The following is a 60,948-nucleotide window of genomic DNA, read 5'->3' on the forward strand; positions in this document are numbered from 1 at the left end:
GTCTATGAAGCCTGACAGGCCTTTTGGGAGGCTGCTGAAGAGGGATGTGAACAGCCCCTTTTTGGTCACTCTGGACTTATATGACTCAGTTTGCTCCCATGATTCAGCCACGGCTCAGCCCCGGGCCAGCCAGGTGGTGCAGCGCTGGTTCCGCAGCCCCGGGACGCAGCGGGTGCCCATCCGAGAAGGCCGCGTGCGGGGAGCCCTTTTTCTCCCTCCAGGTGAGACTGGTCTTCGGTGGTGGAGAAAACAGTGTTGATGGAAATAAAGACAAAATCAAAGGGCATCAAAGTATCGGAGAACTAGTATGTCCCGCGGTCTATTAAAACGAACTTGCCCTTGTGTGTTTGTGTGTGAAGGTGGAATTCATTTTGCACTGCCTGTGCTCTCCACTTGACCCTCTTCTGCCTCTTTCTAATCGCATTCTCTCCTCTCTTTGCTGTTCTCAGGGGAAGGCCCTTTCCCAGGAATCGTGGATTTGTTTGGGGGGATAGGGGGTCTAGTTGAATTCCGAGCCAGTCTGCTGGCTGCCCATGGCTTTGCAGTCCTGGCATTAGCATACTTTGCCTATGAAGACCTGCCCAAGCTACTGAGGGAGGTGGACCTGGAATATTTTGAGGAAGCTGCCAACTTGCTACTAGCTCATCCCAAGGTATTTAAAATTTTTTCATTTTACCTTGTAACCTTATAGCAAAAGACAAAAAAAAAAATCACAGATGTCTGTTCTGATCATTTTACCAGTCTGTTTAAACCTGGGCATAGTACAACAGTTTACAGTTAAAATGGGAATGCTATTATCTACCTTGTAGGATTGATGCTCATATCTGCCTTAGGGGACTGTGGGATTGATTGGAGATCAGCTTAGTGCTTACTGGCACGAAGAAGACAAGAAAAAAAAGGGTGGATATATTATGATTATTTTCAATGAGCAGAAAGCCAAGACTTATTGCCTTTTAAGTGCTTGCTTTGCCCTAACCGGTTTGGCTCAGTGGATAGAGGGTTGGCCTGCGGACTGAAAGGTCCCTGGTTCCATTCCAGTCAAGGGCATGTACCTTGGTTGTGGGCATATCCCCTGTAGGAGGTGTGCAGGAGGCAGCTTATCGCTGTTTCTCTCTATCCCTCTCTCTTCTTCTCCGTAAAAAAATCAATAAAATATGTATTTTTTAAAAAGTGCTTGCTTTTTATTTACAATGGGCTCTTCAATGTTTTATCAGGTGATTGTGATGACAGAAGGGTGTTGGGAATACAATTGTGAGCAAAATAACTTACCAGGTGGATATGTCTTTGCTGTAGTCTACCCAGAATGCTGGTCCTTTCCTCCCTTGTCTCTCAGACTCTTTCATCCCCTCTGCTCCCCCAGCCTACAACAGAAGGAAGGACCCACTCCTCTGACCTACTGCTTTTCCTGTTGGACAGGGTCCTGAAATTCACCTGTCGGTAGAATTCAAGTCTTTTCTCATTAGGATTAGCCTTTGGGTTAATGGACGTCAAAACCTCTGTAGCTGTAAAATGCTACTTAAATAGGAACCACACTGACATATTATTTGAAAGAACCCAGGAAACCTCTTTTCCTACCTGGAGAGAAGAACTTGATTCTTCAGAAAGCTCACCTGCCTCTGCTTTTAGGATGTAGATTGTTGATGGTACATTAGATCCTTCAGGCTTTTATAGAACTCTGCCTTTGATAAAGAGTGTTTATTTCTATTGTTTCCCTTGAGCCTCAATAACAATCCTGCAGGTAGGTAATACTATCACCACCCCCCATTCCCTAGACAATAGGCTTAGAGACAGGAGGTGGGTAGTGTTCACAGTTGTAAAAGCTGGTGACCCCGAGCGCCAGGACTCCCTCCTCACTTGTGCTAATGCCCGTCATACTAGCTAGTGGCCTGTGGCCCGGCTTCTCAGTGGATGGCCTGCCATGGGTTCCCTTCATTTTGTGTTTCAGATCCGAGGGCCAGGCATCGGAGTGCTTTCCGTGAGCAAAGGTGCAGAGATCGGGCTGGCCATGGCCTGCTTCCTGAAGCAGGTGGTTGCCACTGTCTGCATCAATGGGCCTACTGCCCTCTACGACTTTCCTTTCAGGTACAGGGGTCTGGTTATGTCACCCATTCCCTCGTTTCTGGAGCGTATGCAGGTGCACGTCTCAGGGGCTGTGAGCCTCCTCCACTACAGGGGGGACCCCCAGGAGAAGCTGAATCAGCGGAGCGTGTTTCCTATTGAAAAGGCCCAGGGTCAGATCCTCTTCATTATAGGAGAGGACGACCAATCGGTCAATAGCAAAGAATATGCTAAGCAGGCCCTGGAGCAGCTGAAGAGCCATGGGAGAAGCAATGGAAGGATGCTGCTCTACCCAGGGGCAGGCCACCTTCTAGAGCCGCCCTATGCACCCCTGTGCTACGCATCCCGTATTCACCCTGTTTCTGCTCCCCTTAATAACCCCCTTGCCGTTTCCAATAATTATTCCATTTCTCAACCCCTGCTCTGGGGAGGGGACCCTGCTGCGCATGCTGCAGCCCAGGAGCACTCCTGGGGAGAGATCCAGAAATTCTTCAGGCAACACCTCACTCCAACCAGAAGCCAGCTCTGAGCAAGCGCTGAGGCTGAGATGGAGGAGGATAAGGCAGGGATGTGGTGAGGAGAGGGGCCCTTCTGATTTCTCTATATTCACAAACATCTTGAATGAACTGCAAGAAAACTGGACGAAATCAAAGGACCAGGGCATGGGTGCCTCTGAAGTATTTATGACAAATTTGTATGTACTTTGAATTTTTATAAATTGAATATTAGTGTATATGCACCAGGAAATGTTGCCATTTCAATGCAAACAGAATCTTTTGTACCCCTGTTAGGGATGTCTTGGGTCTAGGTATTGCCACCACCTGAACTCTCCTATCAAAGTTAGCACCTCTGAAAATGGTCAATTTGATGTTATGTGTTTCATGATGAGATGTAAGGTAGAGTGCCCAGAACTACCTCTAACAACACTGTTGAATTTGAACTTAATCAAGCCTTTAGATCAAATGTCTTATTAACGTGGTGGCTAGAGAACAAATTAAATGGCACTTACAAAAAGACAGTCAAACAAATCCAGATTGTGGGTCATCCATGACATAGTGTCTTTACAAGTTGATTACCAACTGACCTGGTTTCTTCACAACTTCGTTGCATGAAAAATTTGCAATGGAGCGATCAGAGTGTCATCTGAACTCTTCGTATAGAATTTGATGTTAACAATTATTTTCCCTCAGTGCTCTGGTCTTTTTATTTTGGCAAGTGTAATGCTTGCTATAGATTTCCAGTTGATACTTTAATTTTTTTTTTAGAATAGGATGCTTCTTTTTATTCCTAAAATATATTTCTTATTACAATTTCTATCAGGAATGGGATTGAATTTAATCAAGTGCCTTTGTTGTATATTTACATGCTATCTCCTTTTCCTCTTGGTTTGAATCACCAAATACTTGTCTATTTTAGTGATCTTTTCTACGAATAGCTTTTGGTTTGGTTATCAGTCAAATCTGATTCATCAATTTCTGTTTCTTTAAAATAAATGTATCCCCAATGAGAAGTCTGATTGTTAGTCCTTTGGGTTTTTTTTTTTTCCCTTCTTTCTTTGAAAGCTTTTTACAATTTTCTGTTTGTTCTTAGTGTTCTGAGAGTCCATCAAAATGTGACCAGGAGTGGGTCTATTATTTCTGTTTTATTTTGCTTGATAGTCTACGGGCCAAAAATTATCACATGTTCATGCCTAAAGCAATCACAGGCATGGGAAATGAGACCACCATAACATCTTAGACAATCAAGATTTACTACCCATGGGTATGGAGGTGAGCCAAGCCTCCATTGAAGAACATGTCCATTTGGTGGACAGTGAACAAAAATGAGATCCATTACTAACAAGGGCGATTGCATTGCCCAACAGCATGGTTTGCCTGCCTGCTTTTCCTTAGTAATCTTCTTATCAAATGAAAGCTGGAGGCAGTGTTCTCCTGGTGAGACCACATTTCAAGTGTTTTCTATAACCTATGGACAAAGATGACTCCTGAACTGTCTTGTCCAGACATTTTGATTCTCCAAGCTACTCCCTCCTTCCATGTATCCTTTGCCTGACTGCAGGTTTAAATTAATATGTGGAAGACTTGTTATTTTCCTATTTAAGTGCATAAGTGAGTCCCAGTGATTTTCACCCTATCAGATTCCCTTTCCATGGTGGTTAGACAAAAGACAACAGTTTATTTAATACACAAATAATTCTCGACCTGTCAGCCCTAAACAGTCTCTGGATTTTCTTTATCGCTAAGGCTTGCCACTCTATTGTTTCATTGTCATGTTTTAACCATGTCTGGGTATTTTTCCCTAATTTTCGTATGTGCTCTTCACAGATTTCTGTTGCTTCTGGTAGAAAGTGTTATTGGTTTTGAAATCTGTGCTGCATATATTCTTGGTAGCCTAACCTTCCTCCTTTCTAGTAGTCTCCAATTGGGTCCCTGTGCTTGGAGAATTCTAGACTTAACCCCAGCCCCCACAGGTGAGTGCTAATTGGTGTGGACCAATCATATTGGTCTTTTCTCTTTATCCAGTGATTAGTGTAGGCTTGGACATGTGACATCATTCTGGCCAATGAGATGTCAGAGACATCTGAAGATAATGGAGATTGAAAGAGACATTTGGGAATTTGGGGTGAAGTTTTCCTTGTCTTAGAAAACAAAGATATGGGAGATTTTCCCTTTGGATGTTGTTTTTTCTTAAGACTGAGGATATACTGGGGCCATGAGAGCAGCCAGACTGAGGACAAAACCAATACACAAGGTCTGAGCCAAAGGAGTTGCAGAGAGTGGAACGAGGGCTCTAATTATGTTGTTTTCATAGCTGTTTAACCTTTGGATTTTTTGTTATTGGATTCAATAAATTTCCCTATTTGTTTAAGCTACTGACTGTGGGCTTGTCTGTTATTTGTACTGAAGACTATCAGGATCGTGGACACTCTCCCTTGATCTGGACTGAGGCGGTATAGTAGGATAAATTGCACAGCCAAAATTTAAAAAGAAAATTGAGTGAGAGGAATTAAAAATCAATAACCATTTTGAATTTATTTATTAGACTTTTAAAATTTTGTAAGTCACATAATACGCATAACCTGAGGATTATGTATTGTAGTGAGAGGTGACTGTGTTACATTTTCTTTGTGATGATGGGACAGTGAGAAGTGAAATCTATGGTGAGTAGAGTCACCTTCTGAGTGGAGATGAGCTGACAATAAGCCACCTATTTTACAGAAACGCAGACACAAAAATGCTTATTGAGTGTTTACTATATACTAAAAACTTTTCACAGTTAGTTACCTGATTTAATTCTCACATTAACTTCTTGTGTACCTTCCCCATTCAGTGCTCTCACTTCAACAGTGAGCACCTGGTGAGGCTGGGCGTTCAACTTGCACTGTAATTCAGCCAGTCACAAGATAAGATTCTGGGTTTGATTTTTAGCAATCTTGGCCCTGTGGCTAGAGGAGATAATATTCTTCAGAGCACACATAGAGGCTTTCAGATCATTTATGGGCACATAAGCTTGGAATTAAAATCCCCGAGTTCATCCTTTTCTTCTTCACTTTGTCCAGTGACATTAAGATCAACTAGGTGATCTTACATTCGTTAGTTTACCAACCAGTCAGTACCCAAATCTGTATTCGTTGAGGTTCTCCAAAGAAACAACAGCAACAGAATGTATACCGAGAATTACATTTACTGTAGAAGCTGAAGAGCTGCAATTGGCAAGCTGGAACCGAGGAAAGCTGATGTAAGTCTAGTCTGAAGGCCTATGAACCACGAGAGCCACTATGTAACACCCTTTCCATTCTGGGAGCCGTGTGCTGGCCCCTCCAGAGTCACTTACTGGTGGTCGGGCCCTGAGGGCCAGCTATCTGCCTCATTCATGGGGAATGCCCTTCCTTGAGGACGGGGACGTCCTTGGTGCCATCCAGAGTCTGGGACCACAGGACAGTGGGGATTTTGTGTCCTCTTGTGACTCTCCTCCGCACTCACCTGGCCCCACCAGCCTGTCCACCTGACCACCTCCAGCTGTTGAGCGGGCCCCAAGCCCTGGCTCACCTGACCACTTCCAGGTGTCCACCTGGGCCCAGCCCACCCAGGGGTCAGGTCACCACTTCTGGCTATCCACCTGGCTCCTTCCCCTCGATGACGTCCCCAAGCTTGCCGGTCTCCGGGCCCCGCCTTCTTGCTGACCTGACCACTCCGGGCCTTCACCTGGGCCCAGGCCCAGCCCACCCCCGGGCTCACGTCATCACTTCTGGCGGTTGACTTGGCCCCTCCCCGTCAACGACGTCACCACTCCAGCTGGTCCCTGGGCCCCACCCCCTTGCTGACCTGACCACCTCCGGGTGTTCACCTTGGCCCAGCCCACCCAGGGGTCACATCACCACTTCCGTCTGTCCACCTGGCCCCTCCCTTTGGATGACGTAACCACTTCCAGCTGGTCATCCGGACCCAACAAACCCTGGCTGACCTGACCACTTCCGGGTGATCCCGAGGCCCTGGTTCACCTCCTAACCACTTCAGGCTGGTCCCCTAGGCACTCCCCCTACCTTTCCAGACACTGCGCCACCCGGGTCACCTGACCAGTGAGCCACACTGGCTGGGCTACCTGGCTCCTCACGCAGAGTGGTGGGGCTTCCTCATCACAGGAAGTTGGGTTAAAGGCCTAACACCCACAGCCCACAAACACCTGCTGCTCACAGAATGCCCTCCACCCCATGGGGAGGGTGGCAAGCCGGGGGCGGCCAGCCCTTCTTTAAGGCAGCCATGGGGGTCCATGGACCTCGGGCCTCCCTATCCTCCTGACCAGATGGGCATCTCACACTGTAGTGGCCTTCGACCCAGACAGCCTTGTCTGTGGGCTATGTTCTCTCTATTTGAACGTTGATGGGGACTTGTAACTGCTACAAGCAATACAATGTGCCAGAGATTTGTGCAATATGACCTCCAAATCTAATCTAATAAAAGAGAAACATGCAAATTGACTGCACCTCCCCTACACCCCAAGCCACACCCACCAGCCAATCAGAGCGACCATATGCAAATTAACCCAACCAAGATGGCGGCCGGCAGCCACGGAGCTGGAGCAAGAAGGAGGCTTGGTTGCCCTGGCGATGGAGGAAGCCAAGCTTCCCACCTGCCCTGACTGGCTGTGGCCTCTGCTCAAGGCAACAAAGTTTCAATTATAGAAGACAAATAAATCCCAGATACCTGCTTCCAGCCAGCCTCCACTGGGAGCTTGGGTGGTTGGGGGCCTTGGCCAGCCTGCAAAAGCCATCAGCCCCTCACCCAGGATGGCTACACCCTCATGGGGTGAGGGTCCCCACTGGGGGGCTTGGCCAGCCTGCAAACAGCCATCAGTCCCTCACCCAGACTGGCCAGACACCCCAGCAGGACCCCCCACCCTGAAGGGGCTGTGGCCAGCCTGCAAACAGCCATCAGCCCCTCACCCAAGCTGGCCACACCCTCATGGGGTGAGGGTCCCCACTGGGGGGGGGGGGGGGGGGTTGGCCAGCCTGCAAACAGCCATCAGCTTTATCCATTTTGAGTTTATTTTTGTGTATGGTGTAAGTTGGTGGTCTAGTTTCATTTTCTTGCATGTATCCGTCTAATTTTCCCAACACCATTTATTGAAGAGACTGTCTTGACTCCATTGTATGTTCTTGCCTTCTTTGTCAAATATTAATTGAGCATATTGGTTAGGGCCAATTTCTGGGCTCTCTATTCTATTCTATTCTATTCTATTGATCTATATGTCTGTTCTTGTGCCAATACCAGGCAGTTTTGAGAGCAGTGGCTTTGTAATACAGCTTGATATCTGGTATTGAGATCCCACCTACTTTGTTCTTTCTCAGGATTGCTGCAGCTATTTGGGGTCGTTTTTTATTCCAGATGAATTTTTGGAGAGTTCATTCTAGGCCTGTGAAATATGCCATTGGTATTTTAATGGGAAGTGCGTTGAATTTATAGATTGCTTTGGGTAGTATGGACATTTTAATTATGTTGATTCTACCAATCCAAGAACATGGTATGTTCTTCCATCTGTTTATGTCTTCCTCTATCTCTTTTTTCAGCATCCTATAGTTTTCTGAGTAGAGGTCTTTTACCTCCTTAGTTAAGTTTATTCTTAGGTAGCTTAATTTTTTTGGTGCGATGGTAAATGGGATTGTTTTTTTAGTCTCTCTTTCTGGAAGTTCACTATTGGTGTATAAAAATGCCATAGATTTCTTGGCATTAATTTTGTATCCTGCTACATTGCCGAATTCATTTATTAAGTCCAATAGTTTTTTGATGGAGTCTTTAGGGTTTTTTATGTATAATATCCTGTCATCTGCAAATAAGGACAGTTTTACTTCTTCTTTTCCAATTTGGATGCCTTTTATTTCTTCTTCTTGTCTAATTGCAATGGCTAATACTTCCAGGATTATATCGAACAGGAGTGGTGAGAGTGGGCATCCCTGTCTTGCTCCTGTTCTTAGGGGAAATGGTGTTAGCTTTTGTCCATTGAGTATGATGTTGGCTGTGGGTTTGTCATATATGGCTTTTATTATGTTGAGGTATGATCCTTCTATTCCTACCTTGCTGAGAGTTTTTATCAAAAATGGGTGTTGGATTTTGTCAAATGCTTTTTCTGCATCAATTGATAGACTATGTGGTTTTTTTTCTTTCAATTTGTTTATGTGATGTATCACATTTATTGATTTGAGGATATTGTACCATCCTTGCATCTCTGGGATAAATCCTACTTGGTCATGGTGTATGATCTTTCTGATGTACTGCTGGATTGGATTTGCTAAGATTTTGTTGAGGATTTTGGCATCTATGATCATGAGGGATATTGGCCTGTAATTCTCTTTCATTGTGTTGTCTTTACCTGGTTTTGGTATTAGGGTGATGCTGGCTTCATAGAATGAGCTTGGAAGTGTTCCTTCCTCTTGGATTTTTTGTAGTAGTCTGAGGAGGGTAGGTTTTAGTTCTTTCTTGAATGTTTGGTAAAACTCCCCTGTGAAGCCATATGGTCCTGGTCTTTTGTTTGCTGGAAGCTTTTTGATGACTGCTTCAATTTCTTCCATAGTTATTGGCCTGTTGAGATTTTTAGATTCTTCCTGATTGAGTTTTGGAATGTTGTAGTTTTCTAGGAATATGTCCATTTCCTCCAGATTGTCTAATTTGGTGGAGTAGAGTTGTCCATAGTATTGTTTAACCATCATTTGTATTTCTGTGGGGTCTGTTGTTATTTCACCTCTATCATTTCTGATTTTGTTTATTTGGGCCCTCTCTCTTTGCTTCTTGGTGAGCCTGGCTAGAGGTTCATCAATCTTGTTTATCCTTTCAAAGAACCAGCTCTTGGTTTCACTGATTTTATGTATTGTTTTTTTTTTTTGGTCTCTATGTCATTTATTTCTGCAATAATCTTTATTATCTTCTTCCTTCTGTGCACTCTGGGCTTTTCTTGTTGCTCTCTTTCTAATTCTTTGAGTTGTAGAGTTAGATGATTTATTATCATTTTTTCTTGTTTTTTGAGATAGGCCTGTAGAGCTATAAACTTCCCTCTCAGGATTGCTTTCATTGTGTCCCATAGGTTTTGGATTGTTGTGTTTTCATTGTCATTAGTTTCCAGGATGTTTTTAATTTCTTCTTTGATCTCATTGGTAACCCAATCAATATTTAATAACATGCTATTCAGCTTCCAAGTGTTTGAGTATTTTGGGTTGTTTTTATTGTAGTTTATTTCTAATATTATGCCATCGTGGTCTGAGAAGATGCTTGGTATGATTTCAATCTTCTTGAATTTGGGGAGACTTTGTTTATGACCCAATATGTGATCTATTTTTGAATCTGTCCCATGAGCCCTTGAGAAGAATGTACATTCCGCGGCTTTGGGGTGAAGTGTTCTGAAGATGTCAATTAAGTCCATCTGATCTAGTGAGTCATTTAGGATTGCTGTTTCTTTGCTGATTGTTTGTCTAGCGGATTTATCCAGTGATGTTAGTGGTGTATTAAAGTCCGCTACTATGATTGTATTGTTCTCGATCTCTCCTTTGATATCTTCCAGGAGTTTTTTTTATGTATTTGTGTGCTCCTGCATTGGGTGCATTGATACAGGGGGTCCGTGGGGGTGAGGCCAAACGGAGTCCTAACGAAGCATGCCCGACTCCGGGGACGGTTCAGTGACGCAGATCCAACTTTATTGTGTGAGTGCAGCAGTATATATAACATTCCAGACCAATCAGAAGTTTACAACATCCATAGGGCAACCAATAGTAGGAAAGATCAGGGTACTATGTAGGGGCTCTAGGGGGTCTTCTCAGGCGGGCGATGCCACTTCCTGGTATGCCGAGGAAGCTTGTATAAGCGGAGTGTGCTCACGCCATTGCATCTGCTGCAGCACTGAGATAAATCTCCTGAGCTCTTCCCACATCTCCCCCTTCTTTTCTTATTAGTGCCTGCTGGACGTGTATAATCATGGCTTGCTGAGCACTTAGCTTATTGAACATGTTGTATAAACAGCAAAATAATACTATTCCTACGACGAATCCTACTATCATGACTCCCCAAATGAAGAGGTTGGCTGAGTTTAACCAGGAGGTTAGACAGCTGAGGGCATCACTTAAGAAACTAAACTCAACGGGTTTCACTCGGGTATTACTGCATGAGGTGCTAGGTATATCCACCCTTGTCCCGGGGCAGTCCCATTATCTAGAGTCCACTTAAGGAGGTTAGGGCTACTGCTATCAGCCCATACCGTCCCGTTCTATGGCAATGAGACCAGTTCCGCTCCATCACAGGGTAAGTCCACAGAGCAGTCAGACACTTGGACAGCGGGGAATTGTAGGCTGTTGGCGCTGACAGGCATGAGCACCCCTGGATGAGGTACGGCTGCCCATACATGTTGTGCTCGCGCCTGAGAGTTCACTGTTATGATGGCACACATTAATAGGAATAATGTCCCTTCTGACGGATTGCCTTCTGGTGCCATGCGCGCAGCTTGATCCTGTAGGTTCTTGATGTCTCCCCAGGTAATGTTGTGGGCTCATCGGTGTCTTGGTCGTCTCCGCCGCTGGGGCTGGTTGTCCTCTATGGTCAGGTCCTCCATTTCCTCTACCGGGGGTAATGGTAGTGGTGGTGGTCTACAGCTCATCGCTGTTGGTGCAGGGTTTGATGTTACGGGCAGGAATCCATGCGGGGTTTTTCTCACCTTCTGGAAATACACAAGCAAACCCTCTCCCTTGGGTTAAGAGTGGATCGGGGCCCTTCCAAGTCCTGGTTAGTGGATCTCTCTACCGGACCAAGGGGAGAGGTGTTGGTACGTCCCTGAGACCTCCCCAATGTTTGAAAATGGGAGGAAGACCGTCGGGGGCAAAATGAAAATAATTGAGAATTAATAAGGCCTGTTGTAATAGTTGTTGGGGCGTGCCTGTATTTCCCCCTTCTTTTTCTTTTTGAATCTGGGTTTTTAGTTCTTTGTTCTGTCCATAAGGCATTGGGTTGGAGCCCCCAGGGGTTGACCTCTTGTGGCTAGAGGGGGCCTAAAGGCAATAGGGGGCCGCATGTTTTGCATGCCCGTATGAGATGCTTGCAGCCAGAGAGGGTTAAATGAGGAAATAGCTTGTGCAAGCTAACTGCCTCTATCTCTGGATTGTTTTTCCTCTTGTCTTCATGGCTGGAGCATTCCTGATAATTCCTCTCTGTTGCAGGAATCCATATGGCCTTGGAGTTGTTTTCTGAAAATATATAAACGTATTCTCGACCAAAGGTTAATAAAGGAAATCTTACTTGGGGTCCTTTTTATATTTGCCCAAATGATTTTCCTTTGGCTTATTTTGACACCATGTGTGTTTTCCTGGGTGTCTCCCTGTTAGCATTATAAATGAAAAAATTTTTCTAGATGTAATTTAGTTACAGGATATTTTTCCTTACATGGTATTTTTCCATTATCCCCCCCCCCTTTTTTGATTTAATTATGAGGAGGCTTTTGGAAAATTTTTGTAATGCAGTCTAGATAACTTTAAATTTTAATTTTTTGCACAAAAATATGACTGTTTTAGGTTCATTGTATGTTAAGCAATTTTTCCATGAAATGAAAATTTTGGTTAATACTTCTTGAGCCAATTTTAATTCGAAAACCTGACTGCTATTTTACTGTCAAATTTAATACTTTAAAAACAATCTTAGTTTACACTGTAAATGTTAATGGAAAGGATTATTTTGCATCCTTGAGAAAGCCCTGAGCATTCCTGGTGTTAGGCTGGTTGTAGATATAGGGTAGTTGTTGTCAGCCAAGTCTCTGTTGTCTGGGTACTGATCTCAGCTGGGCCAAGTCTCTTTCTGTTACCTGGGTACCGATCTGAGCTGGACGTGGGAAGCGCAGCAGCCATGGGGGCAGGAGACCTCCCTCAGAAGGGGCGAGTGTTCAAGCCCCTGCATAGTTGGGGGGCGGGGGTGAGGATCTGTGCTCCACCTCTGTTGACCCCCAAGTTCTCTTCTGCTGGCCCCTCTGCAACTGTGCCTGTCTTAGGTTGTTCCTCCTCGAGGAATCTTACCCGTCTTTGACTAACCAGCCATCCTTCGGGGCCAAGCAGGGTGATGTGAGGTACAGTTCTGTCTCCTTGGTAGCCTATGCCCCTGTGGCCTCCATGCCCAGCAACTGCCTTTGGATCCCCTCGCCTGCTGGCGGGGCCCTGGCATTGATCATAGGGAACCCAGGTTCCTTAGGGCCCAGCTTATGCCATTGGGCAAGAGACAGATCCATGGTACCAGCTTTTCATGATCCCAGTTTGAACAAAGAGCTCAGATAACAGCTGTGGGCAATTGGAAGAGGGACCCCCTTGGCAAAAAGGGCAAGAGAGGTCAATATAGAATGCTTAAGAGCCTTCCCAGGGGGCCTTCCACACAGTGGAAGGGATTAAATCCTTTCATGTCCTTAATTAAATTACTGCCAAACATTCAAAGAATTAGTTTGTAAGCTTGTTTGGGATAAATGTACAATAATGACATTGTAGAACAATATCATGTAAGGATACTATACAGAGAACCATAAGGGCTCCAGTCTATAAAGAAAAAAATTATTAAGTTTTCTGGTGGTAGGATAATTACTATAACAGTCTTGCCAATTAACTTCTTCCTCAGTGGTATTCCATACATAAGACCATTTACGTAAAGGCTTAGTGGGGGGGGGGGGGAGGGGGGGGAGTTGCCTTAGCACACTTATATTTTCTGCACCTTTCCCTAGAACAAGTAGAGATAATACATGTACTTGAGCCGTTTCTTCCCCGTTCTTTGGGGTCCAGGCTGGCCAAAAACCTCTCTTTAATTTTACACACAAGGGAGCAGTGGCTTGATTTAGAGTCATACAAAAGGGAAGCTGGGTGGCAACAGCTGTGCAATAATACCTTGTCCATATGCTTCCTTGCCCCACCTGTGGTCCTCCTGGAAGAATCAGCCCATGTAAGGGTTCTTACCCATGAAGGGTCAGGTGCATAAGTCTGAAATACTTCCACATTTGCCCTAGGTAATATTATACCATACAGATGATTACTGCTAGCATGGCAAGAAAGACGTTCTCTGTACAGTCTTCTTTACCATGCCCCATGTGATCTCCAGGCTGTTTGTTGTCTGGCTCGTCCTCCTTCTGCTGGGTTAAACTTGGAGAACTTTAATTTAAAAAAAAATCTTTTTTCTTTTACACTAAGTAACCTACAGGGTTACTTTCTGGATGTTGACTGATAGTACCACAAGGCCATGTATTTCAAGTCAAAGTCATTAAACATTTATGGTGACTGTACTTTCAGATTTGGTATTTTAACAGCAAATTATTAGATTATCCTATAAATATTAGTGGAAGATATTTCAAAATTTTTAAATTTCTCTTTTTTATTAAATTTAAAATAATATTTTTAAACAGCATTCCCTTTCGGCTTATTTGCATATACAGAGGGATCATGGGAAGCCTTCAGTAACTTTTTTAGAAGAATTTTACTTTACTAGGATTCAATTGCTTACAAAGATACTGGCTTCTTATAGTAGATATGTTTATTAATAAAGTTAGTAAATTTAGTAAAGTTTTATGTCTGATTCACGAGGTGCAAGCGCTGCCTCACCTCCAGCCTAATTTAAAATGCAGTGGCGAGGAGCTTTTGTTATTTTAAATTACATCTTAAAATTCTACTGCTGTATTTTAAGAAATATCAAACAAAATAACTTGTTTTTTCCTTTCTTAGAGGCAAAAACTTAAAATATATTTATTAATTTATATTTGATAAAGCTTTCCATGTGATTTCAAGTATATTAAATTGGCTTTATTAAAAATCCTTTAAGAAGAGAGAATAAACTTTTGAAAACATTTCAGGGCCCGTGAAATGTCCCAAAGTCATTCCTTGGTTATAGTTTTGAAATCCAACTTGGAAGACCATCAAATATATATGTATATATATGATTTAAAGATTATATACCTTTTATAATTATTAAGAGATATCAATTAAATTAAAACTGACAAGATTTTCTTTCTATATTTTAGACATTTAGTTACCACAATTATAATTTTTCCCAATTTAATTTAACTAGAACATTAAACTTTTAGTTGGCAAGTTAAACATTCAGCATTTCTTTAGATTAATAAAAGTAGGTGCTTCCTTTCTCGTGTAATCCTAAGTATATTGTATTAGTCTAATTTAGTATTGGAAGGGTTAAAGAGAAGAAAACTGGACAGAGATAAGTTTGTCTGCCAGCAGCTAGGGTCCTCGCATACCTTAGATAAGCAAAAATCAACAAAGAACTCTCTCTCCCTGCTCTCCATGGCAACCTCCATGGCAATGGCCCCCCCCCCCCTTTTTTTTTTTTTTTTTTTTTTTACTTGGGGGCCGATGGGCAGTTAAACTTTTTGTTCGCTCTGCTAGGGGAGCGAGGGAGTGACTCCGGCAGGAAGCCTCCTGGTGAGACTTCCCTGCTTTCACCTCGCTAGAGGTTTTTTCTCTCTCAGTTTCAGCCTTCCTTGAGCTTTGAGAAACTTCTTTTGTCTTATAGAAAACAGCCCAGGAATCTGTGGGGGCAGAGGGCTCTGGAGGGGAATAGGGAGGTAAAGGGTCTTCTGTTCCCCAGCCCGCACTGCCGGTGGCAGAGAGCCAGGGGTTAAATGCTATTAGGATAGCCCAGAGCTTTTGTAGCTCCCTTTCTGTTACCTTTACTCGCCTGCTCTGTAAGGACGCATGGAGCGTCCGAAAGTTTCCCATAGTTACAGAGGGGCACTCACCCGACCTTAGGCTTGCCTGCCGACTTTCTTTTTGATCCGGGAATCCCTGTTCGTGGCGCCAGCTGATACAGGGGGTCCGCGGGGGTGAGGCCGAACGGAGTCCTAACGAAGCATGCCCGACTCAGGGGACGGTTCAGTGACGCAGATCCAACTTTATTGTGTGAGTGCAGCAGTATATATAACATTCCAGACCAATCAGAAGTTTACAACATCCATAGGGCAACCAATAGTAGGAAAGATCAGGGTACTATGTAGGGGCTCTAGGGGGTCTTCTCAGGTGGGCGATGCCACTTCCTGGTGTGCCGAGGAAGCTTGTATAGGCGGAGTGTGCTCACGCCATTGCATCTGCTGCAGCACTGAGATAAATCTCCTGAGCTCTTCCCACAGTGCATATATGTTTATCAGGGTTATATCTTCTTGTTGTATTGATCCCTTTAGTATTATGAAGTGGCTTTCCTTATCTCTTGTCGTGGCCTTCACTTTGAGGTCTATTTTGTCCAATATAAGTATTGCTTGCTACCCCAGCTTTTTTTCATTTCCATTTGCCTGAAAGATATTTTTCCATCCCTTCACTTTCAGTCTGTGTGAGTCCCTTCTTCTGAGGTGGGTCTCTTGTAGACAGAAAATATATGGGTCATGTTTTTTTATCCATTCAGCCATTCGATGTCTTTTGGTTGGAGCATTTAGTCCATTTACGTTTAAAGTTATTATTGAAAGGTACTTGTTTGTAGCCATTTCTTTTTGTGTGTGGCTGTTTTCTTTCTGAGCTTTTTATTTATTCTTTTTACACCAGTCCCTTTAGCATTTCTTGCATTGCTGGCTTGGTGGTGATAAACTCCCTTAGACTTTTTTTGTCTGTGAAGCTTCTTATTTCCCCTTCAATTTTGAATGATAGCCTTGCTGGATAGAGTATTCTTGGATTCAGTCCTTTGCTTTGCATCACTTTGTAAATTTCTGTCCATTCTTTTCGGGCCTGATGTGTTTCTGTTGAGAAATAATTTGATAATCTAATGGGAGATCCCTTGTATGTAACTTTCCGTCTCTCTCTTGCAGCCTTTAAGATTCTATCTTTGTCCTGAACATTTGCCATGGTAATAATGATGTGTCTTGGTGTGGGTCTTTTTGGGTTCACCTTGTTTGGGACTCTCTGTGCTTGTGTGATTTTTTTCTTCCCCACCTCTGGGAAGTTTTCTGATATTATTTCTTCAAATAGGTTTTCTAACCCTTGTTCCTCTTTCTGTTGTTCTGGCACCCTTATTATTTGTATGTTGTTTCGTTTCATGTTGTCCCGTAGCTCCCTTAGGCTCTCCTCCTGTCTTTTAGTTTTTTTCTCCAATTGCTGTTCAGTTTGGGTGTGTTTTGCTCTCTGTCTTCTAATTTGCTAATTCGGTCCTCTGCTTCTCCTAGTCTACTATTGAAACTTTCAATGGTGTTTTTTATTGCAGCTATATCACTCTTCATTTCTTCTTGGTTCTTACATAATTTATTGATTTTTTTCATCTGTTTCTTCTTGCTTCTTGCATAAGTTGCTGATTTTTTCCTCCATCCGGTTTATGCACTCTAGGATCCTTAATCTGAATTTTTTTCTGTCATGTTGCATGCCTCTGTATCACTTAGTTGCTTTTATGGTGAGTCCTATTTTTCTTTCCTTTGGGGGTTTCTTTGTCTACCATGTTTGATCAGACAGCCATATCTAGATGTTGAGTCGCTCAGTGGCTGCTCCATGGGTGGCAGTGGCTCCTCGGGCTGTGGTTGCTTCTCGGGCGGTTGTGGTAGCAGCTGCTCCTCAGTTGGTAACAGCTCCTCGGGTGGGTGCTGTTCACAGTTGTGGTGGCTCCTCTTCCAGGTTTTCTTTTATCAATGCCTCTGATTCTAGCTCATATTTTCCCAGGTCCCTATTTTATTTTTATTTTACTCTGTAATTGTTTGTCAGTAAACAGGTTCAAATCCTTTGAGAAATGAAAATTTGAAAAAAGGAAGAAAGGAGAGAAAGGGAGAAAGAAAGCAAAAAAGAAAAAGAAAAGGAAGGTAGGAAGATAAGAAAGGAACACCCCAAATTTTCCTCATAATTGAGCAGAGTAAGAAATGGCTGATCAAATAAACATTATAGTTTCTTTACTACAAACATAGAGACAAAATCATAAAGTTTTGTTTTCTCTTAAAAGGAACCAATAATAGGAACTGTGAAAGAGCAGGAGGTCAGATTTACAAGGGCAGGGAGAGCTTAGAGACAGAAAGTAAACACACCACAGTATATTTTGTGTTTATGTGCCTGTAGCCCAGGTAGGCAGGGGGGCAGAAAATCAGCACTGGTTGTCCTGTAAGCCCTTCCTCATGCACCTTTGGGTTCCAATAAACACCCTGTGAAATTGGTCCTATGGCTATTATCTCCACTGAGGAATTAAAGCTCAACTGTCTTAAAACCACACAACTAAGATTTAACACACTGTTATATAATGGATAAGACAGAAGACTGTGGTGCTGGACCCAGCTTGAATTTCCAGTTCTACTATTAATTATTTATGAGACTTTGACGTGTCACTTAACCTGTTTCCTCCTATTTAAAGGAGAAAAATAGGCGCTCTCTGCGCAGTCTCCTCGCCCTCCTCAAAATGTTCAGCAGACCTTGTACCGTCTCCAGAAATCTAACTTGGCTGGACCTCACACAAGCCTGGTCTGGACTTTTCCCTTGGAATTTTCTCCAATGCAAAGCCTCCTCTTTCACTGCAGGGCAGTCGCCAATGTTCCAGCTGACAGCCACCCCAGCCAGTGCGCTTTCTGACGAGCCCGTGCACATCCGAGCGACAGACCTGCCTCCGTTGCAGCTGGTGACCCTCGCGGCATCTCTGAAGGATGAGAAGGGACACCTGTACCGGTCCAAAGCCTTCTACAGGGCTGACGAGGCCGGTGAGCTGGACCTGAAGCAGGCTCCTGCAGTTGGAGGCGACTATGTGGGGGTCCAGCCCATGGGCCTCTTCTGGTCTATGAAGCCTGACAGGCCTTTTGGGAGGCTGCTGAAGAGGGATGTGAACAGCCCCTTTTTGGTCACTCTGGACTTATATGACTCAGTTTGCTCCCACGATTCAGCCACGGCTCAGCCCCGGGCCAGCCAGGTGGTGCAGCGCTGGTTCCGCAGCCCCGGGACGCAGCGGGTGCCCATCCGAGAAGGCCGCGTGCGGGGAGCCCTTTTTCTCCCTCCAGGTGAGACTGGTCTTCGGTGGTGGAGTAAACAGTGTTGATGGAAATAAAGACAAAATCAAAGGGCATCAAAGTATCGGAGAACTAGTATGTCCCGCGGTCTATTAAAACGAACTTGCCCTTGTGTGTTTGTGTGTGAAGGTGGAATTCATTTTGCACTGCCTGTGCTCTCCACTTGACCCTCTTCTGCCTCTTTCTAATCGCATTCTCTCCTCTCTTTGCTGTTCTCAGGGGAAGGCCCTTTCCCAGGAATCGTGGATTTGTTTGGGGGCATAGGGGGTCTAGTTGAATTCCGAGCCAGTCTGCTGGCTGCCCATGGCTTTGCAGTCCTGGCATTAGCATACTTTGCCTATGAAGACCTGCCCAAGCTACTGCAGGAGGTGGACCTGGAATATTTTGAGGAAGCTGCCAACTTGCTACTAGCTCATCCCAAGGTATTTAAAATTTTTTCATTTTACCTTGTAACCTTCTAGCAAAAGACAAAAAAAAAAAAAAAATCACAGATGTCTGTTCTGATCATTTTACCAGTCTGTTTAAACCTGGGCATAGTACAACAGTTTACAGTTAAAATGGGAATGCTATTATCTACCTTGTAGGATTGATGCTCATATCTGCCTTAGGGGACTGTGGGATTGATTGGAGATCAGCTTAGTGCTTACTGGCACGAAGAAGACAAGAAAAAAAAGGGTGGATATATTATGATTATTTTCAATGAGCAGAAAGCCAAGACTTATTGCCTTTTAAGTGCTTGCTTTGCCCTAACCGGTTTGGCTCAGTGGATAGAGGGTTGGCCTGCGGACTGAAAGGTCCCTGGTTCCATTCCAGTCAAGGGCATGTACCTTGGTTGTGGGCATATCCCCTGTAGGAGGTGTGCAGGAGGCAGCTTATCGCTGTTTCTCTCTATCCCTCTCTCTTCTTCTCCGTAAAAAAATCAATAAAATATGTATTTTTTAAAAAGTGCTTGCTTTTTATTTACAATGGGCTCTTCAATGTTTTATCAGGTGATTGTGATGACAGAAGGGTGTTGGGAATACAATTGTGAGCAAAATAACTTACCAGGTGGATATGTCTTTGCTGTAGTCTACCCAGAATGCTGGTCCTTTCCTCCCTTGTCTCTCAGACTCTTTCATCCCCTCTGCTCCCCCAGCCTACAACAGAAGGAAGGACCCACTCCTCTGACCTACTGCTTTTCCTGTTGGACAGGGTCCTGAAATTCACCTGTCGGTAGAATTCAAGTCTTTTCTCATTAGGATTAGCCTTTGGGTTAATGGACATCAAAACCTCTGTAGCTGTAAAATGCTACTTAAATAGGAACCACACTGACATATTATTTGAAAGAACCCAGGAAACCTCTTTTCCTACCTGTAGAGAAGAACTTGATTCTTCAGAAAGCTCACCTGCCTCTGCTTTTAGGATGTAGATTGTTGATGGTACATTAGATCCTTCAGGCTTTTATAGAACTCTGCCTTTGATAAAGAGTGTTTACTTCTATTGTTTCCCTTGAGCCTCAATAACAATCCTGCAGGTAGGTAATACTATCACCACCCCCCATTCCCTAGACAATAGGCTTAGAGACAGGAGGTGGGTAGTGTTCACAGTTGTAAAAGCTGGTGACCCCGAGCGCCAGGACTCCCTCCTCACTTGTGCTAATGCCCGTCATACTAGCTAGTGGCCTGTGGCCCGGCTTCTCAGTGGATGGCCTGCCATGGGTTCCCTTCATTTTGTGTTTCAGATCCGAGGGCCAGGCATCGGAGTGCTTTCCGTGAGCAAAGGTGCAGAGATCGGGCTGGCCATGGCCTGCTTCCTGAAGCAGGTGGTTGCCACTGTCTGCATCAATGGGCCTACTGCCCTCTACGACTTTCCTTTCAGGTACAGGGGTCTGGTTATGTCACCCATTCCCTCGTTTCTGGAGCGTATGCAGGTGCACGTCTCAGGGGCTGTGAGCCTCCTCCACTACAGGGGGGACCCCCAGGAGAAGCTGAATCAGCGGAGCGTGTTTCCTATTGAAAAGGCCCAGGGTCAGATCCTCTTCATTATAGGAGAGGACGACCAATCGGTCAATAGCAAAGAATATGCTAAGCAGGCCCTGGAGCAGCTGAAGAGCCATGGGAGAAGCAATGGAAGGATGCTGCTCTACCCAGGGGCAGGCCACCTTCTAGAGCCGCCCTATGCACCCCTGTGCTACGCATCCCGTATTCACCCTGTTTCTGCTCCCCTTAATTACCCCCTTGCCGTTTCCAATAATTATTCCATTTCTCAACCCCTGCTCTGGGGAGGGGACCCTGCTGCGCATGCTGCAGCCCAGGAGCACTCCTGGGGAGAGATCCAGAAATTCTTCAGGCAACACCTCACTCCAACCAGAAGCCAGCTCTGAGCAAGCGCTGAGGCTGAGATGGAGGAGGATAAGGCAGGGATGTGGTGAGGAGAGGGGCCCTTCTGATTTCTCTATATTCACAAACATCTTGAATGAACTGCAAGAAAACTGGACGAAATCAAAGGACCAGGGCATGGGTGCCTCTGAAGTATTTATGACAAATTTGTATGTACTTTGAATTTTTATAAATTGAATATTAGTGTATATGCACCAGGAAATGTTGCCATTTCAATGCAAACAGAATCTTTTGTACCCCTGTTAGGGATGTCTTGGGTCTAGGTATTGCCACCACCTGAACTCTCCTATCAAAGTTAGCACCTCTGAAAATGGTCAATTTGATGTTATGTGTTTCATGATGAGATGTAAGGTAGAGTGCCCAGAACTACCTCTAACAACACTGTTGAATTTGAACTTAATCAAGCCTTTAGATCAAATGTCTTATTAACTCTCCTGGTGGCTAGAGAACAAATTAAATGGCACTTACAAAAAGACAGTCAAACAAATCCAGATTGTGGGTCATCCATGACATAGTGTCTTTACAAGTTGATTACCAACTGACCTGGTTTCTTCACAACTTCGTTGCATGAAAAATTTGCAATGGAGCGATCAGAGTGTCATCTGAACTCTTCGTATAGAATTTGATGTTAACAATTATTTTCCCTCAGTGCTCTGGTCTTTTTATTTTGGCAAGTGTAATGCTTGCTATAGATTTCCAGTTGATACTTTAATTTTTTTTAGAATAGGATGCTTCTTTTTATTCCTAAAATATATTTCTTATTACAATTTCTATCAGGAATGGGATTGAATTTAATCAAGTGCCTTTGTTGTATATTTACATGCTATCTCCTTTTCCTCTTGGTTTGAATCACCAAATACTTGTCTATTTTAGTGATCTTTTCTAAGAATAGCTTTTGGTTTGGTTATCAGTCAAATCTGATTCATCAATTTCTGTTTCTTTAAAATAAATGTATCCCCAATGAGAAGTCTGATTGTTACTCCTTTGGGGTTTTTTTTTTCCCTTCTTTCTTTGAAAGCTTTTTACAATTTTCTGTTTGTTCTTAGTGTTCTGAGAGTCCATCAAAATGTGACCAGGAGTGGGTCTATTATTTCTGTTTTATTTTGCTTGATAGTCTACGGGCCAAAAATTATCACATGTTCATGCCTAAAGCAATCACAGGCATGGGAAATGGGACCACCATAACATCTTAGACAATCAAGATTTACTACCCATGGGTATGGAGGTGAGCCAAGCATCCATTGAAGAACATGTCCATTTGGTGGACAGTGAACAAAAATGAGATCCATTACTAACAAGGGCGATTGCATTGCCCAACAGCTTGGTTTGCCTGCCTGCTTTTCCTTAGTAATCTTCTTATCCAATGAAAGCTGGGGGCAGTGTTCTTCCGGTGAAACCACATTTCAAGTGTTTTCCATAACCTATGGACAAAGATGACTCCTGACTGTCTTGTCCAGACATTTTGATTCTCCAAGCTATTCCCTCCTTCCATGTATCCTTTGCCTGACTGCAGGTTTAAATTAATATGTGGAAGACTTGTTATTTTCCTATTTAAGTGCATAAGTGAGTCCCAGTGATTTTCACCCTATCAAATTCCCTTTCCATGGTGGTTAGACAAAAGACAACAGTTTATTTAATACACAAATAATTCTCGACTTGTCAGCCCTAAACAGTCTCTGGATTTTCTTTATCTCTAAGGCTTGCCACTCTATTGTTTCATTGTCATGTTTTAACCATGTCTGGGTATTTTTCCCTAATTTTCGTATGTGCTCTTCACAGATTTCTGTTGCTTCTGGTAGAAAGTGTTATTGGTTTTGAAATCTGTGCTGCATATATTCTTGGTAGCCTAACCTTCCTCCTTTCTAGTAGTCTCCAATTGGGTCCCTGTGCTTGGAGAATTCTAGACTTAACTCCAGCCCCCACAGGTGAGTGCTAATTGGTGTGGACCAATCATATTGGTCTTTTCTCTTTATCCAGTGATTAGTGTAGGCTTGGACATGTGACATCATTCTGGCCAATGAGATGTCAGAGACATCTGAAGATAATGGAGATTGAAAGAGACATTTGGGAATTTGGGGTGAAGTTTTCCTTGTCTTAGAAAACAAAGATATGGGAGATTTTCCCTTTGGATGTTGTTTTGTCTTAAGACTGAGGATATACTGGGGCCATGAGAGCAGCCAGACTGAGGACAAAACCAATACACAAGGTCTGAGCCAAAGGAGTTGCAGAGAGTGGAACGAGGGCTCTAATTATGTTGTTTTCATAGCTGTTTAACCTTTGGATTTTTTGTTATTGGATTCAATAAATTTCCCTATTTGTTTAAGCTACTGACTGTGGGCTTGTCTGTTATTTGTACTGAAGACTATCAGGATCGTGGACACTCTCCCTTGATCTGGACTGAGGCGGTATAGTAGGATAAATTGCACAGCCAAAATTTAAAAAGAAAATTGAGTGAGAGGAATTAAAAATCAATAACCATTTTGAATTTATTTATTAGACTTTTAAAATTTTGTAAGTCACATAATACGCATAACCTGAGGATTATGTATTGTAGTGAGAGGTGACTGTGTTACATTTTCTTTGTGATGATGGGACAGTGAGAAGTGAAATCTATGGTGAGTAGAGTCACCTTCTGAGTGGAGATGAGCTGACAATAAGCCACCTATTTTACAGAAACGCAGACACAAAAATGCTTATTGAGTGTTTACTATATACTAAAAACTTTTCACAGTTAGTTACCTGATTTAATTCTCACATTAACTTCTTGTGTACCTTCCCCATTCAATGCTCTCACTTCAACAGTGAGCACCTGGTGAGGCTGGGCGTTCAACTTGCACTGTAATTCAGCCAGTCACAAGATAAGATTCTGGGTTTGATTTTTAGCAATCTTGGCCCTGTGGCTAGAGGAGATAATATTCTTCAGAGCACACATAGAGGCTTTCAGATCATTTATGGGCACATAAGCTTGGAATTAAAATCCCCGAGTTCATCCTTTTCTTCTTCACTTTGTCCAGTGACATTAAGATCAACTAGGTGATCTTACATTCGTTAGTTTACCAACCAGTCAGTACCCAAATCTGTATTCGTTGAGGTTCTCCTAAGAAACAACAGCAACAGAATGTATACCGAGAATTACATTTACTGTAGAAGCTGAAGAGCTGCAATTGGCAAGCTGGAACCGAGGAAAGCTGATGTAAGTCTAGTCTGAAGGCCTATGAACCACGAGAGCCACTATGTAACACCCTTTCCATTCTGGGAGCCGTGTGCTGGCCCCTCCAGAGTCACTTACTGGTGGTCGGGCCCTGAGGGCCAGCTATCTGCCTCATTCATGGGGAATGCCCTTCCTTGAGGACGGGGACCTCCTTGGTGCCATCCAGAGTCTGGGACCACAGGACAGTGGGGATTTTGTGTCCTCTTGTGACTCTCCTCCGCACTCACCTGGCCCCACCAGCCTGTCCACCTGACCACCTCCAGCTGTTGAGCGGGCCCCAAGCCCTGGCTCACCTGACCACTTCCAGGTGTCCACCTGGGCCCAGCCCACCCAGGGGTCAGGTCACCACTTCTGGCTATCCACCTGGCTCCTTCCCCTCGATGACGTCCCCAAGCTTGCCGGTCCCCGGGCCCCGCCTTCTTGCTGACCTGACCACTCCGGGCCTTCACCTGGGCCCAGGCCCAGCCCACCCCCGGGCTCACGTCATCACTTCTGGCGGTTGACTTGGCCCCTCCCCGTCAACGACGTCACCACTCCAGCTGGTCCCTGGGCCCCACCCCCTTGCTGACCTGACCACCTCCGGGTGTTCACCTTGGCCCAGCCCACCCAGGGGTCACATCACCACTTCCGTCTGTCCACCTGGCCCCTCCCTTTGGATGACGTAACCACTTCCAGCTGGTCATCCGGACCCAACAAACCCTGGCTGACCTGACCACTTCCGGGTGATCCCGAGGCCCTGGTTCACCTCCTAACCACTTCAGGCTGGTCCCCTAGGCACTCCCCCTACCTTTCCAGACACTGCGCCACCCGGGTCACCTGACCAGTGAGCCACACTGGCTGGGCTACCTGGCTCCTCACGCAGAGTGGTGGGGCTTCCTCATCACAGGAAGTTGGGTTAAAGGCCTAACACCCACAGCCCACAAACACCTGCTGCTCACAGAATGCCCTCCACCCCATGGGGAGGGTGGCAAGCCGGGGGCGGCCAGCCCTTCTTTAAGGCAGCCATGGGGGTCCATGGATCTCGGGCCTCCCTATCCTCCTGACCAGATGGGCATCTCACACTGTAGTGGCCTTCGACCCAGACAGCCTTGTCTGTGGGCTATGTTCTCTCTATTTGAACGTTGATGGGGACTTGTAACTGCTACAAGCAATACAATGTGCCAGAGATTTGTGCAATATGACCTCCAAATCTAATCTAATAAAAGAGAAACATGCAAATTGACTGCACCTCCCCTACACCCCAAGCCACACCCACCAGCCAATCAGAGCGACCATATGCAAATTAACCCAACCAAGATGGCGGCCGGCAGCCAAGGAGCTGGAGCAAGCAGGAGGCTTGGTTGCCCTGGCAATGGAGGAAGCCAAGCTTCCCACCTGCCCTGACTGGCTGTGGCCTCTGCTCAAGGCAACAAAGTTTCAATTATAGAAGACAAATAAATCCCAGATACCTGCTTCCAGCCAGCCTCCACTGGGAGCTTGGGTGGTTGGGGGCCTTGGCCAGCCTGCAAAAGCCATCAGCCCCTCACCCAGGATGGCTACACCCTCATGGGGTGAGGGTCCCCACTGGGGGGCTTGGCCAGCCTGCAAACAGCCATCAGTCCCTCACCCAGACTGGCCAGGCACCCCAGCAGGACCCCCCACCCTGAAGGGGCTGTGGCCAGCCTGCAAACAGCCATCAGCCCCTCACCCAAGCTGGCCACACCCTCATGGGGTGAGGGTCCCCACTGGGGGGGGGGGGGGGGTGTTGGCCAGCCTGCAAACAGCCATCAGCTTTATCCATTTTGAGTTTATTTTTGTGTATGGTGTAAGTTGGTGGTCTAGTTTCATTTTCTTGCATGTATCCGTCTAATTTTCCCAACACCATTTATTGAAGAGACTGTCTTGACTCCATTGTATGTTCTTGCCTTCTTTGTCAAATATTAATTGAGCATATTGGTTAGGGCCAATTTCTGGGCTCTCTATTCTATTCTATTCTATTCTATTGATCTATATGTCTGTTCTTGTGCCAATACCAGGCAGTTTTGAGAGCAGTGGCTTTGTAATACAGCTTGATATCTGGTATTGAGATCCCACCTACTTTGTTCTTTCTCAGGATTGCTGCAGCTATTTGGGGTCGTTTTTTATTCCAGATGAATTTTTGGAGAGTTCATTCTAGGCCTGTGAAATATGCCATTGGTATTTTAATGGGAAGTGCGTTGAATTTATAGATTGCTTTGGGTAGTATGGACATTTTAATTATGTTGATTCTACCAATCCAAGAACATGGTATGTTCTTCCATCTGTTTATGTCTTCCTCTATCTCTTTTTTCAGCGTCCTATAGTTTTCTGAGTAGAGGTCTTTTACCTCCTTAGTTAAGTTTATTCTTAGGTAGCTTAATTTTTTTGGTGCGATGGTAAATGGGATTGTTTTTTTAGTCTCTCTTTCTGGAAGTTCACTATTGGTGTATAAAAATGCCATAGATTTCTTGGCATTAATTTTGTATCCTGCTACATTGCCGAATTCATTTATTAAGTCCAATAGTTTTTTGATGGAGTCTTTAGGGTTTTTTATGTATAATATCCTGTCATCTGCAAATAAGGACAGTTTTACTTCTTCTTTTCCAATTTGGATGCCTTTTATTTCTTCTTCTTGTCTAATTGCAATGGCTAATACTTCCAGGATTATATCGAACAGGAGTGGTGAGAGTGGGCATCCCTGTCTTGCTCCTGTTCTTAGGGGAAATGGTGTTAGCTTTTGTCCATTGAGTATGATGTTGGCTGTGGGTTTGTCATATATGGCTTTTATTATGTTGAGGTATGATCCTTCTATTCCTACCTTGCTGAGAGTTTTTATCAAAAATGGGTGTTGGATTTTGTCAAATGCTTTTTCTGCATCAATTGATAGACTATGTGGTTTTTTTTCTTTCAATTTGTTTATGTGATGTATCACATTTATTGATTTGAGGATATTGTACCATCCTTGCATCTCTGGGATAAATCCTACTTGGTCATGGTGTATGATCTTTCTGATGTACTGCTGGATTGGATTTGCTAAGATTTTGTTGAGGATTTTGGCATCTATGATCATGAGGGATATTGGCCTGTAATTCTCTTTCATTGTGTTGTCTTTACCTGGTTTTGGTATTAGGGTGATGCTGGCTTCATAGAATGAGCTTGGAAGTGTTCCTTCCTCTTGGATTTTTTGTAGTAGTCTGAGGAGGGTAGGTTTTAGTTCTTTCTTGAATGTTTGGTAAAACTCCCCTGTGAAGCCATATGGTCCTGGTCTTTTGTTTGCTGGAAGCTTTTTGATGACTGCTTCAATTTCTTCCATAGTTATTGGCCTGTTGAGATTTTTAGATTCTTCCTGATTGAGTTTTGGAATGTTGTAGTTTTCTAGGAATATGTCCATTTCCTCCAGATTGTCTAATTTGGTGGAGTAGAGTTGTCCATAGTATTGTTTAACCATCATTTGTATTTCTGTGGGGTCTGTTGTTATTTCACCTCTATCATTTCTGATTTTGTTTATTTGGGCCCTCTCTCTTTGCTTCTTGGTGAGCCTGGCTAGAGGTTCATCAATCTTGTTTATCCTTTCAAAGAACCAGCTCTTGGTTTCACTGATTTTATGTATTGTTTTTTTTTTTTGGTCTCTATGTCATTTATTTCTGCAATAATCTTTATTATCTTCTTCCTTCTGTGCACTCTGGGCTTTTCTTGTTGCTCTCTTTCTAATTCTTTGAGTTGTAGAGTTAGATGATTTATTATCATTTTTTCTTGTTTTTTGAGATAGGCCTGTAGAGCTATAAACTTCCCTCTCAGGATTGCTTTCATTGTGTCCCATAGGTTTTGGATTGTTGTGTTTTCATTGTCATTAGTTTCCAGGATGTTTTTAATTTCTTCTTTGATCTCATTGGTAACCCAATCAATATTTAATAACATGCTATTCAGCTTCCAAGTGTTTGAGTATTTTGGGTTGTTTTTATTGTAGTTTATTTCTAATATTATGCCATCGTGGTCTGAGAAGATGCTTGGTATGATTTCAATCTTCTTGAATTTGGGGAGACTTTGTTTATGACCCAATATGTGATCTATTTTTGAATCTGTCCCATGAGCCCTTGAGAAGAATGTACATTCCGCGGCTTTGGGGTGAAGTGTTCTGAAGATGTCAATTAAGTCCATCTGATCTAGTGAGTCATTTAGGATTGCTGTTTCTTTGCTGATTGTTTGTCTAGCGGATTTATCCAGTGATGTTAGTGGTGTATTAAAGTCCGCTACTATGATTGTATTGTTCTCGATCTCTCCTTTGATATCTTCCAGGAGTTTTTTTTATGTATTTGTGTGCTCCTGCATTGGGTGCATTGATACAGGGGGTCCGCGGGGGTGAGGCCGAACGGAGTCCTAACGAAGCATGCCCGACTCCGGGGACGGTTCAGTGACGCAGATCCAACTTTATTGTGTGAGTGCAGCAGTATATATAACATTCCAGACCAATCAGAAGTTTACAACATCCATAGGGCAACCAATAGTAGGAAAGATCAGGGTACTATGTAGGGGCTCTAGGGGGTCTTCTCAGGCGGGCGATGCCACTTCCTGGTATGCCGAGGAAGCTTGTATAAGCGGAGTGTGCTCACGCCATTGCATCTGCTGCAGCACTGAGATAAATCTCCTGAGCTCTTCCCACATCTCCCCCTTCTTTTCTTATTAGTGCCTGCTGGACGTGTATAATCATGGCTTGCTGAGCACTTAGCTTATTGAACATGTTGTATAAACAGCAAAATAATACTATTCCTACGACGAATCCTACTATCATGACTCCCCAAATGAAGAGGTTGGCTGAGTTTAACCAGGAGGTTAGACAGCTGAGGGCATCACTTAAGAAACTAAACTCAACGGGTTTCACTCGGGTATTACTGCATGAGGTGCTAGGTATATCCACCCTTGTCCCGGGGCAGTCCCATTATCTAGAGTCCACTTAAGGAGGTTAGGGCTACTGCTATCAGCCCATACCGTCCCGTTCTATGGCAATGAGACCAGTTCCGCTCCATCACAGGGTAAGTCCACAGAGCAGTCAGACACTTGGACAGCGGGGAATTGTAGGCTGTTGGCGCTGACAGGCATGAGCACCCCTGGATGAGGTACGGCTGCCCATACATGTTGTGCTCGCGCCTGAGAGTTCACTGTTATGATGGCACACATTAATAGGAATAATGTCCCTTCTGACGGATTGCCTTCTGGTGCCATGCGCGCAGCTTGATCCTGTAGGTTCTTGATGTCTCCCCAGGTAATGTTGTGGGCTCATCGGTGTCTTGGTCGTCTCCGCCGCTGGGGCTGGTTGTCCTCTATGGTCAGGTCCTCCATTTCCTCTACCGGGGGTAATGGTAGTGGTGGTGGTCTACAGCTCATCGCTGTTGGTGCAGGGTTTGATGTTACGGGCAGGAATCCATGCGGGGTTTTTCTCACCTTCTGGAAATACACAAGCAAACCCTCTCCCTTGGGTTAAGAGTGGATCGGGGCCCTTCCAAGTCCTGGTTAGTGGATCTCTCTACCGGACCAAGGGGAGAGGTGTTGGTACGTCCCTGAGACCTCCCCAATGTTTGAAAATGGGAGGAAGACCGTCGGGGGCAAAATGAAAATAATTGAGAATTAATAAGGCCTGTTGTAATAGTTGTTGGGGCGTGCCTGTATTTCCCCCTTCTTTTTCTTTTTGAATCTGGGTTTTTAGTTCTTTGTTCTGTCCATAAGGCATTGGGTTGGAGCCCCCAGGGGTTGACCTCTTGTGGCTAGAGGGGGCCTAAAGGCAATAGGGGGCCGCATGTTTTGCATGCCCGTATGAGATGCTTGCAGCCAGAGAGGGTTAAATGAGGAAATAGCTTGTGCAAGCTAACTGCCTCTATCTCTGGATTGTTTTTCCTCTTGTCTTCATGGCTGGAGCATTCCTGATAATTCCTCTCTGTTGCAGGAATCCATATGGCCTTGGAGTTGTTTTCTGAAAATATATAAACGTATTCTCGACCAAAGGTTAATAAAGGAAATCTTACTTGGGGTCCTTTTTATATTTGCCCAAATGATTTTCCTTTGGCTTATTTTGACACCATGTGTGTTTTCCTGGGTGTCTCCCTGTTAGCATTATAAATGAAAAAATTTTTCTAGATGTAATTTAGTTACAGGATATTTTTCCTTACATGGTATTTTTCCATTATCCCCCCCCCCCTTTTTTGATTTAATTATGAGGAGGCTTTTGGAAAATTTTTGTAATGCAGTCTAGATAACTTTAAATTTTAATTTTTTGCACAAAAATATGACTGTTTTAGGTTCATTGTATGTTAAGCAATTTTTCCATGAAATGAAAATTTTGGTTAATACTTCTTGAGCCAATTTTAATTCGAAAACCTGACTGCTATTTTACTGTCAAATTTAATACTTTAAAAACAATCTTAGTTTACACTGTAAATGTTAATGGAAAGGATTATTTTGCATCCTTGAGAAAGCCCTGAGCATTCCTGGTGTTAGGCTGGTTGTAGATATAGGGTAGTTGTTGTCAGCCAAGTCTCTGTTGTCTGGGTACTGATCTCAGCTGGGCCAAGTCTCTTTCTGTTACCTGGGTACCGATCTGAGCTGGACGTGGGAAGCGCAGCAGCCATGGGGGCAGGAGACCTCCCTCAGAAGGGGCGAGTGTTCAAGCCCCTGCATAGTTGGGGGGCGGGGGTGAGGATCTGTGCTCCACCTCTGTTGACCCCCAAGTTCTCTTCTGCTGGCCCCTCTGCGACTGTGCCTGTCTTAGGTTGTTCCTCCTTGAGGAATCTTACCCGTCTTTGACTAACCAGCCATCCTTCGGGGCCAAGCAGGGTGATGTGAGGTACAGTTCTGTCTCCTTGGTAGCCTATGCCCCTGTGGCCTCCATGCCCAGCAACTGCCTTTGGATCCCCTCGCCTGCTGGCGGGGCCCTGGCATTGATCATAGGGAACCCAGGTTCCTTAGGGCCCAGCTTATGCCATTGGGCAAGAGACAGATCCATGGTACCAGCTTTTCATGATCCCAGTTTGAACAAAGAGCTCAGATAACAGCTGTGGGCAATTGGAAGAGGGACCCCCTTGGCAAAAAGGGCAAGAGAGGTCAATATAGAATGCTTAAGAGCCTTCCCAGGGGGCCTTCCACACAGTGGAAGGGATTAAATCCTTTCATGTCCTTAATTAAATTACTGCCAAACATTCAAAGAATTAGTTTGTAAGCTTGTTTGGGATAAATGTACAATAATGACATTGTAGAACAATATCATGTAAGGATACTATACAGAGAACCATAAGGGCTCCAGTCTATAAAGAAAAAAATTATTAAGTTTTCTGGTGGTAGGATAATTACTATAACAGTCTTGCCAATTAACTTCTTCCTCAGTGGTATTCCATACATAAGACCATTTACGTAAAGGCTTAGTGGGGGGGGGGGGAGGGGGGGGGAGTTGCCTTAGCACACTTATATTTTCTGCACCTTTCCCTAGAACAAGTAGAGATAATACATGTACTTGAGCCGTTTCTTCCCCGTTCTTTGGGGTCCAGGCTGGCCAAAAACCTCTCTTTAATTTTACACACAAGGGAGCAGTGGCTTGATTTAGAGTCATACAAAAGGGAAGCTGGGTGGCAACAGCTGTGCAATAATACCTTGTCCATATGCTTCCTTGCCCCACCTGTGGTCCTCCTGGAAGAATCAGCCCATGTAAGGGTTCTTACCCATGAAGGGTCAGGTGCATAAGTCTGAAATACTTCCACATTTGCCCTAGGTAATATTATACCATACAGATGATTACTGCTAGCATGGCAAGAAAGACGTTCTCTGTACAGTCTTCTTTACCATGCCCCATGTGGTCTCCAGGCTGTTTGTTGTCTGGCTCGTCCTCCTTCTGCTGGGTTAAACTTGGAGAACTTTAATTAAAAAAAAAATCTTTTTTCTTTTACACTAAGTAACCTACAGGGTTACTTTCTGGATGTTGACTGATAGTACCACAAGGCCATGTATTTCAAGTCAAAGTCATTAAACATTTATGGTGACTGTACTTTCAGATTTGGTATTTTAACAGCAAATTATTAGATTATCCTATAAATATTAGTGGAAGATATTTCAAAATTTTTAAATTTCTCTTTTTTATTAAATTTAAAATAATATTTTTAAACAGCATTCCCTTTCGGCTTATTTGCATATACAGAGGGATCATGGGAAGCCTTCAGTAACTTTTTTAGAAGAATTTTACTTTACTAGGATTCAATTGCTTACAAAGATACTGGCTTCTTATAGTAGATATGTTTATTAATAAAGTTAGTAAATTTAGTAAAGTTTTATGTCTGATTCACGAGGTGCAAGCGCTGCCTCACCTCCAGCCTAATTTAAAATGCAGTGGCGAGGAGCTTTTGTTATTTTAAATTACATCTTAAAATTCTACTGCTGTATTTTAAGAAATATCAAACAAAATAACTTGTTTTTTCCTTTCTTAGAGGCAAAAACTTAAAATATATTTATTAATTTATATTTGATAAAGCTTTCCATGTGATTTCAAGTATATTAAATTGGCTTTATTAAAAATCCTTTAAGAAGAGAGAATAAACTTTTGAAAACATTTCAGGGCCCGTGAAATGTCCCAAAGTCATTCCTTGGTTATAGTTTTGAAATCCAACTTGGAAGACCATCAAATATATATGTATATATATGATTTAAAGATTATATACCTTTTATAATTATTAAGAGATATCAATTAAATTAAAACTGACAAGATTTTCTTTCTATATTTTAGACATTTAGTTACCACAATTATAATTTTTCCCAATTTAATTTAACTAGAACTTTAAACTTTTAGTTGGCAAGTTAAACATTCAGCATTTCTTTAGATTAATAAAAGTAGGTGCTTCCTTTCTCGTGTAATCCTAAGTATATTGTATTAGTCTAATTTAGTATTGGAAGGGTTAAAGAGAAGAAAACTGGACAGAGATAAGTTTGTCTGCCAGCAGCTAGGGTCCTCGCATACCTTAGATAAGCAAAAATCAACAAAGAACTCTCTCTCCCTGCTCTCCATGGCAACCTCCATGGCAATGGCCCCCCCCCCCTTTTTTTTTTTTTTTTTTTTTTACTTGGGGGCCGATGGGCAGTTAAACTTTTTGTTCGCTCTGCTAGGGGAGCGAGGGAGTGACTCCGGCAGGAAGCCTCCTGGTGAGACTTCCCTGCTTTCACCTCGCTAGAGGTTTTTTCTCTCTCAGTTTCAGCCTTCCTTGAGCTTTGAGAAACTTCTTTTGTCTTATAGAAAACAGCCCAGGAATCTGTGGGGGCAGAGGGCTCTGGAGGGGAATAGGGAGGTAAAGGGTCTTCTGTTCCCCAGCCCGCACTGCCGGTGGCAGAGAGCCAGGGGTTAAATGCTATTAGGATAGCCCAGAGCTTTTGTAGCTCCCTTTCTGTTACCTTTACTCGCCTGCTCTGTAAGGACGCATGGAGCGTCCGAAAGTTTCCCATAGTTACAGAGGGGCACTCACCCGACCTTAGGCTTGCCTGCCGACTTTCTTTTTGATCCGGGAATCCCTGTTCGTGGCGCCAGCTGATACAGGGGGTCCGCGGGGGTGAGGCCGAACGGAGTCCTAACGAAGCATGCCCGACTCAGGGGACGGTTCAGTGACGCAGATCCAACTTTATTGTGTGAGTGCAGCAGTATATATAACATTCCAGACCAATCAGAAGTTTACAACATCCATAGGGCAACCAATAGTAGGAAAGATCAGGGTACTATGTAGGGGCTCTAGGGGGTCTTCTCAGGTGGGCGATGCCACTTCCTGGTGTGCCGAGGAAGCTTGTATAGGCGGAGTGTGCTCACGCCATTGCATCTGCTGCAGCACTGAGATAAATCTCCTGAGCTCTTCCCACAGTGCATATATGTTTATCAGGGTTATATCTTCTTGTTGTATTGATCCCTTTAGTATTATGAAGTGGCTTTCCTTATCTCTTGTCGTGGCCTTCACTTTGAGGTCTATTTTGTCCAATATAAGTATTGCTTGCTACCCCAGCTTTTTTTCATTTCCATTTGCCTGAAAGATATTTTTCCATCCCTTCACTTTCAGTCTGTGTGAGTCCCTTCTTCTGAGGTGGGTCTCTTGTGGACAGAAAATATATGGGTCATGTTTTTTTATCCATTCAGCCATTCGATGTCTTTTGGTTGGAGCATTTAGTCCATTTACGTTTAAAGTTATTATTGAAAGGTACTTGTTTGTAGCCATTTCTTTTTTTGTGTGGCTGTTTTCTTTCTGAGCTTTTTATTTATTCTTTTTACACCAGTCCCTTTAGCATTTCTTGCATTGCTGGCTTGGTGGTGATAAACTCCCTTAGACTTTTTTTGTCTGTGAAGCTTCTTATTTCCCCTTCAATTTTGAATGATAGCCTTGCTGGATAGAGTATTCTTGGATTCAGTCCTTTGCTTTGCATCACTTTGTAAATTTCTGTCCATTCTTTTCGGGCCTGATGTGTTTCTGTTGAGAAATAATTTGATAATCTAATGGGAGATCCCTTGTATGTAACTTTCCGTCTCTCTCTTGCAGCCTTTAAGATTCTATCTTTGTCCTGAACATTTGCCATGGTAATAATGATGTGTCTTGGTGTGGGTCTTTTTGGGTTCACCTTGTTTGGGACTCTCTGTGCTTGTGTGATTTTTTTCTTCCCCACCTCTGGGAAGTTTTCTGATATTATTTCTTCAAATAGATTTTCTAACCCTTGTTCCTCTTTCTGTTGTTCTGGCACCCTTATTATTTGTATGTTGTTTCGTTTCATGTTGTCCCGTAGCTCCCTTAGGCTCTCCTCCTGTCTTTTAGTTTTTTTCTCCAATTGCTGTTCAGTTTGGGTGTGTTTTGCTCTCTGTCTTCTAATTTGCTAATTCGGTCCTCTGCTTCTCCTAGTCTACTATTGAAACTTTCAATGGTGTTTTTTATTGCAGCTATATCACTCTTCATTTCTTCTTGGTTCTTACATAATTTATTGATTTTTTTCATCTGTTTCTTCTTGCTTCTTGCATAAGTTGCTGATTTTTTCCTCCATCCGGTTTATGCACTCTAGGATCCTTAATCTGAATTCTTTTTCTGTCATGTTGCATGCCTCTGTATCACTTAGTTGCTTTTATGGTGAGTCCTATTTTTCTTTCCTTTGGGGGTTTCTTTGTCTACCATGTTTGATCAGACAGCCATATCTAGATGTTGAGTCGCTCAGTGGCTGCTCCATGGGTGGCAGTGGCTCCTCGGGCTGTGGTTGCTTCTCGGGCGGTTGTGGTAGCAGCTGCTCCTCAGTTGGTAACAGCTCCTCGGGTGGGTGCTGTTCACAGTTGTGGTGGCTCCTCTTCCAGGTTTTCTTTTATCAATGCCTCTGATTCTAGCTCATATTTTCCCAGGTCCCTATTTTATTTTTATTTTACTCTGTAATTGTTTGTCAGTAAACAGGTTCAAATCCTTTGAGAAATGAAAATTTGAAAAAAGGAAGAAAGGAGAGAAAGGGAGAAAGAAAGCAAAAAAGAAAAAGAAAAGGAAGGTAGGAAGATAAGAAAGGAACACCCCAAATTTTCCTCATAATTGAGCAGAGTAAGAAATGGCTGATCAAATAAACATTATAGTTTCTTTACTACAAACATAGAGACAAAATCATAAAGTTTTGTTTTCTCTTAAAAGGAACCAATAATAGGAACTGTGAAAGAGCAGGAGGTCAGATTTACAAGGGCAGGGAGAGCTTAGAGACAGAAAGTAAACACACCACAGTATATTTTGTGTTTATGTGCCTGTAGCCCAGGTAGGCAGGGGGGAAGAAAATCAGCACTGGTTGTCCTGTAAGCCCTTCCTCATGCACCTTTGGGTTCCAATAAACACCCTGTGAAATTGGTCCTATGGCTATTATCTCCACTGAGGAATTAAAGCTCAACTGTCTTAAAACCACACAACTAAGATTTAACACACTGTTATATAATGGATAAGACAGAAGACTGTGGTGCTGGACCCAGCTTGAATTTCCAGTTCTACTATTTATTATTTATGAGACTTTGACGTGTCACTTAACCTGTTTCCTCCTATTTAAACGAGAAAAATAGGCGCTCTCTGCGCAGTTTCCTCGCCCTCCTCAAAATGTTCAGCAGACCTTGTACCGTCTCCAGAAATCTAACTTGGCTGGACCTCACACAAGCCTGGTCTGGATTTTTCCCTTGGAATTTTCTCCAATGCAAAGCCTCCTCTTCTGCTGCAGGGCAGTCGCCAATGTTCCAGCTGACAGCCACCCCAGCCAGTGCGCTTTCTGACGAGCCCGTGCACATCCGAGCGACAGGCCTGCCTCCGTTGCAGCTGGTGACCCTCGCGGCATCTCTGAAGGATGAGAAGGGACACCTGTACCGGTCCAAAGCCTTCTACAGGGCTGACGAGGCCGGTGAGCTGGACCTGAAGCAGGCTCCTGCAGTTGGAGGCGACTATGTGGGGGTCCAGCCCATGGGCCTCTTCTGGTCTATGAAGCCTGACAGGCCTTTTGGGAGGCTGCTGAAGAGGGATGTGAACAGCCCCTTTTTGGTCACTCTGGACTTATATGACTCAGTTTGCTCCCACGATTCAGCCACGGCTCAGCCCCGGGCCAGCCAGGTGGTGCAGCGCTGGTTCCGCAGCCCCGGGACGCAGCGGGTGCCCATCCGAGAAGGCCGCGTGCGGGGAGCCCTTTTTCTCCCTCCAGGTGAGACTGGTCTTCGGTGGTGGAGTAAACAGTGTTGATGGAAATAAAGACAAAATCAAAGGGCATCAAAGTATCGGAGAACTAGTATGTCCCATGGTCTATTAAAACGAACTTGCCCTTGTGTGTTTGTGTGTGAAGGTGGAATTCATTTTGCACTGCCTGTGCTCTCCACTTGACCCTCTTCTGCCTCTTTCTAATCGCATTCTCTCCTCTCTTTGCTGTTCTCAGGGGAAGGCCCTTTCCCAGGAATCGTGGATTTGTTTGGGGGCATAGGGGGTCTAGTTGAATTCCGAGCCAGTCTGCTGGCTGCCCACGGCTTTGCAGTCCTGGCATTAGCATACTTTGCCTATGAAGACCTGCCCAAGCTACTGAGGGAGGTGGACCTGGAATATTTTGAGGAAGCTGCCAACTTGCTACTAGCTCATCCCAAGGTATTTAAAATTTTTTCATTTTACCTTGTAACCTTATAGCAAAAGACAAAAAAAAAAAAAAAATCACAGATGTCTGTTCTGATCATTTTACCAGTCTGTTTAAACCTGGGCATAGTACAACAGTTTACAGTTAAAATGGGAATGCTATTATCTACCTTGTAGGATTGATGCTCATATCTGCCTTAGGGGACTGTGGGATTGATTGGAGATCAGCTTAGTGCTTACTGGCACGAAGAAGACAAGAAAAAAAAGGGTGGATATATTATGATTATTTTCAATGAGCAGAAAGCCAAGACTTATTGCCTTTTAAGTGCTTGCTTTGCCCTAACCGGTTTGGCTCAGTGGATAGAGGGTTGGCCTGCGGACTGAAAGGTCCCTGGTTCCATTCCAGTCAAGGGCATGTACCTTGGTTGTGGGCATATCCCCTGTAGGAGGTGTGCAGGAGGCAGCTTATCGCTGTTTCTCTCTATCCCTCTCTCTTCTTCTCCGTAAAAAAATCAATAAAATATGTATTTTTTAAAAAGTGCTTGCTTTTTATTTACAATGGGCTCTTCAATGTTTTATCAGGTGATTGTGATGACAGAAGGGTGTTGGGAATACAATTGTGAGCAAAATAACTTACCAGGTGGATATGTCTTTGCTGTAGTCTACCCAGAATGCTGGTCCTTTCCTCCCTTGTCTCTCAGACTCTTTCATCCCCTCTGCTCCCCCAGCCTACAACAGAAGGAAGGACCCACTCCTCTGACCTACTGCTTTTCCTGTTGGACAGGGTCCTGAAATTCACCTGTCGGTAGAATTCAAGTCTTTTCTCATTAGGATTAGCCTTTGGGTTAATGGACGTCAAAACCTCTGTAGCTGTAAAATGCTACTTAAATAGGAACCACACTGACATATTATTTGAAAGAACCCAGGAAACCTCTTTTCCTACCTGGAGAGAAGAACTTGATTCTTCAGAAAGCTCACCTGCCTCTGCTTTTAGGATGTAGATTGTTGATGGTACATTAGATCCTTCAGGCTTTTATAGAACTCTGCCTTTGATAAAGAGTGTTTATTTCTATTGTTTCCCTTGAGCCTCAATAACAATCCTGCAGGTAGGTAATACTATCACCACCCCCCATTCCCTAGACAATAGGCTTAGAGACAGGAGGTGGGTAGTGTTCACAGTTGTAAAAGCTGGTGACCCCGAGCGCCAGGACTCCCTCCTCACTTGTGCTAATGCCCGTCATACTAGCTAGTGGCCTGTGGCCCGGCTTCTCAGTGGATGGCCTGCCATGGGTTCCCTTCATTTTGTGTTTCAGATCCGAGGGCCAGGCATCGGAGTGCTTTCCGTGAGCAAAGGTGCAGAGATCGGGCTGGCCATGGCCTGCTTCCTGAAGCAGGTGGTTGCCACTGTCTGCATCAATGGGCCTACTGCCCTCTACGACTTTCCTTTCAGGTACAGGGGTCTGGTTATGTCACCCATTCCCTCGTTTCTGGAGCGTATGCAGGTGCACGTCTCAGGGGCTGTGAGCCTCCTCCACTACAGGGGGGACCCCCAGGAGAAGCTGAATCAGCGGAGCGTGTTTCCTATTGAAAAGGCCCAGGGTCAGATCCTCTTCATTATAGGAGAGGACGACCAATCGGTCAATAGCAAAGAATATGCTAAGCAGGCCCTGGAGCAGCTGAAGAGCCATGGGAGAAGCAATGGAAGGATGCTGCTCTACCCAGGGGCAGGCCACCTTCTAGAGCCGCCCTATGCACCCCTGTGCTACGCATCCCGTATTCACCCTGTTTCTGCTCCCCTTAATAACCCCCTTGCCGTTTCCAATAATTATTCCATTTCTCAACCCCTGCTCTGGGGAGGGGACCCTGCTGCGCATGCTGCAGCCCAGGAGCACTCCTGGGGAGAGATCCAGAAATTCTTCAGGCAACACCTCACTCCAACCAGAAGCCAGCTCTGAGCAAGCGCTGAGGCTGAGATGGAGGAGGATAAGGCAGGGATGTGGTGAGGAGAGGGGCCCTTCTGATTTCTCTATATTCACAAACATCTTGAATGAACTGCAAGAAAACTGGACGAAATCAAAGGACCAGGGCATGGGTGCCTCTGAAGTATTTATGACAAATTTGTATGTACTTTGAATTTTTATAAATTGAATATTAGTGTATATGCACCAGGAAATGTTGCCATTTCAATGCAAACAGAATCTTTTGTACCCCTGTTAGGGATGTCTTGGGTCTAGGTATTGCCACCACCTGAACTCTCCTATCAAAGTTAGCACCTCTGAAAATGGTCAATTTGATGTTATGTGTTTCATGATGAGATGTAAGGTAGAGTGCCCAGAACTACCTCTAACAACACTGTTGAATTTGAACTTAATCAAGCCTTTAGATCAAATGTCTTATTAACGTGGTGGCTAGAGAACAAATTAAATGGCACTTACAAAAAGACAGTCAAACAAATCCAGATTGTGGGTCATCCATGACATAGTGTCTTTACAAGTTGATTACCAACTGACCTGGTTTCTTCACAACTTCGTTGCATGAAAAATTTGCAATGGAGCGATCAGAGTGTCATCTGAACTCTTCGTATAGAATTTGATGTTAACAATTATTTTCCCTCAGTGCTCTGGTCTTTTTATTTTGGCAAGTGTAATGCTTGCTATAGATTTCCAGTTGATACTTTAATTTTTTTTTTAGAATAGGATGCTTCTTTTTATTCCTAAAATATATTTCTTATTACAATTTCTATCAGGAATGGGATTGAATTTAATCAAGTGCCTTTGTTGTATATTTACATGCTATCTCCTTTTCCTCTTGGTTTGAATCACCAAATACTTGTCTATTTTAGTGATCTTTTCTACGAATAGCTTTTGGTTTGGTTATCAGTCAAATCTGATTCATCAATTTCTGTTTCTTTAAAATAAATGTATCCCCAATGAGAAGTCTGATTGTTAGTCCTTTGGGTTTTTTTTTTTTCCCTTCTTTCTTTGAAAGCTTTTTACAATTTTCTGTTTGTTCTTAGTGTTCTGAGAGTCCATCAAAATGTGACCAGGAGTGGGTCTATTATTTCTGTTTTATTTTGCTTGATAGTCTACGGGCCAAAAATTATCACATGTTCATGCCTAAAACAATCACAGGCATGGGAAATGAGACCACCATAACATCTTAGACAATCAAGATTTACTACCCATGGGTATGGAGGTGAGCCAAGCATCCATTGAAGAACATGTCCATTTGGTGGACAGTGAACAAAAATGAGATCCATTACTAACAAGGGCGATTGCATTGCCCAACAGCATGGTTTGCCTGCCTGCTTTTCCTTAGTAATCTTCTTATCAAATGAAAGCTGGGGGCAGTGTTCTCCTGGTGAGACCACGTTTCAAGTGTTTTCTATAACCTATGGACAAAGATGACTCCTGAACTGTCTTGTCCAGACATTTTGATTCTCCAAGCTATTCCCTCCTTCCATGTATCCTTTGCCTGATTGCAGGTTTAAATTAATATGTGGAAGACTTGTTATTTTCCTATTTAAGTGCATAAGTGAGTCCCAGTGATTTTCACCCTATCAGATTCCCTTTCCATGGTGGTTAGACAAAAGACAACAGTTTATTTAATACACAAATAGTTCTCGACCTGTCAGCCCTAAACAGTCTCTGGATTTTCTTTATCGCTAAGGCTTGCCACTCTATTGTTTCATTGTCATGTTTTAACCATGTCTGGGTATTTTTCCCTAATTTTCGTATGTGCTCTTCACAGATTTCTGTTGCTTCTGGTAGAAAGTGTTATTGGTTTTGAAATCTGTGCTGCATATATTCTTGGTAGCCTAACCTTCCTCCTTTCTAGTAGTCTCCAATTGGGTCCCTGTGCTTGGAGAATTCTAGACTTAACCCCAGCCCCCACAGGTGAGTGCTAATTGGTGTGGACCAATCATATTGGTCTTTTCTCTTTATCCAGTGATTAGTGTAGGCTTGGACATGTGACATCATTCTGGCCAATGAGATGTCAGAGACATCTGAAGATAATGGAGATTGAAAGAGACATTTGGGAATTTGGGGTGAAGTTTTCCTTGTCTTAGAAAACAAAGATATGGGAGATTTTCCCTTTGGATGTTGTTTTGTCTTAAGACTGAGGATATACTGGGGCCATGAGAGCAGCCAGACTGAGGACAAAACCAATACACAAGGTCTGAGCCAAAGGAGTTGCAGAGAGTGGAACGAGGGCTCTAATTATGTTGTTTTCATAGCTGTTTAACCTTTGGATTTTTTGTTATTGGATTCAATAAATTTCCCTATTTGTTTAAGCTACTGACTGTGGGCTTGTCTGTTATTTGTACTGAAGACTATCAGGATCGTGGACACTCTCCCTTGATCTGGACTGAGGCGGTATAGTAGGATAAATTGCACAGCCAAAATTTAAAAAGAAAATTGAGTGAGAGGAATTAAAAATCAATAACCATTTTGAATTTATTATACTTTTAAAATTTTGTAAGTCACATAATATGCATAACCTGAGGATTATGTATTGTAGTGAGAGGTGACTGTGTTACATTTTCTTTGTGATGATGGGACAGTGAGAAGTGAAATCTATGGTGAGTAGAGTCACCTTCTGAGTGGAGATGAGCTGACAATAAGCCACCTATTTTACAGAAACGCAGACACAAAAATGCTTATTGAGTGTTTACTATATACTAAAAACTTTTCACAGTTAGTTACCTGATTTAATTCTCACATTAACTTCTTGTGTACCTTCCCCATTCAATGCTCTCACTTCAACAGTGAGCACCTGGTGAGGCTGGGCGTTCAACTTGCACTGTAATTCAGCCAGTCACAAGATAAGATTCTGGGTTTGATTTTTAGCAATCTTGGCCCTGTGGCTAGAGGAGATAATATTCTTCAGAGCACACATAGAGGCTTTCAGATCATTTATGGGCACATAAGCTTGGAATTAAAATCCCCGAGTTCATCCTTTTCTTCTTCACTTTGTCCAGTGACATTAAGATCAACTAGGTGATCTTACATTCGTTAGTTTACCAACCAGTCAGTACCCAAATCTGTATTCGTTGAGGTTCTCCAAAGAAACAACAGCAACAGAATGTATACCGAGAATTACATTTACTGTAGAAGCTGAAGAGCTGCAATTGGCAAGCTGGAACCGAGGAAAGCTGATGTAAGTCTAGTCTGAAGGCCTATGAACCACGAGAGCCACTATGTAACACCCTTTCCATTCTGGGAGCCGTGTGCTGGCCCCTCCAGAGTCACTTACTGGTGGTCGGGCCCTGAGGGCCAGCTATCTGCCTCATTCATGGGGAATGCCCTTCCTTGAGGACGGGGACCTCCTTGGTGCCATCCAGAGTCTGGGACCACAGGACAGTGGGGATTTTGTGTCCTCTTGTGACTCTCCTCCGCACTCACCTGGCCCCACCAGCCTGTCCACCTGACCACCTCCAGCTGTTGAGCGGGCCCCAAGCCCTGGCTCACCTGACCACTTCCAGGTGTCCACCTGGGCCCAGCCCACCCAGGGGTCAGGTCACCACTTCTGGCTATCCACCTGGCTCCTTCCCCTCGATGACGTCCCCAAGCTTGCCGGTCCCCGGGCCCCGCCTTCTTGCTGACCTGACCACTCCGGGCCTTCACCTGGGCCCAGGCCCAGCCCACCCCCGGGGTCACGTCATCACTTCTGGCGGTTGACTTGGCCCCTCCCCGTCAACGACGTCACCACTCCAGCTGGTCCCTGGGCCCCACCCCCTTGCTGACCTGACCACCTCCGGGTGTTCACCTTGGCCCAGCCCACCCAGGGGTCACATCACCACTTCCGTCTGTCCACCTGGCCCCTCCCTTTGGATGACGTAACCACTTCCAGCTGGTCATCCGGACCCAACAAACCCTGGCTGACCTGACCACTTCCGGGTGATCCCGAGGCCCTGGTTCACCTCCTAACCACTTCAGGCTGGTCCCCTAGGCACTCCCCCTACCTTTCCAGACACTGCGCCACCCGGGTCACCTGACCAGTGAGCCACACTGGCTGGGCTACCTGGCTCCTCACGCAGAGTGGTGGGGCTTCCTCATCACAGGAAGTTGGGTTAAAGGCCTAACACCCACAGCCCACAAACACCTGCTGCTCACAGAATGCCCTCCACTCCATGGGGAGGGTGGCAAGCCGGGGGCGGCCAGCCCTTCTTTAAGGCAGCCATGGGGGTCCATGGACCTCGGGCCTCCCTATCCTCCTGACCAGATGGGCATCTCACACTGTAGTGGCCTTCGACCCAGACAGCCTTGTCTGTGGGCTATGTTCTCTCTATTTGAACGTTGATGGGGACTTGTAACTGCTACAAGCAATACAATGTGCCAGAGATTTGTGCAATATGACCTCCAAATCTAATCTAATAAAAGAGAAACATGCAAATTGACTGCACCTCCCCTACACCCCAAGCCACACCCACCAGCCAATCAGAGCGACCATATGCAAATTAACCCAACCAAGATGGCGGCCGGCAGCCACGGAGCTGGAGCAAGCAGGAGGCTTGGTTGCCCTGGCAATGGAGGAAGCCAAGCTTCCCACCTGCCCTGACTGGCTGTGGCCTCTGCTCAAGGCAACAAAGTTTCAATTATAGAAGACAAATAAATCCCAGATACCTGCTTCCAGCCAGCCTCCACTGGGAGCTTGGGTGGTTGGGGGCCTTGGCCAGCCTGCAAAAGCCATCAGCCCCTCACCCAGGATGGCTACACCCTCATGGGGTGAGGGTCCCCACTGGGGGGCTTGGCCAGCCTGCAAACAGCCATCAGTCCCTCACCCAGACTGGCCAGGCACCCCAGCAGGACCCCCCACCCTGAAGGGGCTGTGGCCAGCCTGCAAACAGCCATCAGCCCCTCACCCAAGCTGGCCACACCCTCATGGGGTGAGGGTCCCCACTGGGGGGGGGGGGGTTGGCCAGCCTGCAAACAGCCATCAGCTTTATCCATTTTGAGTTTATTTTTGTGTATGGTGTAAGTTGGTGGTCTAGTTTCATTTTCTTGCATGTATCCGTCTAATTTTCCCAACACCATTTATTGAAGAGACTGTCTTGACTCCATTGTATGTTCTTGCCTCCTTTGTCAAATATTAATTGAGCATATTGGTTAGGGCCAATTTCTGGGCTCTCATTCTATTCTATTCTATTCTATTCTATTCTATTGATCTATATGTCTGTTCTTGTGCCAATACCAGGCAGTTTTGAGAGCAGTGGCTTTGTAATACAGCTTGATATCTGGTATTGAGATCCCACCTACTTTGTTCTTTCTCAGGATTGCTGCAGCTATTCGGGGTCGTTTTTTATTCCAGATGAATTTTTGGAGAGTTCATTCTAGGCCTGTGAAATATGCCATTGGTATTTTAATGGGAAGTGCGTTGAATTTATAGATTGCTTTGGGTAGTATGGACATTTTAATTATGTTGATTCTACCAATCCAAGAACATGGTATGTTCTTCCATCTGTTTATGTCTTCCTCTATCTCTTTTTTCAGCGTCCTATAGTTTTCTGAGTAGAGGTCTTTTACTTCCTTAGTTAAGTTTATTCTTAGGTAGCTTAATTTTTTTGGTGCGATGGTAAATGGGATTGTTTTTTTAGTCTCTCTTTCTGGAAGTTCACTATTGGTGTATAAAAATGCCATAGATTTCTTGGCATTAATTTTGTATCCTGCTACATTGCCGAATTCATTTATTAAGTCTAATAGTTTTTTGATGGAGTCTTTAGGGTTTTTTATGTATAATATCCTGTCATCTGCAAATAAGGACAGTTTTACTTCTTCTTTTCCAATTTGGATGCCTTTTATTTCTTCTTCTTGTCTAATTGCAATGGCTAATACTTCCAGGATTATATCGAACAGGAGTGGTGAGAGTGGGCATCCCTGTCTTGCTCCTGTTCTTAGGGGAAATGGTGTTAGCTTTTGTCCATTGAGTATGATGTTGGCTGTGGGTTTGTCATATATGGCTTTTATTATGTTGAGGTATGATCCTTCTATTCCTACCTTGCTGAGAGTTTTTATCAAAAATGGGTGTTGGATTTTGTCAAATGCTTTTTCTGCATCAATTGATAGACTATGTGGTTTTTTTTCTTTCAATTTGTTTATGTGATGTATCACATTTATTGATTTGAGGATATTGTACCATCCTTGCATCTCTGGGATAAATCCTACTTGGTCATGGTGTATGATCTTTCTGATGTACTGCTGGATTGGATTTGCTAAGATTTTGTTGAGGATTTTGGCATCTATGTTCATGAGGGATATTGGCCTGTAATTCTCTTTCATTGTGTTGTCTTTACCTGGTTTTGGTATTAGGGTGATGCTGGCTTCATAGAATGAGCTTGGAAGTGTTCCTTCCTCTTGGATTTTTTGTAGTAGTCTGAGGAGGGTAGGTTTTAGTTCTTTCTTGAATGTTTGGTAAAACTCCCCTGTGAAGCCATATGGTCCTGGTCTTTTGTTTGCTGGAAGCTTTTTGATGACTGCTTCAATTTCTTCCATAGTTATTGGCCTGTTGAGATTTTTAGATTCTTCCTGATTGAGTTTTGGAATGTTGTAGTTTTCTAGGAATATGTCCATTTCCTCCAGATTGTCTAATTTGGTGGAGTAGAGTTGTCCATAGTATTGTTTAACCATCATTTGTATTTCTGTGGGGTCTGTTGTTATTTCGCCTCTATCATTTCTGATATTGTTTATTTGGGCCCTCTCTCTTTGCTTCTTGGTGAGCCTGGCTAGAGGTTCATCAATCTTGTTTATCCTTTCAAAGAACCAGCTCTTGGTTTCACTGATTTTATGTATTGTTTTTTTTTTTTGGTCTCTATGTCATTTATTTCTGCAATAATCTTTATTATCTTCTTCCTTCTGTGCACTCTGGGCTTTTCTTGTTGCTCTCTTTCTAATTCTTTGAGTTGTAGAGTTAGATGATTTATTATCATTTTTTCTTGTTTTTTGAGATAGGCCTGTAGAGCTATAAACTTCCCTCTCAGGATTGCTTTCATTGTGTCCCATAGGTTTTGGATTGTTGTGTTTTCATTGTCATTAGTTTCCAGGATGTTTTTAATTTCTTCTTTGATCTCATTGGTAACCCAATCAATATTTAATAACATGCTATTCAGCTTCCAAGTGTTTGAGTATTTTGGGTTGTTTTTATTGTAGTTTATTTCTAATATTATGCCATCGTGGTCTGAGAAGATGCTTGGTATGATTTCAATCTTCTTGAATTTGGGGAGACTTTGTTTATGACCCAATATGTGATCTATTTTTGAATCTGTCCCATGAGCCCTTGAGAAGAATGTACATTCCGCGGCTTTGGGGTGAAGTGTTCTGAAGATGTCAATTAAGTCCATCTGATCTAGTGAGTCATTTAGGATTGCTGTTTCTTTGCTGATTGTTTGTCTAGCGGATTTATCCAGTGATGTTAGTGGTGTATTAAAGTCCGCTACTATGATTGTATTGTTCTCGATCTCTCCTTTGATATCTTCCAGGAGTTTTTTTTATGTATTTGTGTGCTCCTGCATTGGGTGCATTGATACAGGGGGTCCGCGGGGGTGAGGCCGAACGGAGTCCTAACGAAGCATGCCTGACTCCGGGGACGGTTCAGTGACGCAGATCCAACTTTATTGTGTGAGTGCAGCAGTATATATAACATTCCAGACCAATCAGAAGTTTACAACATCCATAGGGCAACCAATAGTAGGAAAGATCAGGGTACTATGTAGGGGCTCTAGGGGGTCTTCTCAGGCAGGCGATGCCACTTCCTGGTGTGCCGAGGAAGCTTGTATAGGCGGAGTGTGCTCACGCCATTGCATCTGCTGCAGCACTGAGATAAATCTCCTGAGCTCTTCCCACATCTCCCCCTTCTTTTCTTATTAGTGCCTGCTGGACGTGTATAATCATGGCTTGCTGAGCACTTAGCTTATTGAACATGTTGTATAAACAGCAAAATAATACTATTCCTACGACGAATCCTACTATCATGACTCCCCAAATGAAGAGGTTGGCTGAGTTTAACCAGGAGGTTAGACAGCTGAGGGCATCACTTAAGAAACTAAACTCAACGGGTTTCACTCGGGTATTACTGCATGAGGTGCTAGGTATATCCACCCTTGTCCCGGGGCAGTCCCATTATCTAGAGTCCACTTAAGGAGGTTAGGGCTACTGCTATCAGCCCATACCGTCCGTTCTATGGCAATGAGACCAGTTCCGCTCCATCACAGGGTAAGTCCACAGAGCAGTCAGACACTTGGACAGCGGGGAATTGTAGGCTGTTGGCGCTGACAGGCATGAGCACCCCTGGATGAGGTACGGCTGCCCATACATGTTGTGCTCGCGCCTGAGAGTTCACTGTTATGATGGCACACATTAATAGGAATAATGTCCCTTCTGACGGATTGCCTTCTGGTGCCATGCGCGCAGCTTGATCCTGTAGGTTCTTGATGTCTCCCCAGGTAATGTTGTGGGCTCATCGGTGTCTTGGTCGTCTCCGCCGCTGGGGCTGGTTGTCCTCTATGGTCAGGTCCTCCATTTCCTCTACCGGGGGTAATGGTGGTGGTGGTGGTCTACAGCTCATCGCTGTTGGTGCAGGGTTTGATGTTACGGGCAGGAATCCATGCGGGGTTTTTCTCACCTTCTGGAAATACACAAGCAAACCCTCTCCCTTGGGTTAAGAGTGGATCGGGGCCCTTCCAAGTCCTGGTTAGTGGATCTCTCCACCGGACCAAGGGGAGAGGTGTTGGTACGTCCCTGAGACCTCCCCAATGTTTGAAAATGGGAGGAAGACCGTCGGGGGCAAAATGAAAATAATTGAGAATTAATAAGGCCTGTTGTAATAGTTGTTGGGGCGTGCCTGTATTTCCCCCTTCTTTTTCTTTTTGAATCTGGGTTTTTAGTTCTTTGTTCTGTCCATAAGGCATTGGGTTGGAGCCCCCAGGGGTTGACCTCTTGTGGCTAGAGGGGGCCTAAAGGCAATAGGGGGCCGCATGTTTTGCATGCCCGTATGAGATGCTTGCAGCCAGAGAGGGTTAAATGAGGAAATAGCTTGTGCAAGCTAACTGCCTCTATCTCTGGATTGTTTTTCCTCTTGTCTTCATGGCTGGAGCATTCCTGATAATTCCTCTCTGTTGCAGGAATCCATATGGCCTTGGAGTTGTTTTCTGAAAATATATAAACGTATTCTCGACCAAAGGTTAATAAAGGAAATCTTACTTGGGGTCCTTTTTATATTTGCCCAAATGATTTTCCTTTGGCTTATTTTGACACCATGTGTGTTTTCCTGGGTGTCTCCCTGTTAGCATTATAAATGAAAAAATTTTTCTAGATGTAATTTAGTTACAGGATATTTTTCCTTACATGGTATTTTTCCATTATCCCCCCTTTTTTGATTTAATTATGAGGAGGCTTTTGGAAAATTTTTGTAATGCAGTCTAGATAACTTTAAATTTTAATTTTTTGCACAAAAATATGACTGTTTTAGGTTCATTGTATGTTAAGCAATTTTTCCATGAAATGAAAATTTTGGTTAATACTTCTTGAGCCAATTTTAATTTGAAAACCTGACTGCTATTTTACTGTCAAATTTAATACTTTAAAAACAATCTTAGTTTACACTGTAAATGTTAATGGAAAGGATTATTTTGCATCCTTGAGAAAGCCCTGAGCATTCCTGGTGTTAGGCTGGTTGTAGATATAGGGTAGTTATTGTCAGCCAAGTCTCTGTTGTCTGGGTACTGATCTCAGCTGGGCCAAGTCTCTTTCTGTTACCTGGGTACCGATCTGAGCTGGACGTGGGAAGCGCAGCAGCCATGGGGGCAGGAGACCTCCCTCAGAAGGGGCGAGTGTTCAAGCCCCTGCATAGTTGGGGGGGGGGGGGGGTGAGGATCTGTGCTCCACCTCTGTTGACCCCCAAGTTCTCTTCTGCTGGCCCCTCTGCAACTGTGCCTGTCTTAGGTTGTTCCTCCTCAAGGAATCTTACCCGTCTTTGACTAACCAGCCATCCTTCGGGGCCAAGCAGGGTGATGTGAGGTACAGTTCTGTCTCCTTGGTAGCCTATGCCCCTGTGGCCTCCATGCCCAGCAACTGCCTTTGGATCCCCTCGCCTGCTGGCGGGGCCCTGGCATTGATCATAGGGAACCCAGGTTCCTTAGGGCCCAGCTTATGCCATTGGGCAAGAGACAGATCCATGGTACCAGCTTTTCATGATCCCAGTTTGAACGAAGAGCTCAGATAACAGCTGTGGGCAATTGGAAGAGGGACCCCCTTGGCAAAAAGGGCAAGAGAGGTCAATATAGAATGCTTAAGTGCCTTCCCAGGGGGCCTTCCACACAGTGGAAGGGATTAAATCCTTTCATGTCCTTAATTAAATTACTGCCAAACATTCAAAGAATTAGTTTGTAAGCTTGTTTGGGATAAATGTACAATAATGACATTGTAGAACAATATCATGTAAGGATACTATACAGAGAACCATAAGGGCTCCAGTCTATAAAGAAAAAAATTATTAAGTTTGCTGGTGGTAGGATAATTACTATAACAGTCTTGCCAATTAACTTCTTCCTCAGTGGTATTCCATACTTAAGACCATTTACGTAAAGGCTTAGTGGGGGGGGGGGGGGGGGGAGTTGCCTTAGCACACTTATATTTTCTGCACCTTTCCCTAGAACAAGTAGAGATAATACATGTACTTGAGCCGTTTCTTCCCCGTTCTTTGGGGTCCAGGCTGGCCAAAAACCTCTCTTTAATTTTACACACAAGGGAGCAGTGGCTTGATTTAGAGTCATACAAAAGGGAAGCTGGGTGGCAACAGCTGTGCAATAATACCTTGTCCATATGCTTCCTTGCCCCACCTGTGGTCCTCCTGGAAGAATCAGCCCATGTAAGGGTTCTTACCCATGAAGGGTCAGGTGCATAAGTCTGAAATACTTCCACATTTGCCCTAGGTAATATTATACCATACAGATGATTACTGCTAGCATGGCAAGAAAGACGTTCTCTGTACAGTCTTCTTTACCATGCCCCATGTGATCTCCAGGCTGTTTGTTGTCTGGCTCATCCTCCTTCTGCTGGGTTAAACTTGGAGAACTTTAATTTAAAAAAAAATCTTTTTTCTTTTACACTAAGTAACCTACAGGGTTACTTTCTGGATGTTGACTGATAGTACCACAAGGCCATGTATTTCAAGTCAAAGTCATTAAACATTTATGGTGACTGTACTTTCAGATTTGGTATTTTAACAGCAAATTATTAGATTATCCTATAAATATTAGTGGAAGATATTTCAAAATTTTTAAATTTCTCTTTTTTATTAAATTTAAAATAATATTTTTAAACAGCATTCCCTTTCGGCTTATTTGCATATACAGAGGGATCATGGGAAGCCTTCAGTAACTTTTTTAGAAGAATTTTACTTTACTAGGATTCAATTGCTTACAAAGATACTGGCTTCTTATAGTAGATATGTTTATTAATAAAGTTAGTAAATTTAGTAAAGTTTTATGTCTGATTCACGAGGTGCAAGCGCTGCCTCACCTCCAGCCTAATTTAAAATGCAGTGGCGAGGAGCTTTTGTTATTTTAAATTACATCTTAAAATTCTACTGCTGTATTTTAAGAAATATCAAACAAAATAACTTGTTTTTTCCTTTCTTAGAGGCAAAAACTTAAAATATATTTATTAATTTATATTTGATAAAGCTTTCCATGTGATTTCAAGTATATTAAATTGGCTTTATTAAAAATCCTTTAAGAAGAGAGAATAAACTTTTGAAAACATTTCAGGGCCCGTGAAATGTCCCAAAGTCATTCCTTGGTTATAGTTTTGAAATCCAACTTGGAAGACCATCAAATATATATGTATATATATGATTTAAAGATTATATACCTTTTATAATTATTAAGAGATATCAATTAAATTAAAACTGACAAGATTTTCTTTCTATATTTTAGACATTTAGTTACCACAATTATAATTTTTCCCAATTTAATTTAACTAGAACATTAAACTTTTAGTTGGCAAGTTAAACATTCAGCATTTCTTTAGATTAATAAAAGTAGGTGCTTCCTTTCTCGGTAATCCTAAGTATATTGTATTAGTCTAATTTAGTATTGGAAGGGTTAAAGAGAAGAAAACTGGACAGAGATAAGTTTGTCTGCCAGCAGCTAGGGTCCTCGCATACCTTAGATAAGCAAAAATCAACAAAGAACTCTCTCTCCCTGCTCTCCATGGCAACCTCCATGGCAATGGCCCCCCCCCCCCTTTTTTTTTTTTTTTTTTTTTTTTTTTTTTTTTTTTTTTTTTACTTGGGGGCCGATGGGCAGTTAAACTTTTTGTTCGCTCTGCTAGGGGAGCGAGGGAGTGACTCCGGCAGGAAGCCTCCTGGTGAGACTTCCCTGCTTTCACCTCGCTAGAGGTTTTTTCTCTCTCAGTTTCAGCCTTCCTTGAGCTTTGAGAAACTTCTTTTGTCTTATAGAAAACAACCCAGGAATCTGTGGGGGCAGAGGGCTCTGGAGGGGAATAGGGAGGTAAAGGGTCTTCTGTTCCCCAGCCCGCACTGCCGGTGGCAGAGAGCCAGGGGTTAAATGCTATTAGGATAGCCCAGAGCTTTTGTAGCTCCCTTTCTGTTACCTTTACTCGCCTGCTCTGTAAGGACGCATGGAGCGTCCGAAAGTTTCCCATAGTTACAGAGGGGCACTCACCCGACCTTAGGCTTGCCTGCCGACTTTCTTTTTGATCCGGGAATCCCTGTTCGTGGCGCCAGCTGATACAGGGGGTCCGCGGGGGTGAGGCCGAACGGAGTCCTAACGAAGCATGCCTGACTCCGGGGACGGTTCAGTGACGCAGATCCAACTTTATTGTGTGAGTGCAGCAGTATATATAACATTCCAGACCAATCAGAAGTTTACAACATCCATAGGGCAACCAATAGTAGGAAAGATCAGGGTACTATGTAGGGGCTCTAGGGGGTCTTCTCAGGCGGGCGATGCCACTTCCTGGTGTGCCGAGGAAGCTTGTATAGGCGGAGTGTGCTCACGCCATTGCATCTGCTGCAGCACTGAGATAAATCTCCTGAGCTCTTCCCACAGTGCATATATGTTTATCAGGGTTATATCTTCTTGTTGTATTGATCCCTTTAGTATTATGAAGTGGCTTTCCTTATCTCTTGTCGTGGCCTTCACTTTGAGGTCTATTTTGTCCAATATAAGTATTGCTTGCTACCCCAGCTTTTTTTCATTTCCATTTGCCTGAAAGATATTTTTCCATCCCTTCACTTTCAGTCTGTGTGAGTCCCTTCTTCTGAGGTGGGTCTCTTGTAGACAGAAAATATATGGGTCATGTTTTTTTATCCATTCAGCCATTCGATGTCTTTTGGTTGGAGCATTTAGTCCATTTACGTTTAAAGTTATTATTGAAAGGTACTTGTTTGTAGCCATTTCTTTTTGTGTGTGGCTGTTTTCTTTCTGAGCTTTTTATTTATTCTTTTTACACCAGTCCCTTTAGCATTTCTTGCATTGCTGGCTTGGTGGTGATAAACTCCCTTAGACTTTTTTTGTCTGTGAAGCTTCTTATTTCCCCTTCAATTTTGAATGATAGCCTTGCTGGATAGAGTATTCTTGGATTCAGTCCTTTGCTTTGCATCACTTTGTAAATTTCTGTCCATTCTTTTCGGGCCTGATGTGTTTCTGTTGAGAAATAATTTGATAATCTAATGGGAGATCCCTTGTATGTAACTTTCCGTCTCTCTCTTGCAGCCTTTAAGATTCTATCTTTGTCCTGAACATTTGCCATGGTAATAATGATGTGTCTTGGTGTGGGTCTTTTTGGGTTCACCTTGTTTGGGACTCTCTGTGCTTGTGTGATTTTTTTCTTCCCCACCTCTGGGAAGTTTTCTGATATTATTTCTTCAAATAGGTTTTCTAACCCTTGTTCCTCTTTCTGTTGTTCTGGCACCCTTATTATTTGTATGTTGTTTCGTTTCATGTTGTCCCGTAGCTCCCTTAGGCTCTCCTCCTGTCTTTTAGTTTTTTTCTCCAATTGCTGTTCAGTTTGGGTGTGTTTTGCTTCTCTGTCTTCTAATTTGCTAATTCGGTCCTCTGCTTCTCCTAGTCTACTATTGAAACTTTCAATGGTGTTTTTTATTGCAGCTATATCACTCTTCATTTCTTCTTGGTTCTTACATAATTTATTGATTTTTTTCATCTGTTTCTTCTTGCTTCTTGCATAAGTTGCTGATTTTTTCCTCCATCCGGTTTATGCACTCTAGGATCCTTAATCTGAATTCTTTTTCTGTCATGTTGCATGCCTCTGTATCACTTAGTTGCTTTTATGGTGAGTCCTATTTTTCTTTCCTTTGGGGGTTTCTTTGTCTACCATGTTTGATCAGACAGCCATATCTAGATGTTGAGTCGCTCAGTGGCTGCTCCATGGGTGGCAGTGGCTCCTCGGGCTGTGGTTGCTTCTCGGGCGGTTGTGGTAGCAGCTGCTCCTCAGTTGGTAACAGCTCCTCGGGTGGGTGCTGTTCACAGTTGTGGTGGCTCCTCTTCCAGGTTTTCTTTTATCAATGCCTCTGATTCTAGCTCATATTTTCCCAGGTCCCTATTTTATTTTTATTTTACTCTAATTGTTTGTCTGTAAACAGGTTCAAATCCTTTGAGAAATGAAAATTTGAAAAAAGGAAGAAAGGAGAGAAAGGGAGAAAGAAAGCAAAAAAGAAAAAGAAAAGGAAGGTAGGAAGATAAGAAAGGAACACCCCAAATTTTCCTCATAATTGAGCAGAGTAAGAAATGGCTGATCAAATAAACATTATAGTTTCTTTACTACAAACATAGAGACAAAATCATAAAGTTTTGTTTTCCCTTAAAAGGAACCAATAATAGGAACTGTGAAAGAGCAGGAGGTCAGATTTACAAGGGCAGGGAGAGCTTAGAGACAGAAAGTAAACACACCACAGTATATTTTGTGTTTATGTGCCTGTAGCCCAGGTAGGCAGGGGGGAAGAAAATCAGCACTGGTTGTCCTGTAAGCCCTTCCTCATGCACCTTTGGGTTCCAACAAACACCCTGTGAAATTGGCCCCACGGGTATTATCTCCACTGAGGAATTAAAGCTCAACTGTCTTAAAACCACACAACTAAGATTTAACACACTGTTATATAATGGATAAGACAGGAGACTGTGGTGCTGGACCCAGCTTGAATTTCCAGTTCTACTATTAATTATTTATGAGACTTTGACGTGTCACTTAACCTGTTTCCTCCTATTTAAAGGAGAAAAATAGGCGCTCTCTGCGCAGTCTCCTCGCCCTCCTCAAAATGTTCAGCAGACCTTGTACCGTCTCCAGAAATCTAACTTGGCTGGACCTCACACAAGCCTGGTCTGGATTTTTCCCTTGGAATTTTCTCCAATGCAAAGCCTCCTCTTTCACTGCAGGGCAGTCGCCAATGTTCCAGCTGACAGCCACCCCAGCCAGTGCCCTTTCTGACGAGCCCGTGCACATCCGAGCGACAGGCCTGCCTCCGTTGCAGCTGGTGACCCTCGCGGCATCTCTGAAGGATGAGAAGGGACACCTGTACCGGTCCAAAGCCTTCTACAGGGCTGACGAGGCCGGTGAGCTGGACCTGAAGCAGGCTCCTGCAGTTGGAGGCGACTATGTGGGGGTCCAGCCCATGGGCCTCTTCTGGTCTATGAAGCCTGACAGGCCTTTTGGGAGGCTGCTGAAGAGGGATGTGAACAGCCCCTTTTTGGTCACTCTGGACTTATATGACTCAGTGTGCTCCCACGATTCAGCCACGGCTCAGCCCCGGGCCAGCCAGGTGGTGCAGCGCTGGTTCCGCAGCCCCGGGACGCAGCGGGTGCCCATCCGAGAAGGCCGCGTGCGGGGAGCCCTTTTTCTCCCTCCAGGTGAGACTGGTCTTCGGTGGTGGAGAAAACAGTGTTGATGGAAATAAAGACAAAATCAAAGGGCATCAAAGTATCGGAGAACTAGTATGCCCCGCGGTCTATTAAAACGAACTTGCCCTTGTGTGTTTGTGTGTGAAGGTGGAATTCATTTTGCACTGCCTGTGCTCTCCACTTGACCCTCTTCTGCCTCTTTCTAATCGCATTCTCTCCTCTCTTTGCTGTTCTCAGGGGAAGGCCCTTTCCCAGGAATCGTGGATTTGTTTGGGGGCATAGGGGGTCTAGTTGAATTCCGAGCCAGTCTGCTGGCTGCCCATGGCTTTGCAGTCCTGGCATTAGCATACTTTGCCTATGAAGACCTGCCCAAGCTACTGAGGGAGGTGGACCTGGAATATTTTGAGGAAGCTGCCAACTTGCTACTAGCTCATCCCAAGGTATTTAAAATTTTTTCATTTTACCTTGTAACCTTATAGCAAAAGACAAAAAAAAAAAAAATTATAGATGTCTGTTCTAATAATTTTACCAGTCTGTTTAAACCTGGGCATAGTACAACAGTTTACAGTTAAAATGGGAATGCTATTATCTACCTTGTAGGATTGATGCTCATATCTGCCTTAGGGGACTGTGGGATTGATTGGAGATCAGCTTAGTGCTTACTACAGACCCAGTGAAGAAAAAGACAAGAAAAAAAGGGTGGATATTATGATTATTTTCAATGGGCAGAAAGCCAAGACTTCTTGCATTTAAAGTGCTTCCTTTTTATTTTAGACAGGTGCTTCAATTTTTTATCAGGTGATTCTGATGACAGAAGGGTGTTGGGAATACAATTGTGAACAAAATCATTTACCAGGTGGCTCTGTCTTTGCTGATGTCTATCCAGAATGCTGGTCCTTTCCTCCCTTGTCGCTCAGACCCTTTGCTCCCCTCTGATCCCTCAGCCTACAACAGAAGGAAGGACCCACTCCTCTGACCTACTGCTTTTCCTGTTGGGCTGGTTCCTGAAATTCACCTGTCGGTAGAATTCAAATCTTTCCTCCTTAGGATTAGCCTTTGGGTTAATGGACATCAAAACCTCTGTAGCTGTAAAATGCTACTTAAATAGGAGCCACACTAACATAATAGTTGAAAGAACCCAGGAAACCTCTTTTCCTACCTGGAGAGAAGACCTTGATTCTTCAGAAAGCTCACCTGCCCCTGCTTTTAGGATGTAGATTGTTGATGGTACATTAGATCCTTCAGGCTTTTATAGAACTCTGCCTTTGATAAAGAGTGTTTATTTCTATTGTTTCCCTTGAGCCTCAATAACAATCCTGCAGGTAGGTAATACTATCACCACCCCCCATTCCCTAGACAATAGGCTTAGAGACAGGAGGTGGGTAGTGTTCACAGTTGTAAAAGCTGGTGACCCCGAGCGCCAGGACTCCCTCCTCACTTGTGCTAATGCCCGTCATACTAGCTAGTGGCCTGTGGCCCGGCTTCTCAGTGGATGGCCTGCCATGGGTTCCCTTCATTTTGTGTTTCAGATCCGAGGGCCAGGCATCGGAGTGCTTTCCGTGAGCAAAGGTGCAGAGATCGGGCTGGCCATGGCCTGCTTCCTGAAGCAGGTGGTTGCCACTGTCTGCATCAATGGGCCTACTGCCCTCTACGACTTTCCTTTCAGGTACAGGGGTCTGGTTATGTCACCCATTCCCTCGTTTCTGGAGTGTATGCAGGTGCACGTCTCAGGGGCTGTGAGCCTCCTCCACTACAAGGGGGACCCCCAGGAGAAGCTGAATCAGCGGAGCGTGTTTCCTATTGAAAAGGCCCAGGGTCAGATCCTCTTCATTATAGGAGAGGATGACCAATCGATGAATAGCAAAGAATATGCTAAGCAGGCCCTGGAGCAGCTGAAGAGCCATGGGAGAAGCAATGGAAGGATGCTGCTCTACCCAGGGGCAGGCCACCTTCTAGAGCCGCCCTATGCACCCCTGTGCTATGCATCCCGTATTTACCCCGTTTCTGCTCCCCTTAATAACCCCATTGCCGTTTCCTATAATTTTTCCATTTCTCAACTCCTGCTCTGGGGAGGGGACCCTGCTGCGCATGCTGCAGCCCAGGAGCACTCCTGGGGAGAGATCCAGAAATTCTTCAGGCAACACCTCACTCCAACCAGAAGCCAGCTCTGAGCAAGCGCTGAGGCTGAGATGGAGGAGGATAAGGCAGGGATGTGGTGAGGAGAGGGGCCCTTCTAATTTCTCTATATTCACAAACATCTTGAATGAACTGCAAGAAAACTGGACGAAATCAAAGGACCAGGGCATGGGTGCCTCTGAAGTATTTATGACAAATTTGTATGTACTTTGAATTTTTATAAATTGAATATTAGTGTATATGCACCAGGAATTGTTGCCATTTCAATGCAAAGAGAATCTTTTGTACCCCTGTTAGGGATGTCTTGGGTCCAGGTATTGCCAACACCTGAACTCTCCTATCAAAGTTAGCACCTCTGAAAATGGTCAATTTGATGTTATGTGTTTCATGATGAGATGTAAGGTAGAGTGCCCAGAACTACCTCTAACAACACTGTTGAATTTGAACTTAATCAAGCCTTTAGATCAAATGTCTTATTAACGTGGTGGCTAGAGAACAAATTAAATGGCACTTACAAAAAGACAGTCAAACAAATCCAGATTGTGGGTCATCCATGACATAGTGTCTTTACAAGTTGATTACCAACTGACCTGGTTTCTTCACAACTTTGTTGCATGAAAAATTTGCAATGGAGCGATCAGAGTGTCATCTGAACTCTTCATATAGAATTTGATGTTAACAATTATTTTCCCTCAGTGCTCTGGTCTTTTTATTTTGGCAAGTGTAATGCTTGCTATAGATTTCCAGTTGATACTTTAATTTTTTTTTTAGAATAGGATGCTTCTTTTTATTCCTAAAATATATTTCTTATTACAATTTCAATCAGGAATGGGATTGAATTTAATCAAGTGCCTTTGTTGTTTATTTACATGCTATCTCCTTTTCCTCTTAGTTTGACTCACCAAATACTTGTCTATTTTAGTGATCTTTTCTAAGAATAGCTTTTGGTTTGGTTATCAGTCAAATCTGATTCATCAATTTCTGTTTCTTTAAAATAAATGTATCCCCAATGAGAAGTCTGATTGTTACTCCTTTGGTGTTTTTTTTTTCCCCTTCTTTCTTTGAAAGCTTTTTACAATTTTCTGTTTGTTCTTAGTGTTCTGAGAGTCCATCAAAATGTGACCAGGAATGGGTCTATTATTTCTGTTTTATTTTGCTTGATAGTCTACGGGCCAAAAATTATCACATGTTCATGCCTAAAACAATCACAGGCATGGGAAATGAGACCACCATAACATCTTAGACAATCAAGATTTACTACCCATGGGTATGGAGATGAGCCAAGCATCCATTGAAGAACATGTCCATTTGGTGGACAGTGAACAAAAATGAGATCCATTACTAACAAGGGTGATTGCATTGCCCAACAGCTTGGTTTGCCTGCCTGCTTTTCCTTAGTAATCTTCTTATCCAATGAAAGCTGGAGGCAGTGTTCTTCTGGTGAAACCACATTTCAAGTGTTTTCCATAACCTATGGACAAAGATGACTCCTGACTGTCTTGTCCAGACATTTTGATTCTCCAAGCTATTCCCTCCTTCCATGTATCCTTTGCCTGACTGCAGGTTTAAATTAATATGTGGAAGACTTGTTATTTTCCTATTTAAGTGCATATGTGAGTCCCAGTGATTTTCACCCTATCAGATTCCCTTTCCATGGTGGTTAGACAAAAGACAACAGTTTATTTAATACACAAATAATTCTCGACCTGTCAGCCCTAAACAGTCTCTGGATTTTCTTTATCTCTAAGGCTTGCCACTCTATTGTTTCATTGTCATGTTTTAACCATGTCTGGGTATTTTTCTCTAATTTTCGTATGTGCTCTTCACAGATTTCTGTTGCTTCTGGTAGAAAGTGTTATTGGTTTTGAAATCTGTGCTGCATATATTCTTGGTAGCCTAACCTTCCTCCTTTCTAGTAGTCTCCAATTGGGTCCCTGTGCTTGGAGAATTCTAGACTTAACTCTAGCCCCCACAGGTGAGTGCTAATTGGTGTGGACCAATCATATTGGTCTTTTCTCTTTATCCAGTGATTAGTGTAGGCTTGGACATGTGACATCATTCTGGCCAATGAGATGTCAGAGACATCTGAAGATAATGGAGATTGAAAGAGACATTTGGGAATTTGGGGTGAAGTTTTCCTTGTCTTAGAAAACAAAGATATGGGAGATTTTCCCTTTGGATGTTGTTTTGTCTTAAGACTGAGGATATACTGGGGCCATGAGAGCAGCCAGACTGAGGACAAAACCAATACACAAGGTCTGAGCCAAAGGAGTTGCAGAGAGTGGAACGAGGGCTCTAATTATGTTGTTTTCATAGCTGTTTAACCTTTGGATTTTTTGTTATTGGATTCAATAAATTTCCCTATTTGTTTAAGCTACTGACTGTGGGCTTGTCTGTTATTTGTACTGAAGACTATCAGGATCGTGGACACTCTCCCTTGATCTGGACTGAGGCGGTATAGTAGGATAAATTGCACAGCCAAAATTTAAAAAGAAAATTGAGTGAGAGGAATTAAAAATCAATAACCATTTTGAATTTATTATACTTTTAAAATTTTGTAAGTCACATAATATGCATAACCTGAGGATTATGTATTGTAGTGAGAGGTGACTGTGTTACATTTTCTTTGTGATGATGGGATAGTGAGAAGTGAAATCTATGGTGAGTAGAGTCACCTTCTGAGTGGAGATGAGCTGACAATAAGCCACCTATTTTACAGAAACGGAGACACAAAAATGCTTATTGAGTGTTTACTGTATACTAAAAACTCTGCTAAAGGCTTTTCACAGTTAGTTACCTGATTTAATTCTCACATTAACTTCTTGTGTACCTTCCCCATTCAATGCTCTCACTTCAACAGTGAGCACCTGGTGAGGCTGGGCGTTCAACTTGCACTGTAATTCAGCCAGTCACAAGATAAGATTCTGGGTTTGATTTTTAGCAATCTTGGCCCCCTGTGACTAGAGGAGATAAGGATATTCTTCAGAGCACACATAGAGGCTTTCAGATCATTTACGGGCACATAAGCTTGGAATTAAAATCCCCGAGTTCATCCATTTCTTCTTCACTTTGTCCAGTGACATTAAGATCAACTAGGTGATCTTACATTCGTTAGTTTACCAACCAGTCAGTACCCAAATCTGCATTCGTTGAGGTTCTCCAAAGAAACAACAGCAACAGAATGTATACTGAGAAATACATTTACTGTAGAAGCTGAAGAGCTGCAATTGGCAAGCTGGAACCGAGGAAAGCTGATGTAAGTCTAGCCTGAAGGCCTAAAAACCAGGAGAGCCATTATGTAAATTCCCGTCTGAAAGCTGGCAGGCTCAAGGTCCAAGAGCCAATGCTTCATCTGAGCGTGAAGGCAGGAAAAGACCAATGTTCTCGCTCCAACAGCCAGGCAGGGGGCATTCCTTCTTACTTGAAGGAAGGCCAGCCTTTTCATCCTACTCAGCTTTCAACTCATTGGATGGACTTTACTCTGTCTACTGATTCAAAACGTTAATCTCATCCAAAACACCCTCACAGACATACGCAGAATAATGTTTGACCAAATGTGTGGGCACCGGGTAGTTCAGTTAGCCTGATATAAAATGAACCATCACAGCATAGGGAGACACTAAAATATTTCCATTTTAGTGCTGTGTTAATTAAGCTGTGGAGAGCTTACTTTACCTAAACTCACATAAGTAGAGATAAGTTAACAATAGGATTGAATTTACAGTCTTTTCCCAAGAC

General features: G+C 43.7%; 4 protein-coding genes and 3 long non-coding RNA genes across 17 annotated transcripts in view; 4 read left to right on the top strand and 3 right to left on the bottom strand.

Moving 5' to 3' along the window:
• Positions 1-4,931, top strand: part of LOC139020949 (acyl-coenzyme A amino acid N-acyltransferase 2-like) — an 8,260-nt gene extending 3,329 nt beyond the window's left edge. For both annotated transcript variants that reach the window (XM_070431042.1, XM_070431041.1), the window contains 3 exons: positions 1-221; positions 450-652; positions 1,946-4,931. The exon at positions 1-221 is cut by the window's left edge and continues 250 nt beyond it. In XM_070431042.1, coding sequence (XP_070287143.1) covers positions 1-221; positions 450-652; positions 1,946-2,587 — 1,066 coding nt within the window. In that variant the 3' untranslated portion in view covers positions 2,588-4,931. The remainder of the gene's footprint in view (positions 222-449; positions 653-1,945) is intronic.
• Positions 4,932-10,218: 5,287 nt separating this feature from the next.
• On the bottom strand, positions 10,219-15,431 carry LOC139020953 (uncharacterized). The gene is made up of 2 exons (XR_011473387.1): positions 15,301-15,431; positions 10,219-11,253 (listed from the first exon to the last, which is right to left on the bottom strand). It is a non-coding gene; the product is annotated as an uncharacterized lncRNA (long non-coding RNA).
• Positions 14,917-23,215, top strand: LOC139020952 (acyl-coenzyme A amino acid N-acyltransferase 2-like). 4 transcript variants are annotated; one of them, XM_070431043.1, is made up of 5 exons: positions 14,917-15,460; positions 17,234-17,328; positions 18,031-18,501; positions 18,730-18,932; positions 20,231-23,215. In XM_070431043.1, exons 3-5 carry the CDS (start codon positions 18,042-18,044, stop codon positions 20,870-20,872), a joined length of 1,305 nt encoding a protein of 434 aa, XP_070287144.1. In that variant the 5' UTR covers positions 14,917-15,460; positions 17,234-17,328; positions 18,031-18,041; the 3' UTR covers positions 20,873-23,215. The 4 variants fall into 4 exon arrangements, with proteins under 4 accessions (XP_070287144.1, XP_070287147.1, XP_070287148.1 ...); XM_070431044.1 differs by having other exon boundaries at positions 14,954-14,983; positions 17,241-17,328; XM_070431046.1 differs by lacking the exon at positions 17,234-17,328.
• Positions 23,216-28,503: 5,288 nt separating this feature from the next.
• LOC139020955 (uncharacterized) lies at positions 28,504-33,715 on the bottom strand. Its single transcript, XR_011473388.1, has 2 exons — positions 33,585-33,715; positions 28,504-29,538 (listed from the first exon to the last, which is right to left on the bottom strand). It is a non-coding gene; the product is annotated as an uncharacterized lncRNA (long non-coding RNA).
• On the top strand, positions 33,206-41,500 carry LOC139020954 (acyl-coenzyme A amino acid N-acyltransferase 2-like). 4 transcript variants are annotated; one of them, XM_070431048.1, is made up of 5 exons: positions 33,206-33,744; positions 35,519-35,613; positions 36,316-36,786; positions 37,015-37,217; positions 38,516-41,500. In XM_070431048.1, the coding sequence occupies exons 3-5, from the start codon at positions 36,327-36,329 to the stop codon at positions 39,155-39,157; spliced, it is 1,305 nt and encodes a 434-aa protein (XP_070287149.1). In that variant the 5' UTR covers positions 33,206-33,744; positions 35,519-35,613; positions 36,316-36,326; the 3' UTR covers positions 39,158-41,500. The 4 variants fall into 4 exon arrangements, with proteins under 4 accessions (XP_070287149.1, XP_070287151.1, XP_070287152.1 ...); XM_070431049.1 differs by having other exon boundaries at positions 33,238-33,267; positions 35,526-35,613; XM_070431050.1 differs by lacking the exon at positions 35,519-35,613.
• A 5,288-nt stretch (positions 41,501-46,788) lies between these two features.
• On the bottom strand, positions 46,789-52,277 carry LOC139020957 (uncharacterized). Its single transcript, XR_011473389.1, has 2 exons — positions 51,883-52,277; positions 46,789-47,822 (listed from the first exon to the last, which is right to left on the bottom strand). It is a non-coding gene; the product is annotated as an uncharacterized lncRNA (long non-coding RNA).
• LOC139020956 (acyl-coenzyme A amino acid N-acyltransferase 2-like) lies at positions 51,498-59,587 on the top strand. Of its 4 annotated transcripts, none has more exons than XM_070431052.1 (5): positions 51,498-52,042; positions 53,823-53,910; positions 54,613-55,083; positions 55,312-55,514; positions 56,604-59,587. In XM_070431052.1, the coding sequence occupies exons 3-5, from the start codon at positions 54,624-54,626 to the stop codon at positions 57,243-57,245; spliced, it is 1,305 nt and encodes a 434-aa protein (XP_070287153.1). In that variant the 5' UTR covers positions 51,498-52,042; positions 53,823-53,910; positions 54,613-54,623; the 3' UTR covers positions 57,246-59,587. The 4 variants fall into 4 exon arrangements, with proteins under 4 accessions (XP_070287153.1, XP_070287156.1, XP_070287155.1 ...); XM_070431054.1 differs by having other exon boundaries at positions 51,531-51,565; XM_070431055.1 differs by lacking the exon at positions 53,823-53,910.
• The last annotated feature ends 1,361 nt before the right edge of the window (positions 59,588-60,948 follow it).

Source organism: Myotis yumanensis, unplaced genomic scaffold (genome assembly GCF_028538775.1).
Source record: "Myotis yumanensis isolate MYYU_CA2020_CCGP unplaced genomic scaffold, mMyoYum1.0.hap1 SCAF_12, whole genome shotgun sequence".
Taxonomy (NCBI): domain Eukaryota; kingdom Metazoa; phylum Chordata; class Mammalia; order Chiroptera; family Vespertilionidae; genus Myotis; species Myotis yumanensis.

What these genes read in the sequence shown, in the direction of transcription:
- LOC139020956 (XM_070431052.1), top strand. Translation starts at nt 54,624, where the DNA reads ATGTTCCAGCTGACAGCCACCCCAGCCAGTGCCCTTTCTGACGAGCCC. An exon ending in AGCCCTTTTTCTCCCTCCAG is followed by an intron (nt 55,084 to 55,311) that starts GTGAGACTGGTC and finishes TGCTGTTCTCAG; the next exon opens with GGGAAGGCCCTTTCCCAGGA. An exon ending in TGCTACTAGCTCATCCCAAG is followed by an intron (nt 55,515 to 56,603) that starts GTATTTAAAATT and finishes TTTGTGTTTCAG; the next exon opens with ATCCGAGGGCCAGGCATCGG.
- LOC139020954 (XM_070431048.1), top strand. Translation starts at nt 36,327, where the DNA reads ATGTTCCAGCTGACAGCCACCCCAGCCAGTGCGCTTTCTGACGAGCCC. An exon ending in AGCCCTTTTTCTCCCTCCAG is followed by an intron (nt 36,787 to 37,014) that starts GTGAGACTGGTC and finishes TGCTGTTCTCAG; the next exon opens with GGGAAGGCCCTTTCCCAGGA. An exon ending in TGCTACTAGCTCATCCCAAG is followed by an intron (nt 37,218 to 38,515) that starts GTATTTAAAATT and finishes TTTGTGTTTCAG; the next exon opens with ATCCGAGGGCCAGGCATCGG.
- LOC139020952 (XM_070431043.1), top strand. Translation starts at nt 18,042, where the DNA reads ATGTTCCAGCTGACAGCCACCCCAGCCAGTGCGCTTTCTGACGAGCCC. An exon ending in AGCCCTTTTTCTCCCTCCAG is followed by an intron (nt 18,502 to 18,729) that starts GTGAGACTGGTC and finishes TGCTGTTCTCAG; the next exon opens with GGGAAGGCCCTTTCCCAGGA. An exon ending in TGCTACTAGCTCATCCCAAG is followed by an intron (nt 18,933 to 20,230) that starts GTATTTAAAATT and finishes TTTGTGTTTCAG; the next exon opens with ATCCGAGGGCCAGGCATCGG.